This window comes from Anolis carolinensis, chromosome 3 (genome assembly GCF_035594765.1).
Source record: "Anolis carolinensis isolate JA03-04 chromosome 3, rAnoCar3.1.pri, whole genome shotgun sequence".
NCBI classification, from domain to species: Eukaryota; Metazoa; Chordata; class Lepidosauria; order Squamata; family Dactyloidae; genus Anolis; species Anolis carolinensis.
Window position 1 is genome coordinate 144,525,341 of NC_085843.1, and position 72,089 is coordinate 144,597,429.

The 72,089-nt window shown below is 41.4% G+C and overlaps 2 long non-coding RNA genes across 2 annotated transcripts; one reads left to right on the forward strand and one right to left on the reverse strand.

Annotated features, from left to right (window-relative positions):
- Positions 1–35,748: 35,748 nt before the first annotated feature.
- Positions 35,749–47,468, forward strand: LOC134297608 (uncharacterized). The gene is made up of 3 exons (XR_010004401.1): positions 35,749–41,905; positions 45,435–45,613; positions 45,881–47,468. It is a non-coding gene; the product is annotated as an uncharacterized LOC134297608 (long non-coding RNA).
- Positions 47,469–48,224: 756 nt separating this feature from the next.
- LOC134297609 (uncharacterized) lies at positions 48,225–59,356 on the reverse strand. The gene is made up of 2 exons (XR_010004402.1): positions 59,137–59,356; positions 48,225–49,344 (listed from the first exon to the last, which is right to left on the reverse strand). It is a non-coding gene; the product is annotated as an uncharacterized LOC134297609 (long non-coding RNA).
- Between the last annotated feature and the right edge of the window lie 12,733 nt (positions 59,357–72,089).

A 72,089-nucleotide genomic window follows, 5' to 3' on the forward strand; every position in this document is an offset into this window, starting at 1 on the left:
GCTGGTGGTTTAACCTGCTGTGCTAAAGCCTGGCCCTACCCTAGAGTGAGTCCACACTCAATACACCATTAGACCTGGACTTTTCAGGAAAGCCTGGGTATAATGGGGTATGTAATTTACTTGGAACAAAGTAAACTGTGCCAAATTAATTTGCTTTTACTGAAGGCAAAAATGTGACAGGCCTCATATTTATGGGTCTGTCTGGAAAGGGCCTACATTTTCCACTTAATTATATGAGTATACACTGCCATATAGTCCACTTCAAAGCATATAATTATATGGCAGTGTAGAAGTGCCCTAAGGCTAATCAGATTCTGACCACATTTTTACTTACCACATAGATTGATGTGACCTTGGATTAGTCCTGCAGCAGCTAAACACCACACTGATCCAGGATAACCTGAAGGAAGCCGCCTTAAAGTGACTTCCCCCATGTTAAGCTAATTTGGGGGGAAATCTGAAGCCTGATCCAGTATTCAGTTTGTCCCCTGAGTTAGGGGATGTCAAGACAGCTGGTTCTGATCCTACACAGCTGCCTTGACAACCATCCCACACTTCCATGGCTCTGGCTGCCCAGGGATGTGGAATGCCGTTCCTTCCCACCCCCACCATCCATGTTGCTGTTTTTACCAGTTGCAACATTTCTTCTGGGTGTTCTGGCTGCTCTCTGCTAGATTGCTGCCTCACTAAGGAGCCCGGGCAGAGGGAGGGGGTTTGGAGTGTAACCCAAGACTCAGGTACTTGGGTATGGCAACTGGCAACTAAGTTGCTGTCCACTGGCACCAAAGTGTGTTTCGTGTGGCTGAGCAGCAGGAACTTCCTGCCTCATTCAAAGTGGCTACAAAAGTCCCTATTAGGCCATCAAGTTGATCAATGAGAAGAACTGCCTTTTGTCTTAACCAATATTTTCAAGTTTCTTTGAAAATATGCACTCAAATCCCACCTACACTAGAAGAAGCTTCATTTAATTTTCATATACTGAGTGTACTTCTTTTCAAGAAGATAAAGGAGTTAAGGCAAAAAGGGAGAAATGGTTTTGGGATTCTAGAAAGACAAGACTGAAGGAGAGAACTAACCAACTAGCAATTTCTTTTACTATTGGAAAGATTTGTGGATAGTTTCCCAGTGTGACCTTGGTGCAATTAGAAAACAAATCTAGAAATCTTTATTGACTGGATTGGCTTGAATGGTATTATAATATATATTTTAATTCCAAAAGAAAGAGTTGATAAGAAACTTTGTTACTAAATTGCACTGATTTGATTCTGCTTTTTTCCTCCCAAAGAATAATCTCTGTCTCTCTTCAAGCATTAACAATTTTATGAGAAGGAGATTTCAATCTGCATATAATTATTATGCAGTATTCATTTTCTTCCCTTCGTCTCAAATAACTGTGATTTGTGTGAAGAAGGAGAAGAAAAGTTAACTGACATTTTAAAAATATGTTTGGAATTTAATCTTCTTGATGTATAAAGGAAGAGTTTAAACAAGCTTTTGAAGGGAACACAGTTATAAGTAGGGTATTATCATGTAAGATATCACATTACAAAGTTGTTGCCTATGAACCTTTTTGTTTTAAAGCCATGTGGAAAATATGTTCCTTAAGATAAAGAACATTTTTCTTTCTTGTATTGATACTTCCACTGATAGTAATTGTTGTATGCAGTATTACAATTTTCCATTTGAATTCTGGCAACTATATAGCCACTATATATACAATGAAAAATTTTCATAACTATACCTGAGGGTAAAATATGAATTTATTGGTGTTTTTCATGACTAAAGGCACAAAGTCACAGCCTCGTTATGATCTTGCTAAATGTAAGCAAGCATTCTTAAGTCCCATTGTTGCAAAACTTCTTGTCCTTGAAACAATAGTTGAAATGATGATGAAAATATTGTGGCTCAGACATATTGTTATCTTTTTCCTTCTTTGCAGAACCATAGTTTGTTGTGTTATTCAAGACAAATAAATCATGGTTAGCTATTACTATACTAATCACTTATAGCATGGTCTGGTAGCTCACTTAAAATTGATTGAACCCCTTAAAATAATTAAATGTAAGGATTCAGCAGAAGAAGTTTTCTTCCTACAGCTGTTGTTGTTGTTGTTGTTGTTGTTGTTAGACCATTTCTATGCTGCTTTTCTCCTGAAATGGAACCCCAAGTAGCTTTTCTGCTCTCCCCATAAAAGGAAAGCTTCAAGGGGGTGGGTAGGAGTTATTAGAGACTGAAGTGTAAGTAGGCTCCTCAGTAATGTGGTATAAGATGTTGGGATTATGCTGGGAAACTAAAACATCATTTGAAATCAGATAGTTCAGTGAGTCCAATATGCTGTAACCACACTGTTGACCAAGACTGTTGACCAGTCTCCATCAACTTATCATGTTCCCCCCCCTTCAATCTTCACCTTCTGAAATGAGATAGTTTATTCATTATCCATTAAACAAAAATGAGATGTTTACCTATTGTGGTTTCTGTACAAATGAAATGTCCACACTGGGAGTTTATGTTGCTTTTATTAAAAGATGAATTGATGACTGTTAATAAGTAGAAAACAACAGCAAGAGGGGAGTCAAAAAAGAAACAGAATTTTTGAGAAGTTTCTAGACATTCGTAACCAGTTGATTGGACCATTTCAAGCTTTTTGCATTTTCATGTTTGCTTGTTAATCATACTTCCATGATTTGGGTTAGATATTTTGAATGCTATTAACAATTCTGATGCATCTGACCAGTCTTAAAAGTTCTTGAGAAAGTACAACCAATTGCTAATGTATAAATGGAATCTTCAGATACATCAGTACAAAAGGCATGAATCTGCCCAAATCTGCCTTTCAAAGGGCTTCCCTTAAAATCAAAAAAGAAAAGAGGAAAGTGAATGCTGCAAATTATTAGTCATTTTATGTGCTAATCCTACTGTCCAGATTTAAAACTTAAATTAAATATCCACAGAAAATCTTCTAAAGTAATAATTGCCATCCTAGAATGATTCAAAATAGGTTAACCTTGACTTTGGGATAGGCTTCTTTTCCCCCATCTCATTTAGTCTCTGTTAAAGCTTTAACTAAAATGTGTATTTTTCTCTGTCTCAGTTTTCAGTTTGTGCTGCACTAATGTAATATCAACACTACTCAGGCTTAGCATCAGTAATGAGAGCAGTAAAGACCTTTCATGCATATCTTTTGATTCTAATGACACAGATCCAAACCAGCCACCATTGTGGTGACATTGCATTAAATATCATTAAACTGGATAAACTGTTTATCTTTTCTTACAGCTTTGCAAACTGCTATCTGGAAGTTCATGGTTAAAACAGATTTGCATGCAAATTCACAGAGCACCAATAGGTTAACTACAATAATGCTACTGAAGATGGATAAATTGCCTGCACACTGTGAAACCTGGAAAGAAGTGAGGGTGCTGACTCAATCAGAACAGGGTTTTTCTTTAAAGGAAGAATACATTTGCTGAGACTTGAAATAATAAAATACAAATCTATCATCCTTGCCAGGAATGTGGCCTGGATTAAACATGTGCTAAGGGGTGCTTAGGAGTCTAACTGGGGTGAGACTATGTAACATTGCCTTATGTTAGTTGTTGTGCATTTGAAGTACCAGGGCATGTCCCAGTGGTTTCGAAATATCAATGGTGAACTCCTTCAGTATTATTCATTGCTCCAAAATGGAAGATTTCAGATGTGAACTTTGTGTTTATAAGTAAGGGAAAAACCATGAAAATTAACAAAATATGGCTTCTTGCTTTGCAAAAGCCATTTTTATCTATGGCCCTTCTTATTGCCATTCCAATGGACACCTATGTACACTATTTATGCCAACCTTGCTGCTTTTAAACTATGCAGGTAATTGAACTGTTCAGTATATGGAATACAGTGTTCCCTCATTTATCGCGGGGGTTAGGTTCCAGGACCACCCGAAATAAGTGAAAATTCGTGAAGTAGGGATGCTATATGTTTATACATTATTTTACTAGTTATACACTATTTTAAGTCTTTATCAACCAGTCGGGTGTTGATAAATCGCCTCCTTCTCCTCCTGTTGCCGCTTCGGCTCTTTTTCTCTCCCTTTGGCTTATCCTTCCTCCCTTCCTTAGGCTGTAAATTGTATTTTTTATGATTTATAATATTCTTTTAGAGTTTATTGAAAAACCACAAAACAGCGAATCTGCAAAAAGTGAACCGTGAGGTAGTGAGGGAACACTGTAATCTGATAACTTGCTTTAACTCTTCTGCTTAGAAAGGAGTTTCTGGATCCATCACCTTAGTTCTAGTTTTCCTGACCAAAATAATAATAATAATAATAATAATAATAATAATAATAATCTTTATTTATATGCCGCCCTATCTCCCGGATGGGACTCAGGGCGGTTTCCAATCATAAAAACAACACAAACATTACATAACAAACATAATAACACATTATTAAGCAAAGTAAAAATACAATTATAGAAATAAATAACACTTACATGACATGATCAAGGGGACAGGAACCATAAACCCAATATATTAAAATGTATCATTTTAAGTTAGAGAAATCTTGTGCAATATATTCAGGCCCAGAAATTGGTAGGCTTGATCGATCCATGAAAAATTTGATTCTAAACTCGTTTCAAAACTAGAGGGGGCAGTTTTTCGTTTTTGTTGCTAATTACGAATTTGGCCCCCAAAATTTTTCGAAATTAACGAAAATTCGTTATTTTCGAAATTAATTCGTTAATGGCGGACGCGCATGCGGGGTGGCCCAGAAACAGCCCGAAGGGGGGGGACTTAGGGGGCTCTCCCGCCCTCATTTTTTGAGTGATCTTCTTCAAACTTGGTACAGTGGTAGAACACATTTAACACTGATAGCTCACCAAAATGTGGAACGTTTCCCTTATCCTCTGATTTTTGGCAAATTTTCATAGCTTTTATAATAAACCATTTTTTAATAATTGCAGAAATCTGTTCCTGGTTTGAAAGTCTTATTTCCTGTTAAATTGGGTTGTCTTTACTGTGAAAGTCATTGCTCTACTTCAGAAACTTTGTTTTTGTGGCTGAAACTTTGTTAAATTGGTGTAGTCCCTGCATATGTGTGTGTGTAAAGGTATCCCTTGACGTTAAGTTCAGTCATGTCTGACTCTGGGGGTTGTGCTCACCTCCATTTCTAAGCCCAAGAGCCAGTGTTGTCCATAGACACCTCCAAGGTCATGTGGCCGGCATGACTACATGGAGTGCCATTACCTTCCCGCCACAGCGGTACCTATTCATCTACTCACATTGGCATGTTTTCAAGCTGCTAGGTTGGCAGAAGCTGGAGCTAACAGCGGGCGCTCACTCTGCTCCCGGGATTTGAACCTGGGACTTTTCGGTCTGCAAGTTCAGCAGCTCAATGGTCTTTGCCTTGGCTGCCTTCCAGATCAGGCTTATAACCAGCCTATTATGGGCCACAAATTGAAGTAAATTCAATCCCATTTAAGCACAACATGAACAGTTTTGATGCAAAAACCATAAACTCTGTTTATTAAACTCTACGATCCAAACTTTAGAACAACTTGCAAACAATTGAAGGTTAGACCACAGTAATAATAACCAAATCTATTCCTTTCCAAAATATACACATAAAATAGTATCTTTCTTTCCAATAGCATATAAACTTTTCCTTTGTTTACAAAACAAAATTCTAGACAGTACCCATTTAGAAGATATTTCTATATTTTCCCAGCAAAAGATAGGGCTGCATCCCTCTGGAGACACACATGATAACCCGGACATGATATAAGGCACTTATATACGTTAAATAAACATGATGTCATTGCATATATAAAAGAAGCATGATATTAGGCAATTATAGTTGCAAATAATATAATTAAACATGTAAAAATTATACATCCATACATAAAAGAAACATGTAAAGTAACTGCATATATAAAACACAATATAAAATATGATATAAGGCAATTACAGATGTAAAAGGAACGTGATATTACATATGTAAAAAACATATATGTATAAAAAAGCATGATACAAGGTGTCAGGATCTAGGCTGCTAGGCACCAATAACCATACACTGAGGCCAGATTCTATCTAATATCTTTATTAAAGGAATATATAAAGTCAATAAAAACAAGTGTAGAATAAAGTTCAGAAGCAGACCTTTCAAATGAGGCCAAATATAGTCCAGCAGATTATTGTCCAATATGAAATATTAGAGTCCAAAGATTATAATCCAATAACCGCAACACACGCTTTGCCAAGCAAAGCGTTGGGAAAACAGCAAAAGTCTTGAATCCAATGAAGCTTGACACAAGGCTGAAAGTAACTTGGAACGTGGCTGGAGCTGTGGCTAAAGGCAAAGCAACTTGAAGCATGGAACAAGATCTGTGGTAAATCCGTGAAACGAGGACAAGGCTTGGAACTAGATTCAGGAGGCAAGGAACAGGATTCGAAGTCCACACACACGACCTCTCTCCAGGAGCTGACGAATTGACTCCGCAAGGAATCCTTCGCGCAATTTCCCTATATTGGGTCTCGTTTCCCCAAACAACAATCACTTTCCCTAGAGAACAGGGAGCGAAGGAAACCAGCTTGCAGGTGCAAGACTCCCCGTATTTTCTCAGGGGAAATACTTCTAATCAGTGGCATATTTGGCAGCAAGGCGAGCACTACTTCTAAATTTTTCTCTCGATCCTCTATCAGTCGTGTAAGCCTGTTTTCTCCCATAAGGGGGAGAGTTCCCACCAAGGTCAGGTTTAATTGGTTCTTGGACTAGAACTTCAGGCAGCTGCCAAGGCTCTGACTCCGACCGGAAATCTGGGGAAAACTCCATATTTTCCTCCTCATCTGCCACAATACTGTCAGGAATAGGACTGCAGGGCCCATGAGTCATCACACTAGGCAACTGACACATCTAAAAGAAACACAATATAATTAACCTAGGTACAACAAATGTGAAAGAAGGCGACAATATACATAAAAAAACATTTCTGGACTCACAAATGTAGTCTAAGAGAATTGGGCTTCCATTCTCCAAACCTGAAACAAAGTGGGAGGAAATGTAAAGAGTGTTAATGATGCTCAAAATCAAATGTTGTTCTTTTACAAAGTCAAACTAAAACTAAGAATAAATGCTTCGGTCTTCTCCTGATCTTCTTATCTCCTCACCTTGCGTCCAGCCGAGTTGCGTCCGCACTTGCGATACAGCGACCGCTTCCCTTGGCTCAGTGGGCAGTATTTTAAAGTATGGGCCTTTTCGCCCGTGGCACCGCTGAGCGGACAGGTGTATTTGCGCAAGATGGGGCACTCCACGGTGCCGTCCATCCCCTTCAGCCGGTGGGACGAATAGACCTGCTTGGATTCCCCGTTGTGTTTGCAGAAATTGCAAATCTCCTTGTTTTGGGAAGCCTGGCCATTGGCACTACCTTTGGAGCTCTTGCTGCTGGAACTGCTTCCATTAACCCATTGTGATGCTGTTTCAAAGTTGTCCTCGTTGAGGACTAGCTGCATGTCGTAGTCCATTGTGTCCCAACTCTGAGATGGAAATGGGACCTTCTTGCGTTCTGCGATGATCTCCGTAACCACTTTCGCAAGGCTCAGATAGTCCTTCCATCTGTCAAACTCCCTGAACATGGAAGGGGCATAATGTGGCACGTGCATGGCTGATCTGGAGAGCATGGTGCCAATTCTACCCTGGTGTGGACACACACTGAATGCCACATATTGGAGGCGGAGTCTTTGTTTTATATATAAGGGGAGGGGTTCCAAACCTTTCACATTGGACCCTCCCATCTATTTTTACCCTCCTTTGCCCTAGATTTAACCCACACATGTCTAGACAATCACAGGTTTTCAAGGAAGAGTTGGGTTTTTCCAATTTTTTCACTTCGGAGGTAATGCCACAGTTTCTCCCTTGAGGCAGTGGTTCTCGACTTGTGGGTCCCCAGATGTTTTGGCCTTCAACTCCCAGAAATCCGAACAGCTGGTAAAATGGCTGGGATTTCTGGGACTTGTAGGTCAAAACACCTGGAGATCCACAGGTTGAGAAACACTGCCTTAAGGGAACGTTAGCAGTTGTGGTTCTGTTTGTCCATCCAAGAATGAGTTGAATTTCTGCCTTGGATGAAATAGCAACATTGCACATCCAACGTTTGCCAAAGTCCTGAAGGACGGATCCAGTAATGATGAAGCCTGCAAGAGTGTTAGATTGCTTTTGCATGGCAGAATAGCATTGGACTGGATGGTCTCTTCTAGCTTTATGATTCTATGATGTTTGGCCCCATGATTCTATGATTCTATCATTTTAGGATTCTAGAACTTTTGGGATGATTCTGTGACTTCGTTCTTTGAGTCTATGACTTTAGGGACCATGTTTCTATTATTCCATGACTTCTGTGACCATATTTCTATGACTTTTGTGACCATTCATGGGCCATCTGGGTAGTATTCCGGGACGGTAAATGATATATCGGTTACAGCATCAGATATTTCTGGATACAGTAGAGTCTCACTTATCCAACATTAACGGGCCAGCAGAACGTTGGATAAGCAAATATGTTGGATGATAAGGATACATTTAGGAAAAGCCTATTGAACATCAAATTAGGTTATTTTACAAATTAAGCCCCAAAAAATCATGTTTAACAGCAAATTAGACAGAAAAGGTAGTTCAATACGCAGTAACATTACGTAGTAATTACGAATTTAGCACCAAAATATCACAATATATTGAAAACATTGACTACAAAAATAAGTTGGATAATCCAGAACATTGGAAAAGCGAGTGTTGGATAACTGAGACTCTACTGTATATTGTTTTTGCATGGCAGAATGGCGTTGGACTGGATGGTCTCTTCTAGATTTATGATTATATGATGTTTGGTGCCATGTTTCTATGATTCTATCATTTTGTTGTCGAGCAATTTAGAACAGTATAGGATACCTCTAACTGTTTCTTTGAGTTGTGTTCTGTGGAAACACAACCCGCCCATCCTCCCCGCTGATTTCATGAAAAGAAAAGAAAAGAAAGAATAAGCCACATCCGGCAAGGCCCACACACTGAAATACTAGGCCGGTCATCGTTGGCCGGCAAGCTTCCCTGACAGGAAGAAATAGGGGCCGCCGCCCCAAAGAAGGCTTCTGTGCAAGATTGCACAAAGGGGTAAAGAACGACAGCCGCGAGAGAAGAGAGAGGCGGTGCATCGTGGGAACCACGTCGACCACGTAGGCCGACAAGGCCCACACGTTGAAATACTAGGCCGGCCACAGTTGGCCGGCACGCTTCCCTGTGAGGAAGAAAGAGGGGCCGCTGCCCCAAAGGAGGCTTCTGTGCAAAATCGCATAAAGGGGTAAAGAACGACAGCCGTGAAAGAAGAGGAAAGGGAAGCGGTGCATAGTGGGAAACATGTCCACCACGTAGGCCAAAAAGGCCCACAATTTCAAATACTGCCACCGTTGGCCCGCACGCTTCCCTGTGAGGAAGAAAGAGGGGCCGCCGCCCCAAAGGAGGCTTCTGTGCAAAATCGCACAAAGGGGTAAAGAACGACAGCTGGCGAGAGAAGAGAGATGCGGTGCATCGTGGGAACCACGTCGACCACGTAGGCCGAGAGGCAGCAAAAAGAAAAGAAAAGAAAAGAAAAGAAAGATAAAAGCCACAGGCGACAAGGCCCATACATTAAGCCGGGCCGGCCACTGTTTGCCGGCACGCATCCCTGAGAGAGAGAGAGAGAGAGAGAAAAAACCAGAGGACACCGCCCCAAAGGAGGCTTCTGTGCAAAATCGCAGAAAGGGCTAAAGAACGACAGCCGGCGAGAGAAGAGAGATGCGGTACATCGGGGGAAACTCGGCCACGTAGGCCGAGAGGCAGCAAAGACCAAAGAAAAGACAGAAAAAGCCACCGCCGAAAAGGCTCACACTTTAAAATACTAGGCCGGCCACCGTTGGCCGGCACGCTTCCCAGAGAAAGAGAGAGAAGAAAAAAAAAAGGAAATGTGGGCCCAAGCCCCTCAGACCCGGGGGGCCGGCCACCGTTGGCCGGCCCCACGCCCACACACCGCAACCCACGGGGAAGGGCATGCTTTATTAACGTCTGCTTTAGAAATGTGGGCCCAAGCCCCTCAGACCCGGGGGGCCGGCCACCGTTGGCCGGCCCCACGCCCACACCGCTGAACCCACAGGGGGAAGGGCATGCTTTCTTCACGTCTGCTTGCAAAATGTGGGCCCAAGCCCCTCAGACCCGGGGGGCCGGCCACCGTTGGCCGGCCCCACGCCCACACACCGCAACCCACGGGGAAGGGCATGCTTTATTAACGTCTGCTTTAGAAATGTGGGCCCAAGCCCCTCAGACCCGGGGGGCCGGCCACCGTTGGCCGGCCCCACGCCCACACCGCTGAACCCACAGGGGGAAGGGCATGCTTTCTTCACGTCTGCTTGCAAAATGTGGGCCCAAGCCCCTCAGACCCGGGGGGCCGGCCACCGTTGGCCGGCCCCACGCCCACACTGCTGAACCCACAGGGGGAAGGGCATGCTTTCTTCACGTCTGCTTGCAAAATGTGGGCCCAAGCCCCTCAGACCCGGGGGGCCGGCCACCGTTGGCCGGCCCCACGCCCACACACCGCAACCCACGGGGAAGGGCATGCTTTATTAACGTCTGCTTTAGAAATGTGGGCCCAAGCCCCTCAGACCCGGGGGGCCGGCCACCGTTGGCCGGCCCCACGCCCACACCGCTGAACCCACAGGGGGAAGGGCATGCTTTCTTCACGTCTGCTTGCAAAATGTGGGCCCAAGCCCCTCAGACCCGGGGGGCCGGCCACCGTTGGCCGGCCCCACGCCCACACCGCTGAACCCACAGGGGGAAGGGCATGCTTTCTTCACGTCTGCTTGCAAAATGTGGGCCCAAGCCCCTCAGACCCGGGGGGCCGGCCACCGTTGGCCGGCCCCACGCCCACACCGCTGAACCCACAGGGGGAAGGGCATGCTTTCTTCACGTCTGCTTGCAAAATGTGGGCCCAAGCCCCTCAGACCCGGGGGGCCGGCCACCGTTGGCCGGCCCCACGCCCACACAGCACAACCCATGACACAAAGATACACTCCATAACAGCAAACCGTCAAGCCTCTGGAAAAATCTAGCCATTTCTGTAGTCAATGATTCCATTATATTGTGATATTTTGCAGCTAAATTCATAAAGTAAGCAATAGCAACATATCATTTCAGCATATAGAACGACTTCTTATGTCTCCTTGGTTGTATAACATGCATTTATGGTGCTTTATTTGGAAAATAATAACCTGATATGATGTGTTATATGCTTTTCTTCAACAAGTCCAATCCAAGAAATTTGCTTATTTCAGCTCTGGTAGGCCCGTTCGGCTTCGATCAGTGAGACTCTTCTGTGTTCATGTTGGGTCAATAAGACATAAGATATAACTGAAGTCACAGTCAGCATACAGCATTACCAGCTTAAAAAACAGTGGTGTAAAAACACGGCTCTAGTCCGAGGACTGAAGAGGAGGTAGTTTGACAGTTAAAAAACTATACAGTGCGAAATACTATTGGCCTGGCAACCTATTCTTAAATAGGCTACAAACGACCACACAGAACTATAATGCTTTTTGGAAGAGGAAGGTTTTAAGGCTCTGATGTTAGGCTCATGTTTCCATGGAGTTGCACTGCAGGGAAGACTAGTGTGTTCTTCAGGGGTTATTAAAGTTATCCTGCAGATGACCTGGATAGAGGGAAATGACTTCAGTTGGTATACAGTTTAAGTAAACTTGAGGAAGTACAATTATGAAAGATATAGTGGAGTAGAAATGAATTCAAAGTAGAAACAAAGCAGAAATGTTGATTCCAAAGGAAACATGAAGGCATAATTAAGTAATTGTTTTTAATGGCAAAAGAAACAAAGCAGAAATGTTGATTCCAAAGGAAACATGAAGGCATAATTAAGTAATTGTTTTTAATGGCAAAAGAGTTTCTGAGTGGATTGATTCTCTACTTCTTACTCTGCGTAAGATTATCATCACATGCTCTCGACTACACCCGCTCAAGGCAATGGTACAGTAAAAGAAGACAATTTTGAGAAGTGGTAAAGGCCAAGGTGTCCCACTTCTTTCAGTGATTCCGCGTGCGCGGCCAGAGGGCGAGGGGAACCAAAGGCGGCCGTTCTGCCGCCACATCGTTGAGTACACTTCCTTTTAAGGTGAATGGGACACTGTCCCACAGTCTGTGATCACTCCACCCTCGTTATTACCAACAGACCAGCAAGAAACAGTTTCCACGAGACGGAACTTGCGCCCACTCCTTGAAAGCAGCCGCAAAGGCACACGCCCTGACGGGCAATCGGCAACGTCCGTGTGCGCGGACAGTGGGCAAGGGGAACCAAAGGCGGCCGTTCCGCAGCAACAGCGTCAATCACAGCCTCTCAGGGTGATGGGAGACTGTCCCACTGTCTTTGATCGTTCCACCCTCTTCTATCGTTTTACCCAAAGGCCAGCAAAAGGCAGTTCACAGTCGGCGTAACCTGCGCCCACACATTGCAAGCAGCCGCAAAGGCACACGCCCTGAAGGGGGAAGGGCATATACCTCTAGAGTCTGGCGTCACGTAGTCCGAGAGGCAGCAAAAAGAAAAGAAAAGTAAGGGAAAAAAACAAAGGGCAGCAAAGACCCCACCCTGAGCCGGCCACAGTTGGCCGGCATGCATCCCGGAGAATTCGGCACGGCCCTCCCACAAAGTTTTTTGTTTTTTCGACTTAAGCCTCTACCCACACCAACACCCCACCACCCAAGGGGAAGGCCGTGTACCTCTTCTATCATTTTACCAACAAGCCAGCAAACTGAAGTTCCCACTCGGCGTAACCTGCGCCCAAATATCGAATGCAGCCGCAAGGCACACGTCCTGAAGGGGGAACGGCACCCTCTGCGTGCCAGGTCAAAGGGGGAGGGGACCCAAAAGCGGCCGTTTAACGACCACAGCGTAGACCACGGCATATAAAGGAGAAGGGACACTAGACAACCATTTGGAGAAATGCTGGCAAAGGCGGAGGAGTACCACTGTCTTTGATGATTCCCCCCTCCGAGTTATAAAGGCACCCTCCGCGTAAGCGGGCAGAGGGCTAGGGGACCCAAAGGCGGCCGTCCCATGACCACTGCGGCAACCACACCCGCTCTAGACGATGGGACACTGAAAGATGACAATTTAGAGAAGTTCTGGCCAAAGTCGAGGTGTAGTAATTCCAGTGGATAAAGACATCCTCAAAGGTTCAGATGGACAGATAGTATACCTCTGTAAAGTGATAGTCTGGCGTATTCCTACACCTGAAATGATTATCTGAAGTATCCACATCAAATATAACAGTGCTCTTTCTGTACAGGAACTGCGAGGATCTGTAGAAGACCAAACAGTCATGGCTCGTGATGGTAATATTTCCCCCCCCCCCCAATAAAAAGGGAATTGAATGAAATCCGAACAGAACACAAAGAGGAAGCATTATCTACCTTGGCTTTTATGGTCTAATTTTCCACAGAATATCCTTCTACCTCTACAGAGCCAGTATTACATGAGAGAAAACGTTTTGTAACTTCCGAATACAGAGATGGGCCAAAAGTATATTAAGTTCAACAGGGACAAATGAAAGATAGTACTTCTCTCCGCGATGGTTGTTCGGGAGTGGAACTGTCTCCCCCGGACTGTGTTGGAGGCCCCTTCTTTTTAAGCTTTTAAGCATAGGCTCGATGGCCATCTGTCGGGGATGCTTTGAATGAAACTTCCTGCGTCTGTCTTGGGGGAGAACTCGATGGCCCATGAGTTCTATTCCAACTCTACTTTTCTATGATTCCATGATTACATGATTCGTGAAACGGCCCCTTGAGATGGATGAACCCAAAAACGACAGTGGGGCAACGTTGAGTGATGAAAAAGAGGAGAAAGGAAGGGAAAAGAGAGAGGAAAGCATTGTAGGATAGAGGAGAGAGTTGTTGGACAGAGTCCAAAGGGGCCACCCCCCCGCCCGGACGCCCAAAAAATTGGCCAAAGTTACTCTGAAGCAGAGTTGGTTAAAGGAGGAGAACTGTTGCTCTAGGAGCAGTCGGTCTCAAAATCCAAATCTGGGAAATTCAACACAGGAAGGTTGGCCTTCAGGAAAACAAGTTTCTCAACTGTTTGAGGGTCCAGCAAGCTGCGGTGGGGCGTGACTACATCTCCCGCTATGCTGAAGACCCTTTCGCTCTGGACGCTGGTGGGAGGACAGCTGAGGAACTGGCGGGCTACGTGCGACAGATCCGGCCACATGTGTTCGCGTGAAGCCCAATAGGACAATGGATCACAAGAAATTATCTCAGGAGGCTCCTCAAAGTACCTGTTGACCGAGCATTCGGCCGAGTCTACCTTTTGAGCAGAAGCCAGCAAAGAGGATTCTTCAGAGCAGGCAAGTATGGCCACCGTCTCTGCAAAGAAAACGTTTCCTGTTCGCGGCTGGAGATCCGTATCCCTACGGCAACCCCCTACCGGCTCCGCGGGACTTTCCGTCTCGCCACTAGCGCTAGTGCTTGGGGTGACAGGCAGTTCTGGAAGAGGGGCCGCTGTGCCCGTTTCCTCCACCCTGGCAGCAAAGACCTCCCTCACAAGGTCAACAAGTTGGGCCTTCCACATGGTAAAGTCTTTTGGGCAGACGTTGTACTTTAGCCGTGGATCACACAAGGCCGCCAGCATATGGACCTTGCTGGAAAGAAGTGGCTCTAGGCGTTTCCGTACAGCAAAGGACAACCTCCTCACCACCTCCTGGACCGGCGGTGTCAGCGGTCCAGCCAGGGAGTCCAGTGTTCGACCGGCCCCAAGCCTTTCTAGGTGCCTCCTTAGCCTCAAGACCATGGGCACTGCCTGGCTCAGAAGGGCTTTTGATTCCGAAAGTGTCTCAGTGGCATGTTTGAATGGCTTTAGTACGTCTACTAGCTGGGAGATGGTGTCCCACTCTTGCTTAGTTGGAACAAGCTTGCTAACAGGCGCAACCAAAGTGAGGGAGATGCCGTGTACCGCCTTCTGCTGCTCGACCATGCGTTCGAGCATTTTTAAGGTTGAATTCCACCGAGTCGAGACGTCCTGGAGCAGCTTGTGCTGCGGGAGGCCTTCAAGGCTCTGCCTGTCTCTCAGCTGCCGGGCTGCCTTGATGCTCCGGTGGAAGTAGCCCGCGATCTTTCTACAGCGCTCGATCAGCAGGGAGATGTTTGTGTTGCTGGCCGACTGCTCTTCCTGGCTCTTTAAACCTTCCTTGACGGTATTGTGAAGCAAGTGGGCCATGCAGGACACATTCTGAAACCCGGCACTTTCAACCGCTTTGATCATATTTTTCCCAGCGTCCGTCACCATGAAGCCCCTCCTCATTTCTTCCGGCCTACACTGCATCCATTCCCCCATCATGTTTTCCAGATAGTTGCAGATGGTCTCTGCCTTGTGATCACGATCAACTACCTCCAATGCGAGGAGTGCCCAACGATGGGATGTATCCATAGTGCCTTCCTTCTCCCACCAATGTGCCGTGAGAGAGAGGTAGGAGCGGCCTCCTCCCAAGCTTGACCAAATATCAGAGGTAAAATGGATGTGTCCTCCCATGGCGGTACGCAACATCTGGATAATGCGTTCCTTACAGCCCTCGTACAAGCCGGGGATTACTTTTCTGGAAAAGGTGTGACGGGAGGGGATTTTGTAGCGGGGGCACAGGCGTTTCATAAGGCGTACGAAGCCTTCTTGTTCTACCAGGCGGAAGGGATGGTGATCTAGGGCAATCATCTCTCCCACAGTTTGGGTTATCTGCTGGGGTGTGAGCAATGTTTCCCCCGTTTTCTTTCTGGGTAATGGAATGGCCCAATCCTCCAAGGTGGACTGTGTCCGCCTTCCACTATCTTCACCTGGCGAACTTTGCGTGCTAAGGCTGCCACTGGAAGGGCTTGCAGTTCCCCCTCCAAGCGAAATGGAGGGATGGTGTCGCTTCATGTGAGAGCTCAACCCCGAGGTCGCAAGATGTCTCGTGTCTCTGCCTCTGCTGATATTTGCCCCACAGTGTCTACAAACTGCCAAAGTAGAACTCTGAGAGTGGACATGGAAATGGTCCCAAATAAATGACCTTGGCCTCCCCACAGCCACTGTGGCGACGCCCTCAGAGATGGGAGTCGTGGGCACCCTTTCAGCAGCATGAGAAAGTCTACGTTTTGATGGTAGTACCTCCTCTACCTCCTCCTCACTGTCAGTAGCTGGTGGAGGGGTGGGGTTATCTATATCCTCACTATCCACCACCTGTAGTTCCAGGACGGCAACACCTGTATGTTCCAATGATCGTCCAGTTGTCTCAGCTCCATGCGACAACCGGCTCCGGGTGGATGCCTGTGAACTGTCTGCATTAGAACAGCCTGGTTCTTCATCAAGTCCACCCACTCCCATAGTTCGGCGTTCCAGACGGATGGGACCCACCTTAACTTTTTTAGCCCCCCACAGTGTCCTGGCCGTGGCTTGACCACTAGCAGGACTTGCTCCCCCAGACCCGCGTACAGCTGAGCGCTTCATGACAAGGGGAGTGTTTTCAGGTAACAGAAGGGATGATGGTAAGGTGTTGTGTTACTGGTGGGAAATATTTGTTGAATCTTGATTGGCAACATGTTATATTCTGGCCAATTAACTGTTGCAAAAGCGTAGTCTATAACATTTAGTTAGTTTTATTTATTTACAAGGGGATACCTGTACTTTCCAGTTCTACAGGAAAGTATGGGATATGCAACTCTTTCCCAAAGTTGGCTTGGGAAAATCAGGAAGCGTCCCTGGCAGACACACACACACGCAGCCCCGGTGGTGTTTGAGACTGGGGAAGGCACAAAGGCAACCTCTTCTTTCCCCCAAAGGAGTTGTATTTTGAACAGGAAAGTATGGGATATGCAACTCTTTCCCAAAGCGTCCCTGGCAGACACACACACACGCAGCCCCGGTGGTGTTTGAGACTGGGGAAGGCACAAAGGCAACCTCTTCTTTCCCCCAAAGGAGTTGTATTTTGAACAGGAAAGTATGGGATATGCAACTCTTTCCCAAAGCATCCCTGGCAGACACACACACACGCAGCCCCGGTGGTGTTTGAGACTGGGGAAGGCACAAAGGCAACCTCTTCTTTCCCCCAAAGGAGTTGTATTTTGAACAGGAAAGTATGGGATATGCAACTCTTTCCCAAAGCGTCCCTGGCAGACACACACACACGCAGCCCCGGTGGTGTTTGAGACTGGGGAAGGCACAAAGGCAACCTCTTCTTTCCCCCAAAGGAGTTGTATTTTGAACAGGAAAGTATGGGATATGCAACTCTTTCCCAAAGCGTCCCTGGCAGACACACACACACGCAGCCCCGGTGGTGTTTGAGACTGGGGAAGGCACAAAGGCAACCTCTTCTTTCCCCCAAAGGAGTTGTATTTTGAACAGGAAAGTATGGGATATGCAACTCTTTCCCAAAGCGTCCCTGGCAGACACACACACACGCAGCCCCGGTGGTGTTTGAGACTGGGGAAGGCACAAAGGCAACCTCTTCTTTCCCCCAAAGGAGTTGTATTTTGAACAGGAAAGTATGGGATATGCAACTCTTTCCCAAAGCGTCCCTGGCAGACACACACACACGCAGCCCCGGAGGTGTTTGAGACTGGGGATGGCACAAAGGCAACCTCTACTTTCCCCCAAAAGAGTTGTATTTTGAACAGGAAAGTATGGGATATGCAACTCTTTCCCAAAGCGTCCCTGGCAGACACACACACACGCAGCCCCGGTGGTGTTTGAGACTGGGGAAGGCACAAAGGCAACCTCTTCTTTCCCCCAAAGGAGTTGTATTTTGAACAGGAAAGTATGGGATATGCAACTCTTTCCCAAAGCGTCCCTGGCAGACACACACACACGCAGCCCCGGTGGTGTTTGAGACTGGGGAAGGCACAAAGGCAACCTCTTCTTTCCCCCAAAGGAGTTGTATTTTGAACAGGAAAGTATGGGATATGCAACTCTTTCCCAAAGCGTCCCTGGCAGACACACACACACGCAGCCCCGGAGGTGTTTGAGACTGGGAAAGGCACAAAGGCAACCTTTTCTTTCCCCCAAAGGAGTTGTATTTTGAACAGGAAAGTATGGGATATGCAACTCTTTCCCAAAGCGTCCCTGGCAGACACACACACACGCAGCCCCGGAGGTGTTTGAGACTGGGGAAGGCACAAAGGCAACCTTTTCTTTCCCCCAAAGGAGTTGTATTTTGAACAGGAAAGTATGGGATATGCAACTCTTTCCCAAAGCGTCCCTGGCAGGCACACACACACGCAGCCCCGGTGGTGTTTGAGACTGGGGAAGGCACAAAGGCAACCTCTTCTTTCCCCCAAAGGAGTTGTATTTTGAACAGGAAAGTATGGGATATGCAACTCTTTCCCAAAGCGTCCCTGGCAGACACACACACACGCAGCCCCGGTGGTGTTTGAGACTGGGGAAGGCACAAAGGCAACCTTTTCTTTCCCCCAAAGGAGTTGTATTTTGAACAGGAAAGTATGGGATATGCAACTCTTTCCCAAAGCGTCCCTGGCAGACACACACACACGCAGCCCCGGAGGTGTTTGAGACTGGGGAAGGCACAAAGGCAACCTTTTCTTTCCCCCAAAGGAGTTGTATTTTGAACAGGAAAGTATGGGATATGCAACTCTTTCCCCAAGCGTCCCTGGCAGACACACACACACGCAGCCCCGGAGGTGTTTGAGACTGGGGAAGGCACAAAGGCAACCTTTTCTTTCCCCCAAAGGAGTTGTATTTTGAACAGGAAAGTATGGGATATGCAACTCTTTCCCAAAGCGTCCCAGGCAGACACACACACACGCAGCCCCGGTGGTGTTTGAGACTGGGGAAGGCACAAAGGCAACCTTTTCTTTCCCCCAAAGGAGTTGTATTTTGAACAGGAAAGTATGGGATATGCAACTCTTTCCCAAAGCGTCCCTGGCAGACACACACACACGCAGCCCCGGTGGTGTTTGAGACTGGGGAAGGCACAAAGGAAACCTTTTCTTTCCCCCAAAGGAGTTGTATTTTGAACAGGAAAGTATGGGATATGCAACTCTTTCCCAAAGCGTCCCTGGCAGACACACACACACGCAGCCCCGGTGGTGTTTGAGACTGGGTAAGGCACAAAGGCAACCTCTTCTTTCCCCCAAAGGAGTTGTATTTTGAACAGGAAAGTATGGGATATGCAACTCTTTCCCAAAGCGTCCCTGGCAGACACACACACACGCAGCCCCGGTGGTGTTTGAGACTGGGGAAGGCACAAAGGCAACCTCTTCTTTCCCCCAAAGGAGTTGTATTTTGAACAGGAAAGTATGGGATATGCAACTCTTTCCCAAAGCGTCCCTGGCAGACACACACACACGCAGCCCCGGTGGTGTTTGAGACTGGGGAAGGCACAAAGGCAACCTTTTCTTTCCCCCAAAGGAGTTGTATTTTGAACAGGAAAGTATGGGATATGCAACTCTTTCCCAAAGCGTCCCTGGCAGACACACACACACGCAGCCCCGGTGGTGTTTGAGACTGGGGAAGGCACAAAGGCAACCTTTTCTTTCCCCCAAAGGAGTTGTATTTTGAACAGGAAAGTATGGGATATGCAACTCTTTCCCAAAGCGTCCCTGGCAGACACACACACACGCAGCCCCGGTGGTGTTTGAGACTGGGGAAGGCACAAAGGCAACCTTTTCTTTCCCCCAAAGGAGTTGTATTTTGAACAGGAAAAACACCCACAGGACAGCCCTTTGCAACAAACAAAAGAAATAGAAAGACCCACACCACCAAACTCAGCCACAGACCACCCCACCTTTTCTCCTGGTCTTCAAACAGCCATGCTGTGACGCAGCAATCTTTCCTGCCTGCCTGCACCAAAATCTAATCTACCCTTCCACCCTCTCCAAAATTCCCAGTGCGACTGAGCCACGAGGCGTGTGCACGCTGTTTTCATTAAGCACGTCCTACCAGCCCCTCCCCCTGGTTAAACGTGCTCTCTGATTGGCTACAAGGTGCAAACAACACACTAGATTGCCCCAGTGGACTTAAACAAGTTTGGATGATTTGACAAAGCATTTTTTAAAAACGAAAAAAAAGGCGCCATTACGGAAAACGGCCAATCGCGGTTCGAAACCGCGATATCCAGGCGTGTGGACAACCAAGATTCAATATTGCTTCAAAAAAACCAAAAATAACGAATCAATAACGGTAAACGGGGAAAACGAATTATTTGAACAAGCCTAGAAATTGGCAGTATTCCAATGTAATTATTGAAAAACCTGCCGACACCACCAGGTCTTTAATTCCTTACGGAAATTGGATAATGTAGGGGATTGCCTGATCTCTTTTGGCAAAGTATTCCAGAGTTGGGGGGGCCATTGCCGAGAAGGCTCATTCCCGCGTCCCCACCAGCTGCACTTGAGACAGTGGTGGGAGCGCGGGAAGAGCCTCCCCGGATGATCTCAAGGTCCGCACTGGCTCATAGGGGGAGATGCAATCACGGAGATAGGTAGGAAAGAAAGAAAGAAATGTAAAATATGGGCAAAATATCTCTTTAGCCTAGTAAAGACAGACACTTTACTTCTAATACAAGATATAATTGCTACCATTTAAAAGACATTATGTTCAGGCGAACTTACTCCCAGGTAAATGGGTATAGTATTACAGCCTTAGTTATTGACCTGATTGCTTTCCCAAGTCAAATTCATTATATTATTCCCAACTGAAATGAGGAAGAAACACTGAAAGTGGTTTCAGTGGATTGGCTAGTAATGCTGATGAAATTCATGAAAACGATGAACTAGAAAATACCAAGGACTAATGGTTTGTTCATGGATCCATGTTTATCATTTGTGATGAGTCATGGGCCATGTAGTCCCGTTCATGGCACTGTAGTCCCAGATGAAGAGGAGAACTTGGGTTTTTCACCGTCTCAGTCAGAATTGGAACCTTCCCAGCCAGATTTGGGAACCTTGCACCTGCAAGAGATTTGTCTTCCAGAAGTCTGTCAAACAAGCCCTGAGCCCAAATCTCCTGTGTTTTCTCACCACGAGTTTTGTAAACAACAGAGAGGAGTTCAAGCGGCCTCTCGCAGGAGTGCTAGGATAGCTGCTAAGAATTCAGCTGATTAAGCCTGCTTTCCATGAGAAACTTTAAGGAGTCATGCATCTGGACTCAGAGATTAGCTTTCGTTTCTGGTTCCCCAGAGAACTGCTCTTTGGTGGGAAAACTAGACCCTATTTAGGTGTTTTACCCACAAAGGGATCTTGCGGAGTCAATTCGTCAGCTACTGGAGTAAGTTGTGTGTGGACAGCGCGCTCCGTTTCCAAGCCTCGTTCCTGTTTCAAGCCTTGTCCCTGATTCCAAGCCTTCGCTCCTGATTCCAAGCCTTCGTTCCCGTTTCCAGCCTTGTTTACCTCCGCGGACCTTGCCTTGTTTTCCAGGGCTCAGCCTTGGCTTGTTTTCCCGGATTTTGCCAAGTAATTCCACGGATCTTGTTCTTGCTCCTCGTTACCTTGTTGCCTTGAATCAAGCCTTGTGTTCCAAGTATCAAGTTATTTCCTAGCCTTGCTCAAGTTCATGGACTAAAGGACCTTGTCATCTCCCCTCACTTGCTTGGCAAGTGAGTGTTTCGGTTATTGGATTACAACTTTGGACCTTAATATTTCATATTGGACATTGTTTCTTTGGACTAATTTTGACCTTTCCTGAAAGGTCTACTTCTGGACTATTTCATACACTTGCTTTTATTAACTATATATATTTCCTTAATAAAGATATTAGATAGATTCTGGCCTCCGTGTATGGTTTTTGGTGCTCTGTAGCCTGGGTCGTGACAGTTTGACTCCGCCACCCTAAGCACCAATTAACCTAGGCCAGAATGTCTACCGGAGCCGGACCGGGAGGCCAGCCACTCAGCTACACCATCGACAAGGAGGAAGTGGACCGCATCCGTGATAAGCTCAATGCGCAGGAGGGAGAAATAAAGGGATTGAAGGAACGCGGAATCCGTCTCCCGGCCCTGGCATTGCCAACCAAGTTTTCTGGAGAAGCTTCTAAGGTTCATGTTTTCCGTCGCCAATGCCAGGCTTATCTAGAGGCCCGCAATGCCGAGTTTCCCCAAGAAGACATCAAAGTGACGTGGATCTACAGCCTTTTAGACGGGCCAGCGGCCAACTGGGCGACGGCACTGTTCGACCAAGTTTCCCCACACCTAAGATCAGCGCAACACTTCTTGGATCACATTAAGGCGACTTGGGGGATCGAAGACAATTTGGAGGCAGCCGGCCATAAACTCCGGCGCCTCTCTCAGGGGGACAGACCCTTGTCCCAGTACATAGCCGAGTTCCGAGTGCTGGCCCACAGCACCGGATGGAATGATATAGCCCTCAGAGGACAATTTCGGGAGGGTCTCAACATCGAGATGTTGGAGGAAATTTCCAAGGTGGATCCCCCCCACTCTCTTGAAGCACTCATTGATCAATGTTTACGAGCTGAAGTCATGCTTGCCAACAGAAAACAATGGGTCCGAGGCCAGAGCGGTAGAGCTGGGGTGAAACCTCCCGCTCCCACCAGCGTCCAGCCGCGTCCAGTATGGAGACCCCCGCCACCAGCCCCATACCCCAGGGGGAGCGAGGAGGTGCCGATGCAGTTGGGCAATGTGCGTCCCAGGTTAGATGCCGCCGAGAAGGCCCGCCGCCAACGCCTAAATCTCTGTTGGTACTGCGGAAACGGGGGCCACTTCGCCAGAGAGTGCCCAGCCAAAGGGAAGCCCGCCGCCCGTCTGGCGGCGGCGTCCTCCACGGAGACGAAGACGTCTGAGGCGGCTGGCGCACAGCCGGCGGGGGAAGCCAGCGACCGGGCGTAGAGAGGCTCGCCAACCCGGTCAAAAAACCCACTCAAGAGCCGCCAACCGGGGTCCTATTTCTTCTAGTGGTCACCTTGTGGTCAGCAAAAAAGGGGCCAGTCATGGTCCATGCTATGATAGACTCAGGAGCCACAAACAATTTCATTGATAGAGAGTATGCCGACTCTCTGGGATTACAATACCATGACTTCAAGAATGCCCGTGTGGTGCAAGCCATCGATGGCCACCCCCTCAAGACGGGTCCCGTAAGCCAGTGGTCGGAACCCACCAGAATGTGGATAAGGGAACATATGGAAGAGATTTCCTTCTTTGTTACCGAGGTTCCCCATTTCCCTGTGATTTTGGGAATTCCATGGCTGACACTTCACGACCCAAGCATTTCCTGGTCCAACAGAGAACTGCAGTTTGCTTCAAAATATTGCCAAAACCATTGCCTTGTAGCCAAGGTCTGCCATGCCACAGACACTGAACCCATTATCACCTTGCCCAAGAAGTACTCAGAATATTGGGATGTATTCAATGAAAAAGAAGCCGAGAGATTACCCCCACATAGACCTTATGACTGTGCCATTGACTTGGTGGAGGGGGCCCCAATCCCGCGAGGACATCTCTACTCCCTGACTGAACCGGAGCAAGAAGCTCTCAGGGAGTTCATAGAGTCAAACCTTCGCAAGGGATTCATCAGACCCTCTCAATCCCCAGCCGCTTCCCCAGTGATGTTTGTGAAAAAGAAATCAGGGGACTTACGCTTGGTGGTGGACTATAGAGCATTGAACAATATCACTAAGCGGAACAGCTATCCCCTGCCCTTGATCTCGGACCTACTAGACCGACTTCGAGGAGCCAAGGTGGATCTTCGGGGGGCTTATAATCTAGTTCGCATCAGAGAAGGGGACGAGTGGAAGACCGCCTTCCAGACTAAATTCGGATTATTCGAGTCCCGAGTTATGAATTATGGTTTATGTGGAGCTCCCGCAACGTTCCAGCATTTTGTCAATGACATCTTTCAGGATTATCTAGATCGGTTCTTGATCATCTACCTGGACGATTTTTTGGTGTTTTCTAGATCACAATCAGAGCATGAGAACCACGTCAGAATGGTGTTACAACGATTGCGGGATCATGGACTTTATGCCAAGCTGGAAAAATGCGCTTTTGATCTACAAGAGGTAGATTTCCTGGGGTACCGCGTCTCACCACTAGGGCTCTCCATGGACCCGGCAAAGGTTTCAGCAGTATTGGAATGGCGGGCGCCAACCAACAAGAAAGAGGTGCAACGATTCTTGGGGTTCGCGAACTACTACCGCAAGTTCATTCCAGACTTTGCCCGCTGGTCTGACCCAATCACCAGCTGCATCCGTGGAAAACAGCCTTTCCGCTGGACAGATCAAGCAGAGAAAGGGTTCCAGCAACTAAAGAAATTATTCACGTCCCAGCCAATCCTTCAGCATCAAGATCCTGAAACCCCTTTTGTCGTGCAGGCGGACGCCTCCGATGTGGCAATTGGGGCTGTACTCCTACAACCAGTGGGAGACCATCTTCATCCTTGTGCCTTTTATTCCCGTCAATTGACCGCGCCAGAGAGAAATTACACCATTTGGGAAAAGGAACTATTGGCCATAAAGGCAGCCTTTGAAACTTGGAGACATTGGTTAGAAGGGGCCAAATTTCCCATTGAAGTCCATACTGATCATTGGAATCTAGAGCATCTAAGAACTGCCCGCAAGCTAAATCAAAGGCAACAACGCTGGGCTTTATTCTTTGAACGTTTTAACTTTCAAATTCATTATGTAACCCCAGCCCAGACCAAGCAAGCAGATGCTCTGTCACGGAAACCGGAATACGCTGCAGGGCGCAAGGAGACCTTTGAGTCCCAGCTGCTACAACCCGAGAACTTTGCCACGCTCACAGTGGGAAACACCAAATCCACTCCCATTGAATCAACTTCCCCTACTCCAGGACCCCTTTGTGCTCAGGAAATCAGGGCTAGTCAGCAAGCAGACGCCTGGGCACAGGACCAACTTCGCCAAGGACTACGTTTTCCCTTTTCGCTTAAGGATGGGCTACTTTGCTATAGAAATCATGTTTACATCCCCCCAGGACAGGGCAGGGAAAAAACACTTCGTCTGTGTCATGACTGCAAGCCAGCAGGGCATTTCGGACTATTTAAAACCATGCATTTGATCCTAAGAGATTTCTGGTGGCCCAAGATCCGCAAGGATGTGGAAAAATATGTCAACACCTGCCCAGTATGCCAGCGCTCCAAGACAAGAAGAGAAAAGCCCTCAGGGCTTCTGCATCCCCTCCCTACCCCATCCCACCCATGGGAAATAATCTCTGCGGATTTTATCACTGATCTACCACCTTCCTGTGGATTCACCACGATCCTAGTGGTGGTGGACCTTTTCACCAAGTTAGCCCATTTCATTCCCTGTGATGGCCTTCCCACGGCCAAAGAAACTGCAGATCTATTCCTCCAACATGTTTTCAGATTGCATGGATTGCCCAAGAGTTTGGTCACAGACCGTGGATCCCAATTCACCTCTCGTTTCTGGAAAGCACTACAAAAACTATTGGGCATAGACTCTCGTTTATCTTCGGCTCATCATCCCCAAACAGATGGGCAAACTGAGCGCACCAATGCCACTTTGGAACAATACCTTCGCTGTTATGTGAACTACCAGCAAGACAATTGGGCTTCCCTGTTATCGCTGTCAGAGTTTGCCTACAACAATGGGGTCCAGGCTTCTACTAAAGAAACGCCGTTCTTTGCAAACTACGGCTTCCATCCACGTTTCTTTCCCCCTGTCATTGAAACCTCAGAAGTTCCCGCAGCAGAGGACTGGCTGCAGGAACTCACAGCGGTGCAACAACTCTTGCTCCAGCAATTAGACCAAGCCAAGGAGGACTATAAACGTCACGCGGACAAACATCGCCAGCCGGGCCCCGAAATCAAGGTAGGAGACCGGGTTCTTCTGTCCACTCGCTTTTTGCCCTCCCATCGCCCTTGCCGGAAGTTAGATGCCCGTTTCATTGGGCCCTATCCAGTGGTGGCGCAACTTAACCCCGTGACTTTCAAACTCCAACTTCCGCGTTCAATGCGCATTCATCCAGTGTTCCACCGCTCCCTGCTCCTTCCGGCGGATGGTGTGCGCACTGATACAGACCGGCCGGCCCCCCCTCCTGTTTTGATGAATGGGGAGGAGGAGTTCGAGGTTGAGGACATTTTGGATTCTCGCTTTCACCGCCGCCGCCTACAATATCTCATTGACTGGGTGGGTTTTGGCCCCGAGGAACGCTCTTGGGAAGACGCTTCCACAGTCCATGCTCCTGATCTAACCCGCCGCTTCCATCAGACCTATCCCGCCAAGCCGCGGCCTCGCGCCTCGGGGAGAGAGTCCCAGTTTGAGAGGGGGCTTGAGGAGGGGGATAGTGTGATGAGTCATGGGCCATGTAGTCCCGTTCATGGCACTGTAGTCCCAGATGAAGAGGAGAACTTGGGTTTTTCACCGTCTCAGTCAGAATTGGAACCTTCCCAGCCAGATTTGGGAACCTTGCACCTGCAAGAGATTTGTCTTCCAGAAGTCTGTCAAACAAGCCCTGAGCCTAAATCTCCTGTGTTTTCTCGCCACGAGTTTTGTAAACAACAGAGAGGAGTTCAAGCGGCCTCTCGCAGGAGTGCTAGGATAGCTGCTAAGAATTCAGCTGATTAAGCCTGCTTTCCATGAGAAACTTTAAGGAGTCATGCATCTGGACTCAGAGATTAGCTTTCGTTTCTGGTTCCCCAGAGAACTGCTCTTTGGTGGGAAAACTAGACCCTATTTAGGTGTTTTACCCACAAAGGGATCTTGCGGAGTCAATTCGTCAGCTACTGGAGTAAGTTGTGTGTGGACAGCGCGCTCCGTTTCCAAGCCTCGTTCCTGTTTCAAGCCTTGTCCCTGATTCCAAGCCTTCGCTCCTGTTTCCAAGCCTTCGTTCCCGTTTCCAGCCTTGTTTACCTCCGCGGACCTTGCCTTGTTTTCCAGGGCTCAGCCTTGGCTTGTTTTCCCGGATTTTGCCAAGTAATTCCACGGATCTTGTTCTTGCTCCTCGTTACCTTGTTGCCTTGAATCAAGCCTTGTGTTCCAAGTATCAAGTTATTTCCTAGCCTTGCTCAAGTTCATGGACTAAAGGACCTTGTCATCTCCCCTCACTTGCTTGGCAAGTGAGTGTTTCGGTTATTGGATTACAACTTTGGACCTTAATATTTCATATTGGACATTGTTTCTTTGGACTAATTTTGACCTTTCCTGAAAGGTCTACTTCTGGACTATTTCATACACTTGCTTTTATTAACTATATATATTTCCTTAATAAAGATATTAGATAGATTCTGGCCTCCGTGTATGGTTTTTGGTGCTCTGTAGCCTGGGTCGTGACATCATTTGATGACCGAAGCATCAGTTGATTCATAATTACGGTGCTAAAACCTCTTAGTACATGGTTCAGTATACAAATTTGTCCAGGTTGTACTACTCAGCTGCACTATATGAAATTCCCTTCACAATTTCTTTCTGATTCAGAATGCTGAAAGAAAAGTAATATTAAAAATAGAAAAAGACATTGCTTTGCTCAGTGTAACCCCCTGGTTGGTGACAGTATCACATTTATGTTCATGCTAAGGTTGCAGTTGTTAGGCATAAGGTGCTATAAAATAGGGTTGGGATGCATGTGATCCTTTTAATAGTTTCTGGACTGAAAAAGGGATATGAGCTTCTGTTTTGCAGTCAACGATGATTTGGCTGAAGCATTTCCTAGAGAATTGTAAAGTTGCAAGAGACCACAAGGACCATCCTGTGCAATTCTATGAAGGATTGCTGTGTGATTTGGTCATATGACTCTTGAACTACATATTCCAAGGGACTAATCTTGAGAGAAAATGAGTCTTTACTGGGGACAGAACTAGCATCCATTTCTCGATTGGCTACTATCTGAGCATCTGAAGGTCTGACACAGGAAAAGTCCATAGACGTTTCATGGCAGTTATGAATGGGAGTGCTGCCAACATTGTTAGAATGACAGAATCATAATACTGGAAGAGACCATAAGGGTCATCCAGTCCAACATCCTACCATGCAGGAACACAGAATCAAAGCACCCCAGACATGGTGAACTTGGATAAGGAGGAAACAGTTGCATATACATTGCAACATTTGTTATATGCTTGTGGGGGGGGGGGGAAGGGGTGTTGTACATGTAGCAAGAGCAACACATTGGTTCTACTGGAAAAAAGGTGTAGCATATTGAAGACCATGTATCTATGGATGCCATCACACTAGCATGTCATCTTGCAGCAATTGCATTGTTTAATAAAATAGAAACATGTTGGTATGGAAACAATCACTTTCACATTCCTCTGCAAATGTGCTATTGTGCTGCTTTAGCTATGCTGAGTCCCATCATCAGTGCTCCACATTGCCTTATTGACTCTACCTTCCTAGTCCTATCAACTCTGCCTAGCTACAATTTAGCAATTGTGGCAAAAATAATAAATTAAAATGCTTCTTTTATTTGTCATTGAATTTCCCCGCCCTCCTTCCCTTCCTTCTTTTCCCCATATATTTCAGGTGATAGAGATTATTGTAGGGCTAAAGAAATCCAGAATACTCCTATCTGAGGATGCTTCCAGACAGTGCCAAAACATGGAATTAATGTGAAGGATAAACAAACCTGAGACCTCAGAGTAGGTCCCCACACAGACCTGCCAATCCTGGACTTTCTTCCCCCGTCATCCTCAACTTCAGTGTCTCAGGATAAAATGGAGGGTAGACGGGAACATCCACTGTTGTTTTTTAAAAAATCATTCAGTTATGCGCTGATCCTTATATGCGCAAATGCAAATATCCTAATACAAATATGGAGAGATTCCTATGTGCATATATGCATCAGTGCATAATGACAGGATTTTTTTTAAAATGCTACCGGATTTTCCACTTGCCTCAATTGCTTTTTTAAAATATTATAAGGTTTAAAATAAACACTTTCAGAGACCTCTAATGGCTCTCTTCTTCTCTTTTGAAACTGCTGGAAATCAGCTGTGTCTCCATGGAAGCCCGAACAGCTGATTAGCTGTTTCAGGCTTTTTAAAACCGGCACAGTTGAGAATCAGCCACCACAGAGGGTAAAGAGGGAAATCCCCAACTTTACATGACTGCAGGGCCACACAGTCATGGGAAAATCTACTTTTTTCACCCAGAACCAGGATAAAGAAGGACTTTTTGAATCTGGGTTTGCCTCCATTGCTGCAATTGAGTGCACATTTAGCACAAACATCATCTGGACACCCCCCCTTTTTAACCTGTTCTCTCTCAAATTATAGGTACTGTGTGGAAGCACCCTGAGACAAGCATTAAAGCAGGAGAGACCATCACCCTGTTGAGTAGCTCTTACAGTAAAGGTAAGAGTGGCATATTTCTTTTTCCTTTTTTCTAAGGACCAGTATGACTGCTTTCACTACTTATCACAATGCCTGTCGATTTATTTTTCTTTCAAAGAGATTTTGACAATGCATGTGTCACAGAAAATATTGATTCTTCTCTTTCTTTTTAAAAAAGAAACAAATCGTTCTAATGAATTTTTAAATAAAAGAATGTAGGTAAGATAATTGTAACATTTTAAGTACAGGCAATTTAATTACTAGATACCCATTAGTGAATGAGTACTCTCTAGAATGATAGTAATGTGCTGAAGCTAGAGAATCTTTTAGTCTTATTGGAAAATAGGTCAGATGGGCTACCTTAGTAAGCCAGCTATGAACGCTAAGCAATTATATTGATGAAAACATTCATGCCCTGCCCTCTTCCCACAACCCAAAGAATGAAACAAAGAGGAATATATCAAGTCAACAGCAGAGCTGTGCACATATACTCAGGTGAATTGGTTCAAAGTCATGTGTCATAAAGTCAAACTGCATAACTTGACAGCTATGGAAAGGAACTAATTAATCACCTACAGCATCTGTTAAGATGCAGTAGTCCTTTTTTGTTTTATGCTTTTGGCAGGTGGCTCTACTGCCTATGGTTCTCAATGACATGCACAAGTAAATGGAAAACCTCACCATGATTTTAGAGAACGAACACTGGGGTCCATTTGGAGAAAGCTAATCAAAGTCACCCAGTGGCAAGATTTCTATACGTGGTTCTGGAGATTTGATTGTGAGAAAAGTGTCATTAAAAATAACAGCAGATGCCCTTACAGTAGAACATGTTTAGAAATAAACAAAGTTATCCACCCTTTCCCTCAGTTGTCCGGTTGAAAAACCCACAGCTCTAAAAAGTATCTCTGTGAAGTTATTTTGGCCTATGTATACTGTCTACCACTCATGAATAAATAGAACTATTTGGTAGAGTATCAATTTCATATAATGATATTTGTCAATGTCAAAAATGAAACAAAAATTTGAAATGTTCTAGATTGGACGAATGGCTGCATTTTACAATTTAGACTGTGTTGAGACAAGAAAACTAGACATAAAATGATAGTTTACAAAATCTTTTTAAAGGGGAGGTTCTTGATTGCTTAACACATTACTAATATTGAAAAAATAACTAAATAGTAATTTTATATTTAGTAATATTTTCAATAATAATTTGCTTAAGCAATTATATGTCAGCTGAGTGATTCGAAGCTTAGATGCCAAATGCTAATAGGAATGTTAAATATCTTGCAAATATTCCATTGAAGATTCATAATACACAGACAAAAATGTTGAATAAGGAGTGGGGCAAAATGATGCAGATTACTTGCCCAAACATGGATAGAAATGTTCTAAGGTCAATAAAGCCTTGTGCTCTCTTTGCATATAAACATACTCATTTATGTATCTCATATATGAAGTACACACACTTAGTGTTAGCTTATATTGGCCCATGTTCCATATTCCTTCATAAAAACTTTGTCCAGACAATCCTATTGATTAACATACTTTTAGCCTGATGAAATGTGACTTAACTTGTGTTATTCTCCGTGGAGTGTCTTCCTGTTGCTGCCTTACCATGAGCATACTTCACAAACTAGGCACATTTCAATACACCTTCACATTTTCAATTTGGTTATGTTAACAGGCTGTGATCAATGGTACATCACAAGTTTCAGGTCATTAAAAGCTTCTGCTTCTCAAGGATGCATACAGAATGTTTCTTTTCACTTGGTAATGCTAGTAAGCAGGTAATCGATTCTGAAGGACTGCCTGATCCCTCCACCCACTCAAATGGAAGTATGCCACTTTTCCATGCTTGATAGCTTCCATTAGAAAAGTTGTCAGCATCTGCAAACTTAAGAGAGAGACCTTCCTTAATCATCCTTGGGGGGATCATTTATTTCACACATATCAAAGAACCTTCAAAATGTGGTTATAGAGGGCATTTTAAAAATGTCCTCACCATAATTAACTGTGATGTGAGTGTTAATTGAGTATATGAGTATAATTTCATGGTCTGTACCCTTTGTAACCCTCCAATACTTTGTGTACATGAAGTGTAGGACACTATGGATTTACCTATGAATTATGGGGTGCTATAATTAATTTATCCTTGTTGAATCATAGCTTTTAAATCACGGTTTATGATGTTTGTTTCTCAAATAAATTAAAATGAACCTATCATGTTCTGGAAGATAACTCCTTTGAAGAGTTTGGAAGAGAAGAAAATAATAAAAAGATACAAATTAGAAACACACTCAAAAGGCCACTTTGACATGTCCTGTGCTCATAGTAGGATGAAACTTCTAGGACACAACTGGAAACACATTCTGTCCAGCAAGTGAGGAAGGACAGTCAATAGGATTGAAGTAGGGAATACATTGGAGGTACAATTGATAATGTTTTTTTCTGCCTTACCTAGAGGTATAAAATACTGTGTTGTCAAAGTGCAATTCTCCCCCCCCCCCCATATATGTCAGCACAATATTTCATATCATCTACCTATCTATCTAGAGAGAAACAAAGAGAATGAAAGTGCATCTACACAGTAGAATTATTATAGATTGATACCACTTTATCAGTCATAGCTAAGTGTTATGGAATCCTAGGATTTGTTTGGTGAAGCACCAGCACCTGACAAGGCTAAAGACTTTGTAAAACTACAACTCCCACAATTACATAACACTGAGCCATTGCAGTTAAAGTAGTGTCAAACTGGATTAATTCTCCAATATAGATGCCTCCAGAGAAATATAGGTTAGCACAGTGATGACAAACCTTTTAGAGACCAAATGTCCAAATTTGGGGGGGGGGGAATATTGGGCACCCAGTGGGTGGTCAGGAGGGGTTGTGGCAAGGGGGGTAAACTGGGGAAGGAGGCAGGCCAGGCAAGTGGATGAGCAGGAGATGGATGGTGAGCGGGTGGGCAGACATGACCTAAGAGAGGGCACTGCATGCTGGATTAACAAATAAAAATGCTATTCATTTGCATTCCTCCCCTCTTCTCTCTGAGATGAGGTGATGTAAACAAATTATCAAATTAATTTGCAAACTGTGCATAACAGTGAAACAGAGTGAGCTACCCCAAATTTGAATACTATGCTACTCAATAAGGAAAAGGAACAACTTCTCTAAGGTGTCTGTTAACTCAGCCACAGCAATCAAAAAGGCAGAAATAACTAGAAGAAAAACTATACAAAGGAAAAACCTCTCCTATTCAGGTAATTCTAGAAAGGGAAACAATGACACCAAGTTAATTCATTTAGTGCAAGGGGAGAACAGGAAAGGACACAAATGCAACATGTCAGAAATAAGGCTAACAAGTATGGCTGTTTTCCAAAATGGTACACAGAGAATTGTCTGTGAGTCATGGGGCTTTTCAGAGAAGAGGAGGTGCATAAGCAGCAGCTTGTTATCATTCAATTAACTGCACTACAAGCTGTGCATCAAATACATCCAATGAATAACAGCATCTCCCAATATAGACTATCAAAAAATGCATTCAGGTTCTTAGGATAATGTTGTATGTCCCAGATAATGGGTAATTTGCTGGGCTAGACAAATGTATAATTTGTTGCCTACCAAAACTTTATCTTAATTTTACATGTTGGTATAAAATTAACTTTACACATGAGAAGCAAAGACACAGAAATACATCCCAACTCAAAGAATATGCAATATGTCTGTAGCACACAGAGGATATTTCTGCAGAAATTACTAAACATCAGATTTTTCTCCCCCAGGAGCATTTCACATGAAGACTTTAAATCCAGTTCTACAAAGTTTCCAAGTTGCTGGAAATATTGTGTTCATACTTAGCATATATGTGAAGAATCATTCTTCAGTTCCTCCCATTCAAAATCTGGAAATTCACTTGCACCAGTAGTAGCAGAGATGTTGAAAGCACCGCAACATTTTTGAATGGATGGGTGAATAAATTCTGAAGGGCACTAGGAAGAACAGATTTTTGTAGTGGAGTCTTGCAGGTGGTGGCAAATTCTACTACAAAATTCAGCTCTTTCTAGTTCTCTGCAGAAAGGGTTAGCCCAAGATCGTAAAGTGAGCAATACTAGTTGATCTCTGGGGATTTGCTGCTGACTGCAGAAGAGTATTTTTTGCTTTTCCTGTGCTCTGCTCAAATATTTAACAAAAGGTGATGTCTGTTACAGCCATAGTTTCCAAATAATAAAACTTGAAACACGTTAAAGGGATTCTGAGACTATGTGAGCCAAAGTTATTAATTTTAAATGCTAATTATTGTTCATATTTATTAATCTCATTTTTGTTTGTAATATTTTTACACATTACAATATTTAGCCTGAAGTCTGCAAGCTCTTTTTTAATCACACCTTCACAAGTGCATAGATTTGTAGTCACTGTGGTTTGACTCCAGAAGAGAGTAGCTTAAGGCTGCTTCTACACAGCCACATAATCAAGATCAGAATGTGGATAAAAGAAACCCAGTTCCACTCTGAAGAGTCTTCACATGCACCTCGAGAACTGCAAAAAGGCTCCCATGGCATTCCCAGAGTTATGCTAATACTGAATTAAAAACAATTAAAAATTAAACGTATGTGTTACTGATATAAGTTAAAATACAGGTTAGATACAATAAAAATTTATTTATTTATTTATTTACAGCATTTATATTTTGCCCTTCTCACCCCGAAGGGGACTCAGGGCAGATCACATTACACATATAGGCAAACATTCAGTGCCTTTTAACATAGGACAAAGACAAACAAACATAGCTCCGAGAAGGCCTCGAACTCATGACCTTCTGGTCAGAGTGATTCATTGCAGTTAATTGCAGCTGGCTTGCTCTCCCGCCTGCGCCACAGGCTTGCTCTCCCGCCTGCGTCATAGAATTAACATTATATTTAAAACTAAATATGCTCCTGCCCTCCCTCCCAACAACCTCTCTAGCAATATGCCCCTTCTCCTTCTACCAAATGTCTAATGGCAAAGAAATGTCTTAACTTGCTTGAGAAAGGCAAGCAGGGACAAGGCCATCCTGGACTCCCTTGGAAGAAAATTCCAATGTCTAGGAGCAACCAATGAAAGAGCCCGCTCCCTTATTCCTCTCTTGTGTTTGAGAGAGTGGTGAGACAGGCTTATTCCACACATGACTTTTACCCATGCTCAATCAGGTTTAAGAAACCCGATTTAATGTGGGTTAAGGTCCACACACCTCCCTGCAAAACCCTGCAAAACTTTCCTAGGGTCGTGGTGTCTAGATGCATTAAAAAAAAACCAGGAAAGGCCTCAAAATTAAACATTACTCACCCTGCTGCCATTACTGTGCTGCTGGACCTCTCTTGGCATGAAGAAATGATGTGCCAGGAGAAGGGGGAGAAGTAAGGAGGAAAATCACTCCTCACCCCCCTTCTCCTGGAGTGTTACTTCTACATGCCAGGAGAGCTCCAGCAGTACAGTAATAGCGGGCAGGTGAGTAATTTTTAATTTTAAGACCTTTTCTGGGGGATTTTGGGATGGGGTGGGTGCTGTTTTGGGGTCTCCAGGCTCCAGCAGCCCAAAAATCCCAAGACAGCTCTGTGGATTGGGTCCGTAAGTCATGTGACATAATCCCCAGGCCCAATTCACACAGGGCCCACACCTGGAAAGACCTGGGTCTTTCTAGGTGTCAAATTAATTTGGGACAAAGCAGGGTTTTCCTGCTTTGTCCCAAATTAATTTGCTTTTACTTGAAGCATCATTTGGATGCCTCAGGTAAAAGTGCGCAAGTTCATGCATTCTGGGCACTGTGTGGATGTGCCCATAGAGAGAAGACCCGCCACAGAAGATTATAGATTTCTCACAGGTTCATAGAGAGAGATACTATTCTTCAAATAACCTTGACCCAATCTGTTTTTAGGCTCCTCCCCCACATGGTCCTTATAATCCACCCCATTCAGGAGTTTACATCATATGTAGGTTGGGCATGTGATTCAGAGTTGTAGGCGTTGGAATGCAAGGGAAAAATCCATGATTCCCTGAGCTCTAGCAGCACTTTGTGGCAGCCATCATTCCCAGGAGAATCAAATGCCATGGTCTGAAGATGTGAAATGTGTCTATTTCTATATAACTTTACTTGGTGGCCTTATGTTTAAAACTAAGGGAGACTCCATCCTATGTGGAGGTTCTAATTATGCCAGTTTGTCTATAAAATAAACATTGTCTCCCCTAGGAAAATCTTCTCTCAATTTTTTCTCCATCTTAAAGGAATCTAATTCCTAATGATTGCTCTGGAACTCCTTTGCACACAGAGTCATAGGCAGATATTGGAGCAGAACTTAGTGCTCGATCTGCTTATACTACACGTGTGACTTGAAATGTCTTTTTCAACGTGTTTTTTGTATCGATATTAATGTAAGATAACTGGAAAGAGATACTTTATTTGAGGTGTTAATTGGAGGCTTGAAGCATATTTACAAATGCTCATTTTAATTTGGGTTCGATGATGTAATTTAATGCCTAATAAAATTTGCAAATAGCTTATAAATGATTATGCATTAACTGTTATCCTATGAAAAAGATGAGGGTCTTTTCCATCCATTCACTCAGCAAAGATGTCGAGCAAGCTACAATGAAAATGTAATGCTGTAAATTTCACTGAAGTTTTAAGAGACAACATTTAAAATTTATCTCAGATATACGGACATCTGCTGCAGTCCAGAACCTGGACTTTTGTGGGATTTTTTTAATGTTCAGCATATCCTTAGATGCATATTGCATTTTGTGGCCACCATGACCTCCAGTCAGTTTCAAACTGTATTATATGGTAAGTGTAGAAGGATCCTTTGTTTCTAGATTCTTGATGACCAGTGCAAGAAATCATATATTTGGCTAGATATTGGTGGAGCTTGATGTGATTGAGCAATTGCTAATGCTTCTATGTCAATAGAGTGGGCTGGATTTTAGTTCAAATATAAAGGATTGATCTTAATACAATACAAATATAAAGCCTAGATTGAAAACTGGAGATGATTCACTTTTCTATCGATATCAAAACCGCCAGCCACTCATGATTCAACAAAGCAAGAAAAGTATTTCTTTTAAAAATGCATTTCTTCTTGTGCTTCATCTGGAAATGATAATTTTTATTATGTAGTTTGATGGGAATACAGGCCCATTTAGCAGATTGATAGGTCAGTCTGACAAGTGGTTTCTAGGATTATTCCCATAAAGTACATCTCCCTGAGATAAATGGAACTATATTTTAAGCAAATACGTATATAAGCTTAGCCTTTTAAAATGCTGCAATTAAACATCTCATTTCAAAGGTGGCAATATTTTTTCTTCTTCTCCCTACATGAATTCCTGTTGTTATTATTATTGTTGTTGTGTAAGTTTAAGTCACTTCCAATGTATGGCAGTCTTAAGGTGAAACCACCATGAGGATTTCTTGGCAAGATTTGTTCCAGAGGGGGTTTGCTTTTGCCTTCCCTTTAGGTCAGTGGTACTCAACCTGTGGGTCCCCAGATGTTTTGGTGTACAGCTCCCAGAAATCCTAGCCAGTTTATTAGTTGTTAGGATTTCTGGGAGTTGAAAGCCAACAACATCTGGAGACTCACAGGTTGAGAATCACTGTTTTAGGCTGAGAGTGTAACTCACCAAAGGTTATCTAGTTCTCTTCCATGGCTGAATGGGGACTCAAAGAATGTGCAATTCCCAGGCAAAAATTGTAGGAACCCTCCCCCCCCCCCCACTGTGTTATACTGGAAATGTATAACAAATATTCTTTCCATTCTTCTTTACTCCTACCTGCCAATTTTACAGAATATCTCAAAATCATCTTTCAGTTTCCATGATCCTCTATCCATCTTCTACTATCTACTTCTACTTAACAGTGCCTAAGTACTTATCTATTATGATTCATGGTCACTTAATGTGAATAGGATGACATTTCATAAATGAATCAGGAATACATGCCAGTAATACTTTTATGTAATAAAATCTTTTTTTGTCCTTAATTTATGTAAACAGGAGCTGAACTTGAAATTACACTAATTTATTTGCAAACAGAACAAACCTTAGCTTCAATTTGATCATCTGTCACCAGAAAAAGGTCAAAATTGTATGTGTGGAGCTTTATGACAGCATAGTTTCAAAGCCCTGGTACTAATACATATAAGAAGGCAACTTCTCAGTACAGTATATTTCACTGGGCACAAGAGAGGAAGGGATTTATACATACACACATAGATATAAAACTCAGACTTCAGTCTTACTATGGAAAGATTATCTTGAAAGATGACTGCATGTATTCAGTTCAATGAAGTTATTCCAGCAACCTCGCTCTTATGCTTTGCCAACAGAAGCCTACCTAGGGCATAGTGATCTTTTACAATCTAGAGGCTAACTGACCGAAGCGGAAGTCTAAATTTATTGCACCTTGCAAAAGTGTAAAAGTCTTTTTCATGCCTGTCTCAGTTCGTTACCCTTCAGCTGAATGAATAATCGTTTTAATAATATAATCAGCATATTGGTACATGTGGTTCACTATTCCCTTCTGTGCAGCCATAAGGTTACTAAGAACAGACTGCATTGTTATCCTTTACGTGTCATTCCATTTGGCTACACATCTACAAGGCACTTTCTAACACATTAGCACTTGCTTTTTAATGCATTGTTTGCATTGTTGTACTTATGGCAATTCAAAGATAGATTTTTTTTTTTAGCAGAGCTGGGAAGATTGTGCAAATGGTAACAGATGCAGGCCTAGCTGGTTTACACAGTAGGTAACTAACTACAGGTAAAACTGTGATTTGATATGAGTTTATTTCATAAGGCTTCCTTGAAAATATTACATGTCAGCAATTCAGAAGATGATACTTTGTGGAACTCATTTAAACTTTTCTAGTTAAATTAGATCTGGGAAGAACTCTCTTAAGGCTTATCTGAAATATGTATAACTTATCATATGAAGGAAATGCAACCCAAGAGCTATATATGTTGGTTGCTGGTACCCAGATATATCTCATTGTTGATGCCCGATTGAGACTATGAAATGATTTGTGTTATGAGGTGTATGGGAGGCTAAAACATGATGATTGTGATCTACCCAGTGCCTTACTGGGGAGTTCAAAAATGGGTTAATTATAAGGGGGTTTTTTCCTTAAAAGGCACATATTGGTGTGATAGGATACTGGGATTGAACAATGCTGCTCATGTTCCTATATTCATCTGTGAGATAAAAATGGCTCAAACTGAAAAATTTGAAACACTATTTTAAAATTCCTGCACAATAGCTCTAATACTTGACATTACTACTTCTCATGATTTTATAAGGAATTAGTGCTTCGAAGACATATATGAAAAACAAACAAACCCTGGTACCTCAATTATCCAGCACTCCAAAGCTCTTTTTGAAAAGCATATTAGGTGTTTTGAGATATTGTTACTCTTATCTCCTCCAAAACACCTCTGTGTTAATAAAATAATGTTGTACCACTCATTGTCACATGAAAAGTAACATTCCTACTTACAATGTATTGCTTCCAAATTCTGCATATATGCAAATTCCTTACAATGTGTAGTCATCTGCAAACATAATCCTTTCTCTTAAAGTGATTTTTAAAATTCTACATGTATTGGGTCTATCAAAATGGTGTTTATTTCTGCATGCCCAGAGTGTATGTTATGTTGTGTCTCTATATGAGAGACGCACAACACTATCAATATGCCTGATACTTTAATAGAAATTGTAACTAACAGAAATACTGTTATTTATAGAAAAGATCGACAAAATGTTCAAATGATACCAATTTACAAAATGCAGCAGCCTTGGCCAGGTCAGATTATAATGAGGGATCCTGGGATTTGTAGTACAACGACATATAGAAGGCCACCTCTTGCCCCATCATGGTGTAAATTTTGATATGAACACAAGAATAGTGGAAGGTTATATGGTCAGTTCAGTTTAGGCATAGGTTTCATAGAGAATGAAGAGAGCAGACAACAGCTGAATTTTGTGGAAGGAAAACAGGATGTGGTTGCATTAGACAGATCTTCTGATAGGAATTAAAAAACCCAGAGATTAATACTACAGCCAGGTGAGCATCTTGTACAAAAAACCCTCCCCCCCCCCCAAATGATGGCAGGTGAGGATATGACCTAGCTTATGAATCCATATGATTTAATAACTTCATGGATACCCAACTTTGAGTAGTATTATTTTATTTCTATTCAGTTCAGTCATGATAACAAAATTCCATAAGGCCTCCAACCTCCATCATGGAAAATACAGCACACTAAAGAACCAACCCTTTAAAAAATAGAGATGCAACACAAAAACAGAGAAAAAAGGTGGAAGAAAATGCAAGTGAATTCCTTCTGTCCTTTGTTTTAACAAGGGTTACCCACTGCTTTCTCTGTATCTTCCCACTCAAACTTTTCATTTCTTTTATAACCTACTAGCTGTGCCCGGCCACGCGTTGCTGTGGCAAAGTGGTGGTGGTATTGGTTAAAAATTGTTGTGTAATTTTTATTTGACCTTATTTGTATTTTTAAATTAATTTTATTGTAAGTTATCTTTTTATTTATTATATTTTATTATTTTCTTGTATAATTTTTAGTTATTTTTTGTTATTATGGTATTTTATTGTATTAATTTTTTAGTGTTTTTAATTATTTTTAGTGTTTTTTATTATTTTTTATTGGGTTGCTAGGAGACCAAGTTGGAGGAGCTTAGCCTTCTAACTGGCAGTAATTGGATAAAAGCAATTATTCCTTTCTCTCTAATTAGGACTTTATTTTTCTTTTCTTTTTGTTGTATCAACCTAGAGGCGTGGATGATGGGTTGTGTCATCTAATTTCGACGTTGGGGGGCCTGTAGTTTTGTTGTTTTGTGGGTCGCTGTGATGCCATCACTCTTTTATATATATAGATTATTATTATTATTAACTTTATTTATATCCCACCTTTCCCCCTGTGAAGATTCAAGGCGGCTAACAATCCCACACTAAATAAATTTAAAAAGTGCAATACAAAAGTTTAAACAATAGTAACAGTGTGATAAAAGCAGAATTAAAATACAATAAATACGCTTAAAATGGCTTTTAAAACTCATAACCCTCCCCCCAACCTCCCCAAAATCTGGCCCTATATTGATTACAGGGATCTTTTAACTGATTCTATTTTAATAGAGGTTGTTTCATCCAATTTATATACAGTAGAGTCTCACTTATCCAACATAAACGGGCCGGCAGAATGTTGGATAAGCAAATATGTTGGATAATAAGGAGGGATCAAGGAAAAGTTTATTAAACATCAAATTAGGTTATGATTTTACAAATTAAGCAACAAAACATCATGTTATACAACAAATTTGACAGAAAAAGTAGTTCAATACGTAGTAATGTTATGTTGTAATTACTGTATTTACAAATTTAGCACCAAAATATCATGATGTATTGAAAACATTGACTACAAAAATGCGTTGGATAATCCAGAATGTTGGATAAGTGAATGTTGGATAAGTGAGACTCTACTGTACTTGGTTTATGTAATGTTATTATTGTTTTCATGTGGATGTATTTTATTTTATGTATTATGTATTTTGTGTATGTCATCTTCATTTGCTATTTTGTAAGCTGTCCTGAGTCCCTATGGGAAATGGTGGCAGGGTGTAAATAAAGTTTTTTATTATTATTCCTCAAAGGCCTGTTTGCAGAAGAAGATCTTGATCTGTCTGCAGAAGGCCACCAGGGATGCCGCTATCTTCGTCTCTCTTGGAAGGGAGTTCCACAATATCATCATCTCTTCTCTCTTCTGCTTTCTTCTCTCTCTTTCTTCCACCATCCATTGGTCTTCTCCCTTTTTCATATTATCTTCATTGTTGCCTCCTGCTTAAATTCAAGACCACAACTTTTCACTGTTTGCCTTGTTGGCCAACCTTCCCTTCTGCTGCCTCCTAAATGCTATCTAGTCTTCCAGCTTCTAACAGAAATGTTTTTTCAGCCCTTTCCTCTGTCCCTTGCAGTCTGTTGTTAACAATTTCCAAGTCTCCTGACTGATCTGCAACGTTGTCACTAATTTGCTCTTGAGCATCTCTTTTTTCTGACTCCAAACAATTGATCATATCTACAACTCTCATCCTGTCCATTCTGTACAATTATTTTCTGTTCCCATCATTCACTTCATCCTGTTCCAAGTATTTTCCAACTTGTCCACCGAATTCCTGAATCTTCTCCTGTTTTGAATCTCCTCCCACCCTTCCCAACTAGGCCTCCTACTGCTGTTTCATCAATTGTTTCATCAGGTGTCCACCGCTGCCCATCAGATCACATTGCAGGGATTGCCTCTCAAGTTGTGGATGACACCCAGGCATCTTGCTGGTAATCATAGAATCATAGAATAATAGAGTTGGAAGAGACCTTGTGGGCCATCCAGTCCAACCCCCTGCCAAGAAGCAGGAAATCACATACAAAGCACCCCCAACAAATGGCCATCCAGCCTCTGCTTAAAAGCTTCCAAAAGAGGAGCCTCCACCACAGTCTGGGGGAGAGAGTTTCACTGCCGAACAGCAATCACAGTGAGGAAATTCTTCCTGATGTTCAGGTGAGCTCATCCCTCTCATCTTGTCAAAGAGCCTCCTCAAAAACATTTAGAAGATCTGTCCATTTTTTGTTTGAGACCATTGTCCCTTCCACACAGCTGAACAAAATCCCACATTAACTGCTTTGAACTGGAATATAGGGCAGTGTTGACTCAGATAACCCAGTTCAAGTCAGATATTGTGAGATTTTCTGCCTTTGTATTCTGTGTTATATGGCTATGTGGAAGGGCCCCATGTCTTGGATAAAATGGATCTTATGTTTAATCCAATAAGAGAATTTTTGTGCCCATCAAATTGTTAGGGTTGTGTGAATATTATTAATATTAATATTAATAATTACTATTTTGAAAGAAAGAACAAAATTATAGCTAAAAATGACATGAAAATTAGAAAAATAAATAAAATGTGGATGAACAGTGCTTGTCATAGCCTTAAGGATGGCAAGCTTCCCTGTCAAATTCTTTGAAAAGAAACAAGTCGCAAAAGACATACTGATTTTCAGGGATGTACCTGCTTTAAAATTAATGAGTGAAAATAAGCAAAATATTTCTGGGTTATTGTGATTTTTTTTCAGGTTGTATGGCCATGTTCTACTTTCTATCAGTCCTATTGTTCTATTCATGTTCTTCAGCAAAGGCAAAGGCCAAGCACTGGAAATACATGCAATCTTAATTGAATTCTAAATCTGTACAGCTTAATAAAGTCACTGAAGTGAAAATGATAATATTAACCAATGATTCTGGAATCTTAAGTCATTTAGTCTGCCAACTAAAAAGTAGAATTTAAAACTTGTGTTCTCATTGTTGAAGTCATAAACATAGATAATTATGCATAATTATGGAAATTAAGTTCCAATGAATGTTCAGTTTCTGTAATAATCCTATCAAAAATCTTTTCAAGGTGTTTTCCTCTCTTCCAGTAGCACTAATGAAGACGAAGATAACTCATGTTAGTGAGCATTTTTATGATCATAAGAACTGAACTTGTCAGTCTAGGTTGGGCATATGCCTTGTGGTGCTTTGGCAGTATTTAGTATTCAAGTGTATTATTCCTTTTGCTTCAGAAACTTTTAACAATTCCCCATAGCAGCATCCCAATGCAGACAAAAGAGGTTTCATATCATACAAAAAGCACTCTGTTAGTCATACTAGAAGTGGCATAAAGGTGAGAATTTCTTTTTGAGATAGAAAAATTAGGTTTTTTTCCCCTAGCTATTTTGATGTTTGCTAAGTTTTCTACACTAATAAAAATGACCTTTAATTCTTCTTGTCCCCTAACTTGGGGCTGATTCACACACTATTCTTTTTTGTTGTGATGAAGGTCATGGGGAGATATTTTTGTCTTTCCTATTCCAGAGTCCCACTGATATTTCATGTGAAAGTGAACTCTGCAGGTGTTTTAGTTAATACAAGAAATTTTAACTGAAGCATGCTACCTTAAGTGAAATGGAACAAATCATGGATGGTTTATACAATCAACAAAATTAAGTGACGTGATTCCACCATACTTTTTATTGTTATTTTCCAAATTTGCATTGCCTAAAATGGTCTTAAAAGTAGAGAACAAAGGAATAATTGCTTTTTTGGATTACAGTGCCCCATGTTGTTCAGGCAGCATGGTCAGTAGGTATGGTGGCTGAGGGTTTCAATTCCTATAATTCAAAAGGGTAATATTGGATTCAAGGTATTTTGTACCAGGTGGAGAACTCCACATTTTAATAGTTGTTCATGGAGGAATTGCCTACATGAAGAACAATTAGCACATAATACTTGGGGAAAACGTTCATTTCAGACCTCTCCCTAACCAGGGTCTACTCCTCTAATTAGGTAGAATTAAGTGACTGATGTCATGGTCTACAGTTTAACTTCCAAAAAGTACTCAGAGGTAATCCAGGATTTAAAACCATAGTCAATCCAATTCACAGCAGTGAGCAAGGCAATTCCAAAGTCCGTTCCAAGTGGTCTAAATGCACAGAGAATCACCAACAAGTTCAGGTTCAAGATCAAAAAGTGTAGTCCAAGATTCAAGGCACAAAGCCACCAATGACACATGGCTGTAGTACCAATCCAGATGTTTGCTTTCAACAGTAAACTATTTCAAACGCCTGTCCTTTATGCTGCTCCTGACAAGTCTTTACAGCTTCTGAATCCTCTTCTGAGGTAGACAATTGGACTTTCACAGCTGAATGGCATCAACCTTGAGCTGGAGCCCGGCAGAGTTGGTTGATGCCTGTTCTTGCTCTTCCCTCTGTTCCAACTCAGGTGCTACCTTTTCTGAAAGGTCCTGCTCCTGCACAGCCCCAGTCATATCAGGCTGTTCCTGTTTCTGGGGCACAGAATCTGCTGCTGGGAGGAAACCCTCCTCTTCTAGTCCCATGGTCCTGACAGTTGATTCAAGAATTGGATAACAGTGGAAGACTCCAAGAAGGTTCCCCATAACTTTGGCAGTGCTGATGTTTGGTTTTTATCAAGCTGGTCTGTCTTCTCATGCAGCTTTATTCTCTTAATACATTGCACGGACATTGGGAAAGGTACTTCCCCAAGAGCAGATCTTAAATCAATTTAGGCAAAAAGAGCATTTAATTCCTAATAAGGCCAGTAAAATGCCATTTAGGGGAATAACGGTAACATATTCTAAGATACTCTTTGTTGGGCTTGTGTACAATATTGTTCCATTGCTAATTTGAAAATTTCACATTGGGTACAAGTGAATTATTAAGAGTTTTTTTTTACCCCTTTTAAAAAGAAAAGAAAAGAAAAGAAAAGAAAGCTTGAGATAACATTGAGATAGTTTGAGCATCTCTTACCTGGAATTCCAAAATCTGAAATGCGCTAAAACCCCAAATTGTGGATGAGATAGTACTAGTTTTGCTTTCCAATGGGTAAATGCATACAAACCTTATTTTATGCACAAATTGATTAAAAGTATTGTGTAATATGATCCCCAGGCTACAGATATAATGTATATAGGATCCAGAAATTGATTTTGTGTTTAGCCTTGGGAACCAAAGTACAGTAGAGTCTCACTTATCCAACACTCGCTTATCCAACATTCTGGATTATCCAACGCTTTTTTGTAGTGAATGTTTTCAATACATCGTGATATTTTGGTGCCAAGTTCGTAAATGCAGTAATTTCTACATAGCATTGTTGTGTATTGAACTACTTTTACTGTCAAATTTGTGGTATAACATGATGTTTTGGTGCTTAATTTGTAAAAGCATAACCTAATTTGATGTTTAATAGGCTTTTCCTTAATCCCACCTTATTATCCAACATATTCGCTTATCCAACGTTCTGCCAGCCCGTTTATGTTGGATAAGTGAGACTCTACTGTACTGGCATTGCTAAATCAGTCATCATCATCATCATCATCATCATCATCTGAAATCCAAAACAATTTTGGTCCCATGCTTTTAGAATAAGGAATACTCAAACTACCAGTATATTCATTTGATGTTGCTATGTATAATTTTTGCCCTAATATGGAATTTTTTAACTCATTTTTTTCTTGTATGTTTTTCCCCTCCAGTCCTCAGCTCCTCTTGCACTCCTGTTTAATTGAACTTATCATGGCAGGCCACATCATTATGCTTGCAGACATCTGTGGCATCATCCCATCAGACTTCAATTTGTGACCACAATGGCAGAACAATGAGGATTGCCTACTATAAAAACAATGATTTAAAAAATATTTTCCCCTCCATGTTGGTAAGTCTTTGTAAAGGCCAGATCAAATTGTTTTACTGCCTATATTAGGTCTTTAGGCTGCCAGTGGCCATATTTCCTTTAGAGATATGGTACAAAAACAATGTGTTACAAAGATTTGCAGAAAGCTGGGTGTACTACAATAAGCTCCTCTGCTTTTATTTCCCAGTTACAGTCATAGGTACAAAGGGAAATTATCCTGTCTTTTTACATTTGTTGTCCCTTCACTTGTCTCTACAAGTTCATATGCTTTGTGGTCCATCTTTTTAGAGAGATCATCATCAGAAGATTGGAGCTCTTTCCTGACCTCTACAAAGGGACAATTCAACAGAAGTCTTCAGTGAAATAGACTGTGTCCCAGATGTAACAAGGCATCACATTTCTTAGCAGATGGCTCTGCGTGCAGCATGTCATAAAATTTCCTCTATGAGGCCCTCTCTGATGTATTCTCACTAGAGATCAGGTCAGTCTGGATCAGGCATACCTGTCAATCAGCTGAGCTGCTTAGAATCAAGGAGTACAGCTATGATGGGCAAAGATCAATGGTTGTCCTTCAAAACAGTGTTGGACTTAACCTCACCTTGTAAAAACAAGGGGGAAATGAAAAAAGAACTTTGAATAGTTTATTTGACTTTACCTATGATTAACATTTGAAGAATACAATAGATCAAGGCCAATACATTCAGTTATAAAACTGCAAATGTTAAACAAAAAAGGAAAAGTTTAGAACAGATGTGTCCCACTTAGGAGCCTCAAACATTGTTGGACTGTGAACGTGATCAGTCCTAGACAAATTGACCAGTCAGAAGGAACAAAAAGATTCTTGAGACTCACAGGTGCCAACCCTAAAATACAAACAGCCACATCTTCAAAGGAGCAGCATCTATAACTGAAAGGTCACAGAGAATTTTTCCTAGAGGAACATGCTGAGAAGGCACCAGTTGAGTACTAAGTCCTCATCCTATTTCCTCAAAAATCCTATTCCCACAAAGGCCATTCCTTCAATTAATTTATTTGACATAATCTCCACCTCCCAGACAAGCTTGTAGATTTAAACAAAATTGCGCTTTTATGTGCAAATATGTTTTTTAATACTTTACATTTTACGTATGTTGTTTTATGAACTAATACGAAATACATTTAGAGAATACTCCCTCCTGAAAGGCATTTTTAAAAGATTTATAAAATCAAGTAAGTATAAATATCCACTGAATTTTACACATCTTCCAGTACCCAACAGGATTCTTGGTAGACATAGACATACCAAAATATGCATGTTTGAAAATGCACATTTAAACACATTATTTAAGAGAAAATTGGGTGTATGAAAACTCATGCCATGATAAATGTGTTAGGGTTGAAGGTGACATAAAACTCTTTTCTTACTTTTTCAGCCACAGGCTAACACGGCTATACTCCTTTAAAAACTTACATTTTAAATGAATGTTTTAATTGGATTCAAAATGCATTAAAATGCATAGAAATTCAAAAAAGAAAGGAAATGACATCAAAAAAGCATTGATATGTGCCGTGGAAATGATATAAATTTCCCTATCCATAATTTGAGTACAGTTTCTTTCAGGAGGATGGATTTAGCTTTAGGGCCTCTGTTTAAAAATATTTGCAGCTCATAATTGACTTATAATAACACAATAGTACAAGTGCTGTCCAGATTCATGTGTTTATGGGCCTCCCAGATCTTCCACTTTTTTATCAGATGACCAGATAACCCTCTTCCAATTTCTCGGCCTTTGTGAAATCACAAAATTCTTGTGACTTAGCAATCTCCTGTTTTCATGCTTTCTTCCTTCCCGTGGACTCCTGAATACAGTGCTTTGGGAAATCATATTTTCTTTTGCCCTCCAACCCTCCGAAATAATGAGACAAGACAAGTAAGCTTGGGTTTAAAACTGGGCAACTTTATTGATAGTTACCTATTTAACTTTAATTTGGAACTAGGGCCAAAAATCCTTAGCCATCTAAGAATTTGGTAAGGCATAAGCCGATATTAGTGGTCATACCCGACCATCCATTAAGACTGAATTTAGGGCGAAACGCCAGGTCCCCAGTCTATCTAAACCTGGATGACCTAAAGGGGAATGTGTTGGAGAGTTTTGCCTCCGAAACAAATGAGGTCAAAGTCTCCCATTCCAAGGCCATAATCGTTCACCCTCGCCGGGGCTGTACAAACCCTAAGCGAGGATTCACGCCTCTGGCCAACACCAAAACAGAGGTGCCTTGTGGTGCACACCAAAATAAGAGATTCCCCTAAGCATTCCGCTGACCACCTAATTAAATTACCACACCTCCCAATTTACCACTCCACACAGTATAGGGTAGGCGAAAAACCCTCCCAGAACATGGGAGGGGAAAAATTCCTACCCGGCCCATCTAAGCGACCACACTACTGCTATACTGTTAGCGGCAGGCGGGTGGGTCGAAGCTCCAAAAGTGAGTGATCTAAGAGGCGGGCAGCTTCCTATAAGCCCCGCCCCCGTCTAGAAGTCTCTCCTTCGTTGGGAGGGGGCAAATCCACTTCCCTCCCCCAGCTGCGCAGTGGGGGGAAGTTTCTTGCCCTCCAACCCTCCGAAATAACGAGACAAGACAAGTAAGCTTGGGTTTAAAACTGGGCAACTTTATTGATAGTTACCTATTTAACTTTAATTTGGAACTAGGGCCAAAAATCCTTAGCCATCTAAGAATTTGGTAAGGCATAAGCCGATATTAGTGGTCATACCCGACCATCCATTAAGACTGAATTTAGGGCGAAACACCAGGTCCCCAGTCTATCTAAACCTGGATGACCTAAAGGGGAATGTGTTGGAGAGTTTTGCCTCCGAAACAAATGAGGTCAAAGTCTCCCATTCCAAGGCCATAATCGTTCACCCTCGCCGGGGCTGTACAAACCCTAAGCGAGGATTCATGCCTCTGGCCAACACCAAAACAGAGGTGCCTTGTGGTGCACACCAAAATAAGAGATTCCCCTAAGCATTCCGCCACAGTTCAGGAGCAAATGTCTATTTAGCTCCTGACCCCCACCAAATTCGAAAGAATTTCCCTAATTCCTTATTGCAGGTCAGCTAAGAAAATTTGGTTGCCCAGTTCGGACAGATGGATCCCATCAGCCCGATACAAATTCGCATCATTGAACTTAATGGTGTCATGAGGGATACAATAACCTATGCCATTCTTTAAAACTTTTCGAAGGGCCTGATTGGCCTAGGAATGATTGCTGACCATGCTAAGCCAGTTCGAGGCCAAACCTCTCAAAGCTTGTGCATGTCATTCAAAAATTGTACAAACATGGCCATGACAAGCGTGCTAGAGGGAACATACTCCTTTACCTTGTGCATGCCAATCGAACCTGTACAAATAGGGCCATGACAAGCGTGTTAGAGGGAACACACTCCTTTAGCTTGTGCCTGCCAATCGAATCTGTAAAAACATAGCCATGACAAGCGTGTAAGAGGGAAAAACATTCCTTTACCTTGTGCATGCCAATCGAACCTGTACAAATAATTCATAAACTTGTATAAAACAGGCCCCTGCCCATTGGCAGACCCAAATCATTAACAGCACAAAAAGGCCTCTTCCTCCCCTCCTCTCCACGAATGCCATGGAAGCGAGGCTGCGAAGTTGGCCGTAGGGACCCCTGTGCGCCTGTCGCTCAGCTCAGTGTACGTAGCTGTGCCCACAAATCAGGACGCGACGTCTATTTGCCAACAGAACAGGTTCTGCAAAGACAAATCAGTGTAACTAACATAGCACATAACTTACGTATGCCCGATAGGCTCCAGCCTTCTATTTCCTCAAGGCTTAACTTTACCCACTGAAAAATTCATTGCAACAGAGTGTAAGCGGCTCCGCTTTTAAAGAAATACGTACAAAATTTTTGGATCGTAATCCCCAAAATTCTTACCCCTTGAACGCCAAGGCCAAAGTTGGCCTATTATCAGTGAAGGAACAGCTCTAAAATTAAGATGCTTCACGAAATTAATCCTCCTTCAAAGCTGCTTACTAAATCAATAACCCGAAGGGCTTTAAAAAAGGGGTTGTGAAAACTGCCGCCTGTACCAACAAATATTTGAATTGGGATTCCCCAATCTGCAGCCAAATTTGTTTTAAAAACCTGTAAAGAATTCGGGGGTCAACTTCTCTGGAATTCGCAGCCAGGGCTAACCTCATGCCCCTGACTATGAACTGTTCCCAATTTTCCAAAGATGGACCGGCATGCTCTGGGGGTGCAAATCTGCGCTGGGGGCCAGCTGCCTGAAGCGATCCATCTGCATACGGGACAGAGCATCAGCGAGAGAATTATCTGTCCCTGCAATATGAAAAACTCTAAACAATATATTGTACTTTAGACAGTGGAGTGTAAAAATTCTCAGAGCCTCCATCAGTCTGACTGACTTAGATGTTAACGAATTGATAACCTGCACCGTGGCCTGGTTATCGCACCAAAAATGGACGGTGGAATTTGTCATTTAATCTGCCCACAGCGTGACAGCTACTAAAATTGGAAAAAACTCCAAAAATGTTAAATCAGATGTTATACCCCTGGTGTGCCACTCCCTGGGCCAAAGCTCAGCACACCAATGCCCATTAAAAAATACACCAAAGCCGATGGCTCCAGAAGCATCAGACGCTATCTGAAGGGCGTCTTTCAACAAAAGGTCCTGCCTCCAAAACGAAATTCCATAGAATTGACCTAAAAATTGTAACCATATGTCCAAATCAGCCTTAATCCCGCGAGTAATCCGCACATGATAATGCGGAAGTCTAACTCTAGAAATAGCATTGCAGAGTCTGCGCAAAAAGGCACGCCCAGGAGCCATTACTCTGTATGCAAAATTTAAAAGCCCAATAATTTCCTGGAACTCACGTAATGTGGCCTTGTTACGGGTAACGAATGCTTGAATCCTGTCTATTAAATTTACTACCTTCTCCCTGGGTAGTCTAGAAGCTTGCTGAACTGTATCAAGCTCGATCCCCAAAAAGGTCAATTTAGTAACCGGCCCTCTGTTTTTTCAGGAGCTACGGGAACCCCTAACTGCTCAGCCAATTCCTGAAAAGAATGCAAAAGAAATTCGCATTCTCCAGATCCTGACTTCCCCAAAAATAAAAAATCATCCAAGTAATGCACAACCCCTGATAGACCCGATTTTGATTTAAGGGCCCATTCCAAAAAGGTGCTAAAAGATTCAAAGCAGCACAAGAAACTGAACAGCCCATGGGAAGAGCCCTATCCATATAGTACAACCCTTTGAACTGAAAACCCAACAGTTCAAAGTCCATCGGGTGCACAGGGAGAAGTTGGAAAGCAGACTTGATGTCACACTTTGCTAACTCGGCTGCAGGCCCCCTCGCTCTGACCTTCTTAACTGCCGAATCAAAAGAAGTATAATGGACCGTACAAAAAATCATCAGGGATTGCGTCATTCACTGACCTTCCCCGGGGATAGGAAAGATGGTGAGTGAGTCGAAACTCCCCAGGTGCCTTCTTTGGAACAATCCCCAGAGGGGAAACCCTTAACCTTGAAGTAGGGGGTGAAGTAAATGGGCCAAGAACCCTACCCTCGGTGACTTCTTTATTTTTTTTTTTTAAATGTTTATTTATGATTTTCAAATACAGTGCACTATTAAAAACGGGGAACGTGCAAAAAGAAGAAACAAAAGAAAAATATATATACAACCAAACAAACGGGACATAAGGAGGTGAGGGTTAACAATCATTCAACACGCAAAAAAAAAAAAAAAAAAAAAAAAAAGGGGGGGGGAGGAGTCAGGAATAGGGATAGGGATTAGTAAACATAGAACCATAAGAAAAAATTAATATTTAACACTGTATTTAAAGCTATCAATTTCCAGTTTATACATAGTCATCAAATATAAAATTAATCATTTTTTAATATAGTCTTCCAGTTTGAACCAGTTTGTCCTTCTAACAGGTTTTCCTCTCGATTCTTTCAAAAGGAATGTAAGTTTATCCATATTTTTGATTTCTTCTAACTTGTGAATCCAAGCTTCTTTTTTCGGAGATTCCTCCAATTTCCATGTCTTTGCCAAAGCCATTCTAGCAGCTGTAGCGCAATAAGTAAATAAAATATCATCATTTTTATCAAGTTTGAATTCACTATCTACAATACCTAATAAGTAATATTCTGGTTTTAACGGGAATTTCAATTGTAAAATTAGTTGGGTTTCTTGGTGGATCATTTTCCAGTAACTTTTTGATTTTTTACATAACCACCATAAATGATAGAACGATCCTTCCTGTGATTTACATTTCCAACATTTCTTATCATAGTTTTTATACATTAATCCTAATTTTTGGGGGGTCATATACCAGCGATGAAAGATTTTTAACCAATTCTCTTTCAAGTCTGATGCATATGTATATTTTAATTTTTTATTCCAAACCTCTTCCCATTCTACTAATTTAATCGGTCGTCCAATATTTTGTGCCCATTTTATCATACAATTTTTAATCTCATTTGTTTCGGTTGCCCACTCCAAAAGTAGGCCATAAATCTTAGATATCGTTTTCTTCTTACTTGTCATTATTTTATCCCATCGATTGTCTATCTCACCAAATCCAGTTCTTTTATCCTTATTATATTGTTCATTAAGTTGGGCATATTGGAACCATGAGGTACCTGGGAATTTCTTTTTTATTTCTTCCTGTGATTTTAACATGTAACCTTCTCTCTTTTTTATCAAAATATCCTTATATTTTGGCCAGGTTGCCCACCCTAAAATATTTCTTTGTTCTGCCTCTAGGGGTGAAATCCACATTGGGATCTTATTATTATAAAATCGTGGTTTATATTTTTCCCATATCTTTATTAATGCTGATCTGATGAAGTGGTTACCAAAGTTTTTTTCAATTTTCCTTTTTTCATAGCCAATATAAGCATGCCAGCCTCGTCGTAAATCCATTCCCTCCAATGTTAATATGCTTTCATTTTCTAAGGTTGCCCAGTCTATGGTCCATTGTAGTGCGCAAGCTTCAAAATATAATTGTAGGTTGGGTAAACCAAGGCCTCCTTTTTTTGTCACATCTGTTAAGGTATTATATTTGATTCTAGGTTTCTTATTTTTCCAAATAAATTTCATTATTTCTTTGTTCCATTCCTTGAATATACTGTTATTTCTAATTATCGGTAAGTTTTGAAATAAGTACAGTAATTTGGGAAGGACATTCATCTTAATAATTGCGATGCGACCTAATAAAGAAATATTTAAGAATTGCCATTGTTGCAGATCTTTCTTTATCTCCTTCCATTTTGTCCAATAGTTATTTTCCAGTAGCTTAGCATTTTTTGATGATATCCAGATACCTAAATATTTCAATTTTGTCACAAATTTTAATTCTGTTTTCTCTTGTATTATTCCCTGATTTTTCTTGCTTATATTTTTCGCAAGCAATTTTGTTTTTTCCTTATTAATGTAGAAGCCTGCTAATTGACCGAAGTTCTCAATTTTCTGTATCCATTTTTGAATTTGATTTTTAGGATCTTCAATTATACATAATATGTCATCCGCAAAGGCTCGTATTTTAAAATCGTAGTTTCTAATTTTCAATCCTTTTAGTTGTTCATCACATCTGATATCTCTAATTAATGTTTCTATTGCGAAGATAAATATCAGAGGCGATAAAGGACAGCCTTGTCTTGCTCCTTTACCGATTGTGAAATCTTTTGATTGTTGTCCGTTTATCAGTATTCTAGCTTTTTGTTTATTATAAATTGACTCTAAGGCGTTCAAAAAATAATAGCCTAAATCTAATTCTTTCCCTAATAATTTAAAAAAGTCCCAATTCAACTTATCAAAGGCCTTTTCGGCATCTAAAGACATCAAAATTGCTTCTTTTTGGTGATGTAAATCATAATACTCTATCGCGTCAATCACACATCTAAGATTATCTTTTATATATCTCTCTGGTAAGAAACCATTTTGTTCTTTCCCAATCCATTCGTTCAAAAAGTTTTTAAATCTATTGGCTAGAACCGTCGTAAAGATTTTATAATCCGTATTAAGCAAAGAAATAGGCCTAAATTTACGTATTTCCAATTCCTCTCCTTCCTCTTTTGGTATAGCTATTATATCCGCCTGCGTCCATGATTCTGGAATTTTTTTCTCTCTCATAGCTGCATTCATTATTTTTACTAGCCAGGGCAATAGTTCATTTTCCAATACTCTGTAGAAATAAATTGGGAATCCATCCGGCCCAGGTGCTTTGTTCGGTTTCATTGAATTCATTGCTTTTTTGATTTCTTCTTTTGTTATCTCCTTATTTAATAGTTCTCTTTGATCATCTGTAATTTTGTTGAGTTTTTGTGCACCAAGATATTCCTCAATTTTACCTTGATCTATATTTTCTTCTTTATATAAAGTGGTATAGAACTCCTCAAATTCCTGGATAATGTCCTTATCTGTAGTAAGAGTCACATTTCCTTTCTTTATTTTTATAATTGGTTGTTGTTGTTTTTTCTTTCTTATTTTACGTGCTAGCCATGCTCCCGGCTTATTTGCATTTTCAAAATTATATTGTTTTATAAATTTTAATTGATTTGCAGTTTGTTCCAATTCTAAGTTTCTTTTATTGTTTTGCAGTGATCTAATTTGATTTACTAAGCTGGTATTTGAGGGATTTTCCTTTAACTTCTTCTCAGTATCATTCAGTTCTTTGTTTATTCTGGTTAATGTTAAAAATTTCACTTTATTTTTCTCCGCTTTTTGTTGGATAAGGAATCCCCTGATTACCGCCTTATAAGCATCCCAAATTGTCTGATCACTAATTTCAGGTGAAGCATTAGCTTCAAAGTATTCGTTTGTCAGTTTTTTATTTCTAGCAATGTCTTCTTCTTTTTTAAGTAAATTATTATCCAGTCTCCATTTTGAATTTTTTTTCTTATGATTAATTCTCATTATTATTGGATTATGGTCTGATTTATCTCTGGGCAATATATTAATTTCCTCGACTTTTGTACATAATGTTTTTGAAAGCCAGACCATGTCTATTCTCGACCAGGTTTTGTGTCTATATGAATAAAAAGTGTAATCTCTTTTTTCCCTATTGTTCAAACGCCAGATATCTTTTAAATCAAATTCTTCTTTTAAATTTCTAAAGTTCTGAGGGATTAATCTTGATCTCTCTTCTTTATTACTTTTAGTCATTCTACTTGTATCCAATTTCAAATCCATAATTCCGTTAAAGTCTCCTAGGATAATTAGATGATCAAATTCAGTCTCTAAAATCTTTCTTCTCAAATCCTTTACAAATTTAGTTTGTGGACCGTTGGGGGCGTAGATGTTACAGATAAGTATTTTTTGCTGGTCAATTATAATTTGAACTGCCACTATTCTACCTTCTTGATCTTTAAATTGTAGAGTCGCCGGAATATCGTCCTTTACGTATAATACCACTCCTCTTTTTTTCTTAATATCTGATGAGTAGAATTCTTTGCCAATTAATTTGTTTATCAGGTGTGAGCCATGTCTTTGGGAAATATGGGTTTCCTGCAATGCAATTATATCAAATTTCCCCTTTTTTAATTGAATCATTATTTCTTTTCTCTTGCATGGTACATTTAAACCGTTGACATTATTGGAATAAAATTTTAATTGTCTGATAAGGTTACCTCTATCCATCTGTCGCTTCATCTATCTCTTTTGCCTCCTGTGGTTTCCTTTCCTTTTCCGTTTTTTCTTCATCCTCCGTAGTTAGGTCCACTTCATCCTCTCTTTCACATTCTTCTTCCTCCTCATCGTCTCCTACATCCGATGGTTCTGAGGTGGTAATGGGAACTGCCCCTTTGTTTTCTTTTACTTCTTTTGGAGATTGGTGTCTCGCTCTTTTTGGCTTTTTCCTTTTAACTGATGAGGGGGGAGATTCCTCCTGCGGAGTATATTTTTTCTCTTTCAGTAACTTCTGGTAGAAATCTTTGGCTTTTTCCTCCGAGGTCAGCCAATATTTTTCACCATACCATGTCACCATTATACCTTCATTCCTCTCCCATCTGAATCTTATTTTTTGTCTCTTAAGTTCGTCTGTTAGGAAAAAATATTTTCTTCTTCTATTCAGAATCGATTGAGGAAATTCTTTCAATACAATTATTTTCTTTTCTTTATAATAAATCGGATTTCTATTATTATTTATCAACACTTGGTCTCTGACTTTTTTCCTCACAAAATGTATAATAGTATCCCTTGTAGCCCTATTTCTTCTAGAAAAATTAGTTTGGATTCTGTATACTTTATCTATTTCATTTTCCACATATTCTTCTTCTCTTTGGAGGAGACCTGCAGTCAATTTTGTTACAATACTCCTAATATTCTCACCTGACTCTTCTTGGATGTTACGAAATCTTAATTGGAATTCTTTTTCGTTTAGTTCTATTTTTTCCTGTAACTTTTCCATTTTAGTATTTTTGTCTTCCAGTCCATCTACTTTCTTTTGCAACTTAAGGTGTGATTTGGAAATTTTCAGATTTTCAGATTTCAGTTCATTAATATCTTGATGTGTTTTTGCCATTTCTCTTTTCAAGAGACCAATTTCTTCTTTAATCTCTTTCTTCATTTCCAGCAATTCCTGACATATTTCTCTCTGTTGTAGGGATTGTTTGTCCAATTTCAGTTGTGATTCTTTTTGGTGTTCAATCTGTTGTTCAGCTAATTTCTGAATTTCACGTAAAATATCCTTAAGGTTCACCTCCTCCGCTTGTGAAGGTCTTCTTCCAACTCCCAGCCCCTTGACATCTCTAATATCTTTTTCAGTTTTTTGTCTGGCCCCCGCCATATTTATTATTTGAATATGGGTCTAAGTCAGCTACTTTGCACCAATCTCCAATTAATATAAGATCTATAAATATGGGTATTTCGTTTGATGTATTAGTAAATTGAACTACCTTTTATCTAAATTAATTGATAGGATAATCACCAAATTAATTGATAGGATAATCACCAAATCTAAAATAATATGAATTTATTCTTATTGTTCTGCACCTTTGCTTACTTAATTAATTTGAATTTAAATTTGATCAGGTGCTATCTCGCACATTTAATTCAATACTATGTCTCTATCAATTTATCCTTGCCCCAAATCCTGCCTCCGAACTTCTTTCTGGGCGTCGCTTCTATCTTTACATTCACTATTTCTCAATAATACTCATCCACAGTTATTCTTTATAGTCGATCCTGCGTTCTTCTTTCTTCTGCTGTCGATTCTCCCCTCAGTTGTCCTATCTTTTCTTTCCGGAGCTCTTTCCTTCCCAAGGATTTATTGTATATTTTGTTGTTTTACTTTATAAACCCACTAGCCTCTAATATCCAAAACGATGGCTTTACCGCACAGGTTTTCTAATGTTCCGTTCTTCTGTATTTATCGCTGAAAGCACTTCCGGGGTGCAAGAGCCACGGACTTCTTTAGTTGATACACCAGTTCGGGCGATGCGCTTCACCAAGCTGCTTCCGCCCTTCCTTTGCGTTTCCCGTTCCTCTTGGTCTCTCTGGCGTCCCGTAGTTTTCGCGACAGAGCGTTATCTGTGCTGAGCCATCTTCGTCACAACAAACCTCCCTCCAAGGTTAGTGGGCTAGTTCAAACTAATTCCAATTAACCCTTCAGAGTCCCTTCTGGTTAATTGTCCACAATAATTACGAATTACTTGTATATTAGCTGTCATTGATGTTATTCAGAAAGTTCAGGAAGTTTTCCCCCTGATCGGCATTCCCTTATGCCTTGGTTGAGACCCCACCAAGTCTTTGCTGGTTGTTTATTTTTAACCTCCGAATATCTCCGGTTTTTATTGTCTTTCCTTCTTTCCTTTTCTTTATTCTTTTCGTTTCTTTCCTTTCCTTTCAAAATCAGATTGATTCTTAATATTGGCTCCCACTGGGTATGCCCCGTCAGCTGGATCCGTCCCTCGGGACTACTCCCGCGAGTCGGATCAACAGCGTGTTCTTGGGGTCTTTCCTTTTCTCCGTCTCGATCTCACACAGTTATTCAATTGAATAAGATATTTCCAATAAGATATTTCCAATTTTTCGTTACTCACAGTTCCCTTCTCCGCTGTTACGATTATTCCTTGGTATTATTAAAATAAAACGAGCTTGGCTTGCAGTTTTTGCGGGCACACTGCCCACTGCCGTTATCGCGATCCGCGCTCCCTCGGCTACCGGACCCGTTCACCCCAATTTAGTATTCGGGGTTCGGATCAACGGTGCTTTCCGGGCCTTGCGTCCCTTCTCATATCAATCCATGAGAAGAGGGGAGCCCAGGCTCTACCCGATCGCTCTGATAACGGAGGCTTGCCGAGAGCTCTCAGCAAGTCCGTCCTGCCGCCATGAAGCTCCACCGGAAGTTCCCGGTGACTTCTTTATTGATTTTTCCCAGGACAATGTCCTCCATACCAATAATAGACTTCAGGTTCGGTGCTCGGAAAGGGGCTCTATGTCCCATTGCAGGAATCCTAAAACCCTCAAAAAACCCAGTGCGCAGATAACTAGCTGCGCCTAAATTGGGATAACGAGATAACCACAAGTCCAACTGAACTAGATTAATTGGGCTGGGCCCCTTTGGAAAACCCACCTGAGCCGAAACCCCTCTTTGGATCGTGGTTACCCTTTCCCCCCACCCTTGCCGGGTTTTCCTTTACTGCAATTTTGGCAGAATGCTGCCCAGAGCCAATGGCACAAACTTGCTGTAATTTGCATCCCTTCCGAGAGCACACTCCCTGAGAAGAATATTCTCAGCACAGCAAGCGTTGTTGAGGTTCCTGATGCTGTGAATATTGAGGCTGGTGAAAGAAATGCCCAGCTCTGTAATTTTGAATCGTGTGCCCACTGTCAGCCTTCTCGCCCATAATAGGATGTGCTGGAGTTGAAACTTCCAACCAAAGTTGATAATCAACCAGATCCCAACGCAAAGTTGGAGAGTGAGCCGCACGAAGTCTAAAGCGCTTGTCATACAAGAGCCAAGCGCTCCCTATAAAATTCACATAGGCCGAATTAATAATGTTCATGTACTGAAACAGCGAATGGGCTCTGGAAGGGTAAGCCTTCACTAGAACCCCCCCCCCCCCGTAGATTAACAAACAAGAGAACCAGTTGCCCCCATTCTGGTCCACTTTGCGTTTTTTTTTTCATAATTTCTTTTCTCTCATCATCTAAATTATCTTTTCCTTTTTTATCAAGTTCCCTGAAATACAGGGTAAAAATATCAATATATTCATTTTTAAAAATTTTATCAATTGTCTTTTGGGCCAAATGGGAGCCTAAATCTGTAGCACTAAGGCTATCTGGGACAGGCAAAGGCCAATCAGCCGTACCCCAGAAACACAATGAGTTCTCAATAATAGCTGTTGCATCCAAAGAGGATACAACCAAACTTGGCGCTTCAACCACCGGAGCCACAATAGCTAATTGGGTGCCACTTGTTGACGGAAAAGGCTCATCAGGAGCTTGGGTTGCGATCAGATCTTGAGAATCCGCAGCTCCCCAGGGGAAAGTGTGTGCGTCACCTTTACCTAAAATAGTCGCAGCGCTTCCTGACTCAACAGCTGCCTCTGAAGAAGGTGGAACAGCTCCTGCGGCCACCGGCGTTGATGCAACCAGGCTCTCATCATTGACAGGCACCAGGGCTCGCTTCTCCCCTTCTAAGGCAGAAATACAGGAAAATACGGACGTTATTAGCACAGTGTTACTGCCCCCACCAATCTGCGCTCCTGAAGCAGCAAACGCTGCTTTCTCTCTTTCCAGCGACTCGATGCAAGCGACCAGCGCTTTCAACAATTGGGCTGAGTCTTCTTCCTCGACTGCCGGAGCACTTGAGGAAGGAGGGTGTTTTGCAGGAACTTTCTTCACAGGGCCCTTGCCCTTTGGCCCCCCGATGTTCTTCTTCGGTGGCATACTGTAAAATAAGACAACCAGTAAGACCAGCGAATGCATCAATATTGAGGAAGAAAATATTTCCGAAAATAGGCGGGGGGGGGGGGGTGGCAGGAGATTAGGATGAGCCAAACTCCACACCATTTCTAAGCCAAAGAACCGGAGGTGCCCAAAAACATCCTGAGTCAGGTAACCAACCAAGCATCCATTTGATTTCAAATATATAATAGCATAAACCAATATGCACACACACATATATATATAATAATAATCAATTCATTAACTTAATACTACAAAATTTATGAAACACCAATTCAACAATTTATTATCTCAAATAACATTATAAATTACCCCATGAAAACTATATAAATATTTTAAATTAAATGCCCATATATCAATTCATCAATCAATCAGACTGCCTTAATTGCATATTAATTAATCTAGCTGTATATGCTATCAATGAATTTATACCTGAGCCACATAATCCATTATCCACTAATGCATTCGGCTATTTAACACTAATCAATCATTACCATCAATTGTTATGGTCATCAAGCAAACACGATGTGAGCATGCCCAAATTAAAAATGGCCACCGCCATTAAAAACCCATTAAAAACTTCCACAAAATGGCTGCCATGATGTTCCCTAAAATGGCCGCCGTTCCCTTAACAAAGATGGCTGCCATACTAAAAATGGCCGCCTTCAAGCCTATTTACCATCCCAACTACTAAGATGGCCGCCCGTTCATTCCTGACATAATTCCCTTAATAAAGATGGCTGCCGAAACCATTTGACCATTTGGCCACCATGCCCTCAACAAAGATGGCCAACGGACCAAAATGGCCACCTCTAAGCCTATTGACATTCCCACAACTAACATGGCCGCCCAACCATCTAGTACCTCATTCCCTCAATAAAAATGGCCGCCATACCCATTTAACTTGCAAATGCCCTGAAGTAAAATGGCCGACTTGCCCTTAAGCAAAATGGCATCCAATATGGCCGCAATATGGCCAGAAAAAACCGCAGCAAAACTGACAGAAAAAAGAGTGCGAAATTCAAAAAGCCCGCCAAACTTAACCGTCTTACAAATCTGCCCAGCAACAGGCCAAAATCGCACCCCACATCGCTCCCAAATCTGCCTACCAACACCTCTCCCAAGTGTTAGCCCTTAAATAATGACCTTAAAAAACACGTCCCGTCCAATGTAAAAATGAACCATAACCCAGCTAAATACATACAGGCTCAATACCACTAATCAAAACTACTATTACACTATAAAGAAAATAAATCCACTTCAAAAAGCATGCAAATCACACTATCATGCCTTTTTCCCCAACCAGGCCAAAGCTAGCTACTTTTCCCCACCGCAAAAGGGGGCTGCAAGGCCACCTGAATGAAGCAAGGGAGGAGCGGAGCAGAGGCGCGCAGACCCCGTGCGCACCCACCACCGCTCCAAAACCCTCAGGCAAAAGGGGGAAGAAGGCAACTTTAAACTTAACAAAATCTGCTTTGTCGAGGGAGAAGCCCGAAGGCAGCCCGGGTGAGCCCAGGCTCCCTTGCCTCAGCCTCTCCATATTCCCATACAGACCTCAATGCTGCAATACAAACAGATGAGACAGAATTCTCCCTCGACGCCTATCTCCCAGGCCTCCACACCAGAGAACCAGAGCTCCCACTTTTGGATCCTCTCACGTCGAAGCTCCAAAAGTGAGTGATCTAAGAGGCGGGCAGCTTCCTAGAAGCCCCGCCCCCGTCTAGAAGTCTCTCCTTCGTTGGGAGGGGGCAAATCCACTTCCCTCCCCCAGCTGCGCAGTGGGGGGAAGTTTCTTCTGCTCCTTTACAAAAACTATAGCTCATTCAGTGATAGCAATCTCCCATTTATTTATTTGGCTTTTAGGAAGCTCTGACATTGGAATTCAAAGTTGAAATTGGGAGTTAAACCTGAATAAACCCCACTCTGAAACTGTTGTGTTTTGATTTTCTCTTGGAGAAAATCAAAATATGGTGCCTCATTATTTTTTCAAATGACACTGCCATTTGTGGTTCTGAAATTGGAAAACATTTACTTAATTAAACACCACAACTTGGAATATAATGAAAACTTCCTTGTCAAACTTTGAAACAACAGGTTTCCTGTATGGAAAGCAATATTTTTTGTGCCGGAAACATACTTTCTGAGGACTATGTTTCTCTTCTCTGGAGAAAAAGTCAGTCCCTGAACCTTGTCTGGAAGTCATATACCTTGTCATATACCTCACAACCTCTGAGGATGCCTGCCATAGATGTGGGTGAAACGTCAGGAGATAATGTTTCTGAAACATGGCCATACAGCTTGGAAAACACATAACATCCTTGTCTCGAAGTGATTTTGCTTTTCCTACCTAACGGCTAGAGGGATATTTTGCTTATATGAATTGTGCCAAAGTGTGCTATTGTAGAGGGACATCCCCATACTTACTGTCACATATGAGGTATAAAGCTTTTGGGTGAGATGCTACAGTTACTTTTGGATACTGTGCAACTTGACAACAGCCTGGGAGCAACATTTGCTGCACTACTCCATAATGTCTTGGAGCAGATTGCAGCACAAAAATGTGGTTCATTTTCAAATACTCAACGGAATGTTATTCAAGTATATATTTGCAAATCAGCCAGTATTTAGATGAACCTACATAAGCCCATCTGTCAGCATTTGAAATGAAAAGTAAATGTGGTGGCTGGAGAGGTCCTGAGGGTACAGTCTGAAGAAAATTTAATAGAGGAGGTAAGATTTGAGCTGTGAGTCCAGAGAAATATCTCAGCACACACACAAAATATTCATCCCTGTTCAGCAGCAGCAGCGGCTGCCTGTGAAACCCCATCTGCTTGCCCCTTGCTCAGTGCAAACTTTCAGATGAAGTGTTGCATATAATTAAAGGGATGAGGTGGCTCAAAAACAATAATGAGAATCAGAAATAGCATTTTAAGCAAATGAAAGAGAATGTTCTGAGAAGTCACCTTAAGCTAAGGATGTAGAATGAACACAGTTTGACACCATTTTAGCTGCCACAGCTCAATACTATGGAATCGAGGGATTTGTATCTTGGTGAGGAACCAGCACTCTTTGGCAAAGTAAACTACAAAGTAGTTCAAAAATGTAATAGAATATGAAAATATATACTTATCTTGGTTTGGAAAGATAGCATTAGCAAAAATTAAAATACTTCTGAGGATAAACTTCATATTTAGAATGCTGCCACTTCAGATTACAGAAGAAGAGCTGAATAAATGGCAACAAATGATAAATAAAGACTGCAATAGTAGTAAAAGAAATAGATTAAATAAAAAGTTAAGGTACAGATATCAAAACAAAGGATTAGCACTTCCTAATATTAAAAATATTATGAAGCAAACAGACTGAGTTTGGTAATAGAAGGAATAATGAAACGGAGGATGTAGAATGGTTAATAATGGACTCGGTAAAAAGTGGAGGAAGAAATCTGGAATATTTTTTTCAAAGAGTTTATGAGAAAAGAAATTAGGGAAATTAGCAACCCAGTGTTGAGTAATGTATTAGATATATGGAACAAATACAGGAGAAAGTTAATAATGGATGGCTCAGTAATAACCCCAATTATAATAGAAAAGAAATTTCAAAAAAATTAAAAATATAATGGATAAAAAATTAAGCGAAAAACTTAGATAAAATAGGGGATTGGATAAAGTCTGGAATGGAGAAGGAATGATTATGGAAGAATTTAGAGAATTAAAATTGACATGGTTCCATTGTATACAATTAGTACAATGGTTCAAAAATTGGGTAAAGAATACTAAAATTGGAAGTAAACTTAATCAATTGGAACAAATAATACAAAATGGAAGGGATATAGAGGAACATAAAAATTTGAAAGGAATAACCAGTACAATATATAAAATGTTAATTGAAATAAATGAAGGAAAAGTAAAGAATAACATACTCAAGGAGATTTGTTTGGGAAGAAGATGTGGGAATGAAAATACAGTGTTCCCTCACTACTTTGCGGTTCACTTTTTGTGGATTTGCTGTTTTGGGGTTGTTCAATAAACTCTAAAAGACTATTATAAATCATAAAAAATTACAATTTACAGCCTAAGGAAGGGAGGAAGGAGAAGCCAAAGGGAGAGAAAAGGAGCCCAAGTGGCAACAGGAGGAGAAGGAGATGATTTAGCAACACACGATTGGTTGATAAAGACTTAAAATAGTGTATAACTACTAAAATAATATATAAATATTAAAATAAATATAGTGCCCTTACTTCACGGATTTTCACTTATTGTGGGTAGTCCTGGAACCTAACCCCCGCGATAAATGAGGGAACACTGTATATGCAATGGAATGGTCACAATTATGGAACAAAGACATTTGAAAAATATATCAATACGAGTTAAGGAAAATGATTATAAGTTGATATGGAAATGGTACCTAACACCAGGGCTGTAGCCAAGAGGGGGAGGGGTTAGGGGTTCAACCCCCCCCCCCAATTTTTCAAGTTTTTTTTTAAAAAAAAACCCTGGTTTACTCATGAATTTTAACTGGTTAGCCAAATCCCCATGAGTTTTCACTAAAGTTTATCTGTTTTGAGTGTCCACTGAAGTTTATCAATGGAGCCCGATTTCTAAATTATTTTGTGTTACAGAACTACTCTTCATGATTCACTAAAAAAATTTCATTCCCCCTCTAATTTTTTTTCTGGCTATGGCCCTGCCCAACACCAATAAAAATAGCAAATAAAAATAAAAACTACTCAAAAATTACTGGAGAAAATGCCAAGAATCAGGAACATACAAACATATGTGGTGGCAGTGTAAATATGTAAATAATTTCTGCGGAAAGGTATTTAGAGACAGGAGATATAATTACATCAAAATAGAAAGAAGCCCTAGTATAGCTTTATTATCATTATATAATAATAAACAGTGGAAAAAAGAGGAAAATATGTGATAAAAAATTATTAAGAATAGCAAAATTGCTTATAGCAAAGAATTGGAAAAGGGAAATAAATATACAAATAGAGGAGTGGTTTAAGGAAGTATGGAAACTGGCAATAAATGATAAGCTAATATGCAAATTAAAAGTTAAAAGAGCGATATTGAAACAAAGTGATTTTGATGATGTATGGAGAAAATTTATTGAAAGAAGATTCAAAAAGAAAGATGGAACATTACCTCCACAAGAGGAAATGAAATTTTGGACAGATGATATATAAAAGAAGTGACTTGGGAAGAGAGGAACATGGTGATGAGGGTAAAAAAATATTTATAACCATGAAAAATAGTAGAAGCAAAATGTTAATATATTGTATTGAATATTATGTGTCTGCTGTAAAACAAATGAGGTATACATTTTAAAAAAGAAAAAAAGAAATTGGTGCTCCTGGCTCCTAGGATTCTTCGTATATTCAGGGGTGTTCATGAAGATCCAAACATGGATGGTATAGTACCTGATAAGTTACATCAACATCATCCACAGAGCATTTAGAAATTCAACAGTTTGGTGGGGAAAGGGGGTTAAGCAGATGTTTACTTGTTTCAGTGTCAGGTGTAAGGGGAGATAATTTCAATGTTGGGCTGAAGGGGGCATCTCTGTATCAGTTTCTCTAGTTTCAGAGGTGAATGAGAACACCCTTATGGTTGGCCAGGGGGTAGTGGATCTTTCTCTTGTAAAATTTTGGGGCTTGGGAAGAATGCAGTGGGATAGGGCTGATAAAATGGCCTTTAGTTTATCCAGAACTTAGGTTGATGGGGGGAGAGGAGTAAACTATTTAAGCAAGCTGTTTCCCATCACACGTGTTTTTTGATTTGTGGCAACCCACTCTCCCACCCTCATAAGTGTGAGTTTCACTGGTTGTGTATTGACCTGGTAAGAAAAGTGTTTATCCTTGGATTAATTAATGGTTCTGTTCCATTGCTAATATAGAAGTAAGATTCAGCTGCAATTTAATCAGATGCTACACAAGAAATGGGAGAGGAGTTGCCATCTTTTTAAAATCTCAGACATGTTTCATGCCAGCCCTCTATTGTATGTATATATAGGGTTCCACCACTACTTTGTGGTTCGCTTATCATGGACTTGCTGTTTTGCGGGTCCTGCCTCCTCTTCCGAGTCCTTCACGTTTCCTGGCGTAGCCCAGCTGGAGTGGCGGCAAAAGCCGGACCTGGCTGACTCTTCTAGGCTCTTGCTGCCGCCGCCGACCTTCACTCTCTCACCTACCCTCCCTTGCTCACTCATCTGGCAAGAGCAGCATTCCTTGTTTCCTGGCTGCAGGAGAAGAGGCAGCCATAGCAACATGGCGGGCCCAGAGCAAGGGCCAAGCCGGCGCTGGTAGGGAAGGCTTCACTAGCTTCCCAGGGCTTGTAAGGGGGAGAAAGGCCACATAACAAGTAAAATAATGTATAAATATTAAAATTAAAATAGTGTCCCTACTTTGCAGATTTCCACTTATTGCGAAAGGTCCTGGAATGGAACATAAAGAGCATTTGCTTGAGTCCTTGATAATAAAAAGGAAATAATGCAGACACTGGAAATTATTGTGTTGCCTGTTAAATAATTCAGATTCATTGTGCACTGCTTAATAATCAGTTTGGCTTTCTTGAATGTTTTTGAGTGGATGCTCTGATATTCAATTCCTCAAGTATAGTATTAGAAAATGTTTGACTATTTCACATACAAGGCCGCAACAATGCTATAGGTTTTCTAACATTTTATCTACCATGCTGAAAGGCATACATTTGCATAAGACATGTTTTCCAGACAGCTGTTTATTGAATTACTACATTACATGCCTAGATATATACTTACAATACTGTATATATCTCCTTAAATAATTTAATGTGTGCTTTATCTAGGTACACACTGAGGTTTATGACTGATCAAACAACTGTGGCTGTTTGTGTTCCCCCCACTTTTCCCATGTAACTCCACCCCATTCCATTGCCTTACATACACACCTCTTCATCTCTGCTCATTTCTTTTTTATGCATCTACAAAGCACAGACTCACCACCAGGAGTCTTAGGCATCATGAAAGGCTAAGGTAGAATGTCCTTGTTTTACCTACAGGCAATTGCTTTCAAGTGGCAGCCAAAGGACAGACCCTAGGGGTGTCATCTGTTGTGTGGCTGTCAGTTAGGGTCTGCAACAGAACAGACGGTAGGAGGTTAGGAGGTCAGGCTTTGGTGGAATCCTCCAATCTACCTTCTTATGAAGTTCCAGCTATATATCTTCCCTTTGATATCTTTTCTACCACTTGATGTTTACTTATGCTGCAACTGCATGCAGTCTGCAATTGAAAACACACGGAACACAGCTTCTGACTCATTTTGTTTGTTGTGCTTTATAAGTATTTCAGAAGATATAAACAACTCTCGAGTGCACTGATGACATTCAGCTCTATTTCTCTTTTTCACCAAACACCAAGGAAGCAGTTTCCATCCTAAATTTATGATTCATCTATAATGGAGTGGATATGGATAAACAAAATGAAGTTTAGTCCAGACAAGGCAGTACTGCTCCTGCTTAGATGAAAGGAAGAGCAGAGAGTAAGATTCAGCCTGTGAGGACTATGTTATATTCTCCTAAAGACACATATCTGCAGTTTGTATGTGTTCCTTATCTTGGATACTAAGGTATATTTGGTGGTGGCATTGTGTATTTGTGTAATCAAGACTTGTGTAACAGTTATGCTATGGTGACACATGCTGCAATTATATTCCATATTAATTACCATAATATAGATTATTTTGATTGATGTAATGTGATCTATTTGAGACTACTATTGAAAAGTCCCCAGAGACTTCGGCTGAATTAAAAAGCTGGAATCAGCCTGTTGACCAGGCCTGGTTAAAGAAAGCATTATGATGGTGTAATTTCAAGTTGCTCTACTTACTAACAATCTTTTTTAGAGTGTAATTCAAATGATGGCTTTGCCCTATAATGCCTTATATCAGGAGTCCTCAAACATTTTAAGCCAGGTCACAGCCCCTCATACTGTTAGGGGACAATGACTGTAGTCTGAAAAAACAGGAATGAATTCCTATGCACACTGTACATATCTTATCTATAGTCCCAAATTTAAAACATGAAAGAACAATACAAAGTTTAAAATGAAGAACAATTTTAACCAACTTAAACTTACCAATGGGAAGTGTGGACCTGTTTTTGGGTGTTGAGATAGTAAAGTTAATTAGGATTGTTGTTGTGTGCCTTTAAGTCGCTTCAGAAGTAGGCAATCCTAAGTCTAAAGTTTAGCGTAGGGGCTGGGTTCCCAAACTAAGCCTGCAGGCCTTAGTTTGGGAACCCCTGCCCTATATGGTTTGATTTTAGGCTATCTGAAAAATCGTTTCATTCAGCATAAGCCTATCTGGATTCTGAGACATTTGGAGAAGAGCTTTTCTCCTTCCCATTTTCGTCACAAGTAATAATGGAGATAGCCATCAAGTTTTCTTGATAATCTCCTATCTTCAAGAGCAACCTTTTTTACCTTCTTGATGCAGATGAAGGTCACTAAAAACAATGATTTGGGCCCCATCTACACTGCCATATAATGCAGTTTAACTTGACCTGCATTATGAACTCACATTGATGATATAATATAGTTTGAAACTGCATTATATGGCAGTGTAGATGGGACCTTGGAACTATTTATAAGGAAAGTGTGCTTAATGATATGCTGCATAATTTCCGTTCTTTGCTGCTTTAATGGTTATGTCTTAAATGTGTTTATTTTAATAGTATAGATAATTTAATTATATTGCATATAGGTTAAAATTATCATGCTTGCCCAAATAATGAAAGAATGTGTTTTCTTTATTTACCATCACCAAAAAAATACTTTTTTAAAATTAAAATATTAAACAGCTTCAGACAAGCTTCTTCTCTCTCAGTGTGGTATCCTGTGGCTGTAAACACTGTGGATGCCAAATTGCACTAGTAATAAGTCACCTTTGTGGCAAGAGTGATGACCTTGACATCACTTTCTTCCTGTTAACCAAAATAGGGATTTAATTGTTATGACCAACCAGCTGGGTTGGGGCATATCCTTTGTGGGATACCTCATATGTAGGTGCTTCTCCAAGACATTATCACCTGTTGTTGAGCAAAGTACCTGGTGATGTCTCCTGGGAAATCCCATTTTGTTTGAACAATCCTTTTTCTTTTAGAGAAAATTCCTTACTCAACCTTTTCTTCTTACCCCAAATCCCTAAAAGAGCCACAGATGTCAAAGTGTGTTGGTTCTGGAAGTGGATCTCACTTGAAACTTCAGTCAGGAACTCGGAGAAGAGGCTCCTGGAAACCTCTTGCAAAAATCACTGCCTAAGATAAAATCACTTGTTCAGATCTTGCAAAACCTAGAATGATAGTAAAAAAAAAATCTAATTAACTCATTTTCTGAAAGTCCTGGCTCTGACTTTGAACCTTGGTTAGCTTGTTTTCTTCTTGGCAATGTTTCCTAACTTCTTTCTAGGCAGATCAAATGCAATCAACTTTTACCATTCTTAAAATGTATCTTTTGGAAAGCATGCCCATTACAGACACAAACCCCATCCATATGCCCACTTTTTCTGATGTGTGTGGATTGGAGAAAGCATTGTGATATCCCGCTTTAAAGCTCTTTCTTTTGCAGATCTTCCTCTCTTCTATGCGATCCACAGAATTAGATTGCTTAACCCAAATTCATCCAGATTTTATCATTTGAATTAATATCTCCCTATTCTAAATCAAAATACCCTTTGGGCTAGCTATTTCTATTTTACATGCATTATTTGTCAATTATAATATTTGTTATTACCCAATGTAACAATTGTTTCTATTTGAATCTCTGTGTATTCAATCATTTTCTGCTTTTAAACAGATCTAGGTGAGTGTCAGCAATTAACTTCAATGTTTTCATAGAATCACAGAATCATAGAATCACAGAATAATAGAGTTGGAAGAGACCTCATGGGCTTTCCAGTCCAACCCCCTGCCAAGAAGAAGGAAATCGCATTCAAAGCACCCCCAACAGATGGCCATCCAAACGCTGTTTAAAAGCCTCCAAAGAAGGAGCCTCCACCAGAATGGTCTTTGTTGTTATTTCCGTGTGTTTGGGAATCAGTTTTGGGTATCCTGCTACTTCTACACAACAATTCATTCTTGCTTTCTGTATCCCTCATGGCCAGCAGCTTTTAAAAAGTGAATTGAATCCTAATCTCAATTCCAAATAATATTTTCAAAACATAGTTGTTCATATAACTGTTTCTCTTAGCTTTCATAAGATGAGGAAACATGGAATTACTTTTTTGCACATTACATTAAAGACAGTCTAACTTTTTTAAAAGTCAGTGCAATATGATTTCAACAGGACAAATAGTTAATTATGTAGTCATTGATTCATTTCCAAGAGATTGGAACTATTCCCTTGAGGCCCAGCTCTGCCAAGAACTGACCTGCTAAAATAATAACCTGATAATTACCCTTCATTCTTATTGTTTATCTTGTGTGTCAATCCTGAAATACTGCCCACATAATCTAATGAGGTCACATTTATAGTAGATAATCAAAGTTGTCATTGTTTCAGAAACTGGGAAAATATTTGCAGTTGGACAGCAAAATAAGTCACAAAAGATCCATCTGGATCTCTCAACAGTTATTAGCCAAACATTTGCTAGATTTACTAATTCAATGGAATTACTTAAATTGAAGATTTTGAGAACAACTTCCTCAGGCTGCTTGGCTGGTTGTTTCAGGAAAAATGTATATATTTTTTCAAATTATATGCATTGGTTGCACATGCGTACACACATGTACAACACACCTCCTTTCACTGACTAAAATATGCTTTTGTTTTACTTTTTCACATCTTTCACATGTGCCCTTTTTCTGTATACATTTTTGACTTTTATTACATGTGTACCCAACTATCCTGGAATGTAGAGGACTCTGAGCTGCAATGTACACTCAGTATATAACTAGTCAGAGCAGTACAGGGGAAAATCTGCACACTCCTATTGTAATGTAAATCAATGGTCATGAACAATATATTGGTAAATAGAGGTCTTTGAACTTAGCTTCCATCTGCACTCTTCATTTAATGTTGTTTGAAGCTAGTTTCAAACTCCAATAGCCAAATAACAAACTACCACAAAAATGTATGAAAGAAATGTGTATCAGTAGAGTGCTCTGTTGTTTGTGCAATCATCACCATCCAGGCATCGATCTGTTTTCAGGATTTATATAATATAGTAGAGTCTCACTTATCCAACATAAACGTTGGATCCAGCAGAACGTTGGATAAGCGAATATGTTGGATAATAAGGAGGGATTAAGGAAAAGCCTATTAAACATCAAATTAAGTTATGATTTTACAAATTAAGCACCAAAACATCATGTTATACAACACATTTGACAGAAAAATAGTTCAATATGCAGTAATGCTATGTACTAATTACAGTATTTACGAATTTAGCACCAAAATATCACAATGTATTGAAAACATTGACTACAAAAATGCGTTGGATAATCCAGAATGTTGGATAAGTGAGTGTTGGATAAGTGAGACTCTACTGTACTAATAAAAATTATTTATATTCTGCCCTATCACCCCGAGGGGACTCAGGGCGGATTTCTTATTAATCATCTGCACATTGAAACCACTTTATTCAATACTGGTTTGAAACTGTATGAAATAGTCAGTATAAATGTGCCCTTAGTCTGGTATACTCATTAGTATACCCTCACTAGAGTGACATTCAGTCTGGTGTGTGCCTCATTTAAATCAAAATTCCTTAATTGCGCTTCAGATGATATTGCTAAATTCATTTCCTTACAACCTAGATTATAAGGGAATAAAAAGAATTGCATAAAATTGTATTGTGTTTGAAAACCTGAAAATAGCAATATATGACTTCAGGAAATATAATTCTTTTACTCAGCAGATTCAAAATTTCCTTGTCTGCTGTGAAAGTGGTATAGAGTCATACTGTATATAAGTAAAGGTAAAGTTTTTTCCCTGACATTAGGTCTAGTCATGTCCGACTCTGGAGGTGGGTGCTCATCTCCATTTCTAAGCTGAAGAGCTGTCATTGTCCATAGACACCTCCAAGGTCATGTGGCTCACAAGACTACATGGAGCACTGTTACCTTCACGCTGGAGCAGTACCTGTTGATCTACTCACATTTGCATATTTTCAAACTGCTAGGTTGGCAGAAGTTGGGGCTAACAGCGGGAGCTCACCCTACCCCCTGGATTCGAACCTCCAACCTTTCAGTCAATAGGTTCAGCAGCTCAGCAGTTTAACCTGCTGCGCCATTGGGGGCTCCAGTGTATACTGTATATACTCATGTATAAGTCTTAATATGTTAGTAAAAAATTCAACCCCCCAAAAACTGGGTCAACTTTTCCACAAGATAATGTAAGTACTGTACTTTATCTCTTATAAAAAAGAAACTCTCTGAGTAGAGTAGCAAAAGTAGAGAACTAAATCTGTCCTTAGAGAACCTAAAAGAAGCACTAACTCTTGCTATATTCTTCACCCTAATGCTATTTCTGGCCTTTCTGAATGCCTGGGTGAGAAAATGGTGGTGGGAGCCAG